The sequence below is a fragment of the Gadus chalcogrammus genome, chromosome 9, assembly GCF_026213295.1.
Source record: "Gadus chalcogrammus isolate NIFS_2021 chromosome 9, NIFS_Gcha_1.0, whole genome shotgun sequence".
NCBI classification, from domain to species: Eukaryota; Metazoa; Chordata; class Actinopteri; order Gadiformes; family Gadidae; genus Gadus; species Gadus chalcogrammus.
This window is the reverse complement of record NC_079420.1, coordinates 19,225,776-19,292,124: the sequence shown is the minus strand read 5'-3', so window position 1 is coordinate 19,292,124 and position 66,349 is coordinate 19,225,776. Positions and strand designations below refer to the sequence as shown.

Sequence of the window (66,349 nt, the reverse complement as noted above, 5' to 3'; positions counted from 1 at the left end):
CAGATGAAATTCCTTGAAACAGAGAAAACATATGTGATAAGACGCCGCTTGGTCACGTTTGCTCTGCAGCGTCAGCGGTTCTAAAGAGGCCGGGTATGAGCATGGTGTCGCAGTGTGAACAGAGGAGGAAACCGAGCGGGAGAGCCCCTGTGTGATGGAGGAGGAGCGGTCCTGTTACCTTGGCTACTTTCCTCCAGTTAAGACAATCAAAGAAGTAATAGGTTCCCCTCTCGTAGGTGTTGGTCTTTAGTGTGGGCTCCATGCCGGGCGCCCTCGTGATCCAAACCCGCTCTTCTTTGTGGTACCGCCAGTCACGATTAAACCTGAAAGGGGGGGGGTTGGAGGAGAAGGAGCTGGTCACCCATCCGTATCTAGAGAACCGCTGGACTTGAAAAGACATCCCTCCCACAAATCGATTGAAAGTCCCACCCTTTAACTTTGGTATTACAAATCTATTGAGGACCCAGAAGTCAAAAGTAGTCTTCAGATTAGATTTGAAAGAACGAATGCAAAAAGACGTGGTACTCACAGCTCCACTGCTGCCAGAAGCTGTAGCAGATCTCCACCATTCATGTAGTACAGATAGAACAGCAGGTCTTCACCGTACCGGGCCAACTTAATTGAAGCCAACTTGCCAAAATAAAATACAAATATGATCAGTTCATATGGTATGGGATTCAGATATTGGTCTGTATTTACATAGACGTCTCCATTTTCTGAACTATTTGTTTAGTCCATGGCGTGTCTGTTTACCTTGTCCCTTATGTGAATATTGGTTAAGTACTCCGATGGAACATGGAAATCTGAAGGAAGAAAACAGACGCGCACACATTGAGGTGACCGTGACATAATTACACAATATGCTGCCACAACACAGCAAGGCTTTTATCCTGAGATATTGAAACTGAGCCCCATACTAAACCCGGTCAAAGGGCCGGCAAACATTTCGGCAACAAGCGGCGGCTATTTAACTATGTATCGTGATGCCAGCAGAGGCTGAAGAGTGGCCCTGTAGTGCTCTGCAGTCTTTAAGAGGCCTCCGGAGACGGGGCACATAAACAAGGAGGGTTCAACTAGTCTGCAAAGTGCTTGAGACTTTGGCTCAATCTGACCTGTTCCAATGGGGATTGGGTGCAATTAGGTGTGGATCTAATGGGTTAAAGGTCATACCGATGTCTTGGGGTCGACAAGGTGCTGAAGCCCAGGGCGATGCAAACTTGGGGTACAGGTTTCTGGCGAAGAAACAGGATTGCAACACAAACAATCAGACACAAGTACTAAAAAGAAACTAGTTGCCGATGAGCCGCAAAAGGGAACCCAATGTGCTGAGATGCAGTCAATATTGGGCTGATGCTGCAGTCTTACTCTGGTGAGTTGAGGTTGAGTCCCAGTGTTGTGAGGTCGCTTCCCAGCGCAAGATGGACCATTCCGGGATCCGTCTCTGCCGCCCGAATAAACGTCAGCAGTCCGATCATCCCAAACTGGTCCGTCACCATCCCTGAGGGAATGTTCGTCACCCGGCCTAGAGTTTTTTGTATTATGCAAACGTTTAGCACAAGGGCACACACACACACACCTTAACAAAACAGCCTTTCACGGGCGAATTGAAGGGTATAGGACTATATTTGTATACTTCCTGAATGCACCAATTTGCTTGTGGGTGAAAATTACCTAAAATGATTAAACATTACAATGTTTAATCATAAAAATATTCACTATTACGCTGCTGCTCGCTCAATTACTTGACCACTACTGTAGGAAACATTTAACTATATGACGTACTACCAGTACACGGGATACACATCTCCAGCATTATCCACATGATATGGCCATGCAATGGGAGCGTCTGAGTCTGCAGAGAGGACTCACCATCCGGCAGCACCTGGATGCCCTTCTTCTGATTGTTGTTGTTCTGTGCCGAGCCCGTCTTGTCTCCGGGAAACTTGGGCCCATCTGCATTGGATGTGCTCTTTCCTGTAGAGTTCAAGTTCTGTTGGAGAAGCAATTACAGTTAGTTACAAACTTATGAATATTAGAATATAGGATGTAGAGGTACAAACACACTAGATACAATCTTCTTTTTTTCTTTTACAAAAACATAAGACACCCCCCCAGTGCTCCGAGAATGCAGGGCTTCTACTTGCGGCCCCCACTCACAGTTTTGTTATCATCGTTGCTCAACGTGGGGTCCTTGTAGTTGGGCCCTGGTAGCGCGGGGAAGTCCTCGTTGTGGATGGAGAAGTCCTGCGTCTGTTCAGTGGATGGTTTTGTCACCATGCCAACTTTTGAAGAAAAAAACGGAGGGAAAGTGGGAGGCCGGAGTTACATTTTGTTTCGGCCGGGGAAGCAGTTTGCCATCTGGCTGGAGTACAGGTTTCACATGTTAACGGTGGTTGCGTGGCCATAGAGGCGGCTCTGGCCGGCCGGTCGCCTCACCATAGGGAGCCCTTCCAGCCAGCGGGTTGAGCAGTGGTGTGGGGTTTCCGCTACCTTCTCTTCGACTCCTGTCTGCCAGCGCGGGGAAGTCGGACAGATCCAATCCGGTTACATTTTCACTCCCGTCTGCAAATAGAAGAGGCGGACTTGTATTACACACGTTCACTTATCGCCGTCATGCGATTATTAGATAACCAATATATTATGTCCACAGTGGTGAAAAAACAAAAAAGTGACTTGACTGGGCGCACTCAATTCCAAAACATACAAACCTGTGCCGTTGAAGATGTTGCTTGATAAAGAGTTGTTCATCCCAAAAGCTTGATTGCGATTCATTCCAAACCCTGACATGCTGTAGTCACACAAAAAAAGAAGAAGAGAATCTCAACTACTATACAACCAATTGCAGCTGTTAAGCGACAGTACACTGCCAAACAAACATACCCCCCCGTCCCCCATAATAAACCAAGCTCCATAACTCCATTTCCGCATGACTTTCATCCACACAGCCGGGTCGGGCCCAACGTACCTGTTTATGGTGAAGGGCTGGCGTGCTGGTTGCTGTTTGGGCATACAGATGATGCTCGGGGAGCTGCGGTTGGGGCTGCCCAGCCCTGAGCTGCCCATGCTGTTGGTCCTACCCGTCATACCGATGCCCTGCCCCACCTGGGCGTGGTTCAGCATGTTCCTCGAGTTCATCGGCAAAGTCCCCCTGTGGAAGGGATAGAGGCACGTCTGAACAGGTGCGTCTGGCCGCCTTTGTGTGCATCAAAGAAACAAAAAACAACACTCCCCGTGTAACACAATCTCCAAGCTGTATGGAGGTGTCTGAATTCACGAGTTCAAGGATGGCAGATGGGAAGTTATCGTCAGACTTCTATCATGCCCATTTCACCCACAAACATGGAGACGGAGATGCACCTTTAGAACAAGGAAATGGGTGCAAAACACCTGCAGTGGTCACGCACCTGCTTGGTGATGGTGGGGTATGGAGGGACATGGAGGGTACCCCCGTTGTGGGCGTAATGTGACTTGGTAGCTGGGAGCCCTGCGATAAATTGCGATTTAACTGAGGCGTGTTGTTACCCATTCCCCTTATCGAGAACCCGAGGGCGCCTAAACAGAGAGAAAGAGAAAGAGAAAGAAAGGGGGAAATGGAAACCGTTATAATAGTTCAATTGTCTAAAGTTTGACATTTTTGCTATGAATGATGGCCCGGGGTTGAGCTGTTGTTTGGTTAAGTTAGATCAGCCGTAAGTATGGCCCAACGAATCTACCGGCAACATGTCCCGGTTGCAGTATTTTTTTGTTTTGATTCAAGCAATGTGCCAGTTTCTCATCGCAACTTAACCACAATACCGCTTCCTCTGCTGAGGTGACGTCTTATAGCACTGAATATTTTGTTGCGATGACAATTATCCTGTTACTTTTTAACAACTTAAGCTTTGCAAGCTCACTTTGTGGACCATACAAACTGGCACCAAGCTGTGACAGTTGACCTGATGATGATGGCGAAGGAGACGACAGCATCTGAAACAAATACAATATTATGAAAGTACTGGTCACTCTAAAGTAAACAAATGAGTACAACAGTGAAAAGCAATGCAGAGGCCATGATGCCCAAACTTACATCCTTGTCCGTCCGATGTGGGAACATCGACGGCTGGTTGTAGTACATGCTTTCATCGGGAAAGTCGTTATCGACTACCTCGACAAACTCTACAAACTTCTTTCTAGAACCGAACATGCCTTCGTCACCTGTATGAAAGGAAAAACATGCTTGAGTCAGGGGCTGTTACAGCTTTAACTACAGAATTAGTACCAACGTTGTTTAACGTACAGAATAAAGGTTCAAAACTCCCATTATCTTCATAGATAATGAACTTCGGTCGAGCGGATATTTTTGATACTTTCAACCTAACAATACATCTTTACAAAAGGTAAACAAAGACCCCGAACGTTTTGGTGCGTTAACATGTACTAAAGAAATGTAAATTGTAAGGGTCCATTGATGACAGAGACCTATGTTCATTATATAATGGGTTTTATAGTTGCGGTGCTATTCCAAAAGCATTATTCTGTCCGTTTTCACAGTTCATTTACAGTACTTTAAAAAGTAAACGATTTTAATGCAATAACCATTTAACGATGCAATTTCCCAAACTAACGAGCTAACTCTGTTTAGCACACAGTGCAGCTAATGCTAGTTGTTGTGCAGTCGCTCCGCGTTAGCATAGCTAACGTCAATTAGCAAGCGGACTAACACCAACGCTAACCAACAAATGCTCATTTTACTCAGCGTAGTGTTCAAAAACACACCGTACCATTTACAATCGTGTAAATAGAAACACCAACATTTAGCCAGTATCAGCCTTTTCAACATCGTAGATTAATCTAGGCCTGCATAGCCTTCATTTATCCACGGCCAGCTGCCGTTTTCTTGTCTCCATTTACGCTTGGTTTGCAGCGAGCACCAGACTAAACAGATGCAGCAAACAGTCGGCTGCTCAATTCATCAATTCGCAAAAATCACGAATGGACGGATACGGGGGGGTAACCAAGACGAATATTCCACTCTATATCGTTTAATGTTCTCTAAACAATGAAATCCTGGGGAAAAAACGAACATCCTCACCGCATCAATTTCCCTTCTCTTCTTTTGATCCAAGATGGCTGTGTGTATTCTCAATCCAGAGAATAGCCTTTACCCTCTGACCTTAGAACCTGCTGCCCATTTCCGTACACCGAGTTAGCGCAGTCTGTAACATTTGTGTACGTCTCTCTGGCTCTATGTCAATTTTTTTTAAATAAACCGTCACAAAGCTCATTTGCTTTGTGATATCATGTTTAGCGTTTTATTTGTTAACAAAACGCAAAATTCCCCGATGTTTATCCCTTCCATATTCGAACAGTCGAATCGTGTTATTCTCTCTCACTCACAATTGCAATAATATCATAGAATTTATTTAATAATGTAAATCGTTGTACAATTTCAGTGTGATTTAATGTAAAATTCATGCATGCAAAACATATTCCAATTAAATTAGAATATATTAGCCTACTACCATTACTATTACTACTAAAGGAACATGTGAAAGTAAGACTAACATTATCCATAAGTTTGTACCGTTATGAATAGATGAATAGGTCTACCCTTTACAAAGACAATGCTATATAAAACGTTGAAGCATAATGTTTTCTGTGTTCATAGCTTTCTTATTCCCTGCCAGAGGCCCAAATGTGAAAGTAGATAAGCAGAAGGACAAGTTCTAAAAAAAAAAAGAAGTGTGTTAACAGAAGTGAGATGAGATGGGGTAGCTGGTCCCCTTAAAGATAAGGAAAATAAAATCCTGCCCAGTGTTCTCTTGTTAGAAAATAGCCCCAATGATTATGAGATAGCAGAGGCGAATAAGATTATTTCCAGTTGAATTAACCTGTATTTGCCTCACATGATTAATAAAGCTTCATATTGTGTTTACTTTAATTTCCTGTTTGAATCCAACTATAGGCTCCATGTGCATTTCTCAAACAGCATCACAATATGGTGCTGAGAAAACACACAGGCCTTCCCTTGTGCTATACATCCACTATTACACCTCATCACTTCTACAAGAGACACTGAAAACATGCCCTTATAGCCTACACTTCTCCTGACCCCCCTGCAACGGGTCATGCACACATGTTTTTTTGGTGGTCTACTTATGGGTCCCAGATCAGACTCAGATTTTTCTACAATGTCTTGTTTTTTTAAACGATTTATGATGACCATATGCTCTGTAAGGTGACCTTGGGTGTCTTGAAAGGCGCCTCTAAATTAAATGTATTATTATTATTATTATTAGATCAGTGTCATGGATGCAGAGCATGGACTTGACCTCCGCTCCTCTTTAAATCGCAGAGCAACTCTCATGCTTATCAGTGGCACTCTGGAACCGGCATTCTTCCTGTCGCTCTCTCTCTCCCACACCTCAGCCATGGGTAAGGAGGGGGAAAAGAGTCATCAGGCACAGATGGGAGGAGAAATCTGCCAGTGGTTGCTATCGCTTGAAAGTCAGCGAAAAGCTCGGAGCAATAGGGAGTGAGGTGAATGCACAAGAGAATAACTACCAAGAGGATACATAACAAGGGGATACAATACGTATTCTGCTCATTGAGTTAGACAAACACATGGTCTACTTGGAAGAAGCAGAGAATCATGGGCAGTTGGAAAGGCATTAAAGGTATGTGTCTTTGAGGATAAACTTTTATTCTATATTGCCTTTTAACTAAAGCTAATAATTTACAGTACATCAAATAGATTTTAAAGTAATTAGAGTACAATAGTAAAATCATATCAGTGTGGGAGTTGATGTAACCGATTTGGGAAAGATACAGTTCTTTAGTTTATTTGATTGATTTGATTATTATTACAATGTTGTGGTCTTACTAATTTCAATGTTCTCCTCCTTTTATACATGCCACCAAAGAACATATCTTCAGAGAGGTGTTGGAAGACCGTTCCCGGACTTCTTTTAATAGCCTCAAACATTTACTTCGGTTGACACTCATGTAGAGGTGACTGATGTGTCATTAGCATGTAATTGAGCAGAATGGGAAATGCATTGCGAAGTGTCATGGCTTTCATTCCATCAGAGCGTTGCCAGCGCTTCTTGGTGGGAGACCTAAAAGAAATGCCATTTGATCGGGCTGTGGACCTGAGCAGCCGACAGCTACGGCGGCTCCCTAGTCCTGTGTGTGTCTTTGGGGAGCTGGTAAAGTTGTACCTGAGTGACAACAACCTGAACAGCTTGCCCCCTGAAGTTCAAAGCCTGAGGAAACTCCAACTGCTGGCCCTGGATTTCAACTGTTTTGATGAGCTACCTGAAGTTGTTTGCAGGCTAACCCACCTGAATATACTCTACCTGGGCAACAACAGGCTCTATAGACTCCCAAGAGAACTGGAAGACCTTAAGGAGCTTAATACTCTGTGGCTGGAGACTAACTGCTTCACCCAATTCCCCCAGGTGGTTTGTGAACTCTCAAATCTCAAAACGTTGCACCTGGGTTATAACCAGATCCGAAGTTTACCTCCGGAACTGGGGGGACTTGGAGAGCTACGCAGCATATGGCTCGCTGGGAACCAGCTGAGCGAGTTCCCATCAGTTCTACTGGAAATGCAGTTTTTAGCTGTTGTCGACGTGGACAGGAATAAGATCCGCTACTTTCCACGTCTGTCTCATCTACAGGGCTTGAAGCTTGTGATCTATGACCACAACCCCTGCGTCAACGCCCCTGTGATCGCCGATGGAGCCAGGAGGGTTGGACGCTGGGCGGACAATTCAGATGAAGAGGAAGACGAGGAAGACGAGTACATCCCTAAACTACCGGGTGAAAGGACAGCAGAGCTTGAGGAAGGACAAACATGAGGGATAGAGAACACTGATAAGGCAGAAGAAACTCCTGACCACCAGCTCTGGCAACGCTCAGAACTGCATGTTCAAGGCAACCCCTCAAGTGCTAAAGTGGATTACTGTTTGGAGAATGGCCAGTTTATTCTGCATGAGCAATACAAGCGCTCTTAGAATATGGGAAAAGATAATGGTATTATTTTGTAATGAAACCTGGAATTAGGGAGTGCAGTAGCTCAGTGGGTAGAGCCTTAGAACAGTATATGCTGTTTTGATGTCCTTGAGCAGAAAACTTAACCATCTAACTACTCATAACATGGCCTGGCTGTAGCAGGCCACATGCATGTCTGGCTTTGGTGTCTCTGTGCTTTTTGAAGGAAATATGTTGATGCTTCTATGCTATTAATAGTGTGCAGTGTCTAGTTAATTGTTTATAGATCCATTTTTTAAATGTTCACCACTTTCTGACGATAGCTTAAATTACATTTGTCAATTTGAAACAGAAATGATTGATATTGTGGATAGACAATAGGCACGACCAGCCGAGATACTATAAAATATATTAAGTATACTAATATAATGAAATGTATATCATACAAACCTGTATACACATCTAACAAATATCTATTATATTGACTTCAACTCGTGAGTTATTTTTGTTCGATTTAAATTTTTCTTGGTGTGATCAAATGTCAGCACAAAGGCTAAGTACAGGGATATATTTATTACATTCAAGTGATGGCTGAGTTCCTCCATGCTGCTCCTCATTCAGACCAATGCATAATTGATTTGATAGATTGCAGTCATGGCTTTAAATAAAACTGCTAATAGGTTCTGTAAAAGGATATAAGGCTCAATTGAATTATTACACCTATAAATATAAGAGTGTATTTGTTACAAGTAGAAGAAGTAGGTTGTACAAAAAAGGTGTTGATTATTGTTTGTGGACAAATGCTGATTATGAATATTTCCCATGGCCATGGGAAAATAAAAATGTGAAGTCATCCATTTAACCTGAAGATATGGTCTTCCCAAAATAAATCAAAAATACATGCATCGACAGAATTGTTGTAATGCTTTTAAAGTAATGCAGTAAATAGGAGAAAAACAATTCTAGAAATTCTAGCCACATATTGATGCTATTGGAAAACTAGCACTTTGTCAAAAAAAGAAAAGGTAAAAGGATTTATGTTAGTATATGCTTTTATTATGGAACAGAGAATAAACAACATTTATATTTTTATGAGATGCGCACACATTGACAATCGCATTTTGCAGCAACAATAGCAGTGTTAATATACTACCTAACAACGTCTTTGGCCTTTCCATTTCCCCCACATCCTTCAATGAACAAAACCTATTATCTATGAACAAAAGCTCTTTATGCATTCTTCAGAAACTGACATCCCAAACTTATTTTACTTTGTTATTTAACATTGTATTACTGTACTTAACAATACCTTGCCCTACATTCTCCATCTGCATCCAAACAAAGGACAACAAAATATGTGCGTAAGAAACCAAACTTCCATAGCCAAGTTAACCCTGTAACAGCAAAGTAAAGAAAGCAAGTTGGTAAAACATTTATCAAGCATCCACCATGTTTAGGTTTGACATTTCAAGAAATATACCAGTAATACCGGATACCCTAGTCAGTGTACCACAGGTATTGTATGGTATGGGAAAAGTACACATGATATACCTCATAGCTGTATTCCCTCAAATACCTATTATAGGAAAGGCCTCAAATCCTAATGAAAGACTCAATGATAGACATAATATGACATTTCTAATTATATTCACATTAATCTGTTTACTGTGTGTGAAGAGGCACCACAATTAAGTGTGTGCTGACAGAGAAGTTAGTTGCAAGTTGGTACATGCTTTATAGTGGGAGTACAAATAATACATCCAGTCATTCCAATAGTCTGCGTTGGTGCCAAGAAAGGAGGGTGTGACAATTAACTACCGAGCATGCAATCTTAATCCCCAGAATCTAAGCATGAGTGTCATCTGATGAAGTCAAAAGTGAAGACATGAAAATAATATAAGAACCATGAGTATTGAATCAATGGTGAACCCGTAGAGCACATCTCATGAAATTAAATCGATGACACATCCAAACGAGGCCTTAAATGAATGTATAGACAAACCTTGTTTTGGTGGTGGGGGATAAATGTTAAATAGACAAGAAAAAAAATAGCTTATGAACAAACAAAAAAACAAATACTTTCACCATCACCGTCCATCTGTGTAACGAGGATGGGGAGTTTGGGGAATCGTTAGCATATGGGTAACTGCATGCACCAAAGACCATGCCTAAAAGGACACTGAAGCTCCAGGTCTCTGTCGCAGAACTGTTTCACTCGGATCGGGTGACATCTCCAACAGGACCTCAGGGTCGGTAGAATTAGGAGGATCTTGAATGCCTTGGTCTTCCTCGTCAATCCCAGGCAACTCCTCCAGCATGTCTGAGGGGTCCATTCTGGAAGTCCCTAGTAGCGTGTCAGTTCCTGGTACATCAGACGATTCATTCAAAGATCCGATCACGGTGGGTTCTTCGAACTCCTTCCCGGTGGAAACCTTCCTCATGCGCATCCGAGCAGATTCTCCTCTTCGCTGAAAACGAGCATTGTTCCCCGTCATCACCCGAACTCTTACTTGCTCTGGAGGCCAAAGGCCACCCCAGATAAACTGCAGGTAGCTGCAGAGCACAACGACACTCAGGAAAGCAAAGTTGGTGGCTACGCCGAGGAATGCAGAAGTTAAGGGGAAGTTGTATAGGACATAACGTACTCCGGTAAAGTAAGCATGGATACGTAGTTGAGCAGAGTAAATCTGTACTCGTTTGGAGTGGATCTCAATGACAGCTCCAACGCAGGGGAGATATGCATTTGTCCTGTAGTCTGAGAAGAGCTCAACATCTACGAGTTGCTTTTGCTCAGTTATTCCAGTCATCAAAATAGGGGAGAAAAAAAGTGTGCTGAGGATCTGGAGGACGGTAGAGCGATAGTGCAGCATTGTGGAGCGTGCTACTGACGAAACAGTCTCTCCTCCCTTTGCGTAGCAGGACATCTTGACCATGAACATCCCCAGCTGTTCGTTTACTGGAGACTCGGGCATCTCCAATTCCAAAGAGACTCTATATGGTTGGCCATTAGCCATTACCTGGTCTCTCCCGTTCTTCAGAAGGGATACGTTGGCAATCGGGAATGAACAGAGAAGCGGTTCGGAAGGATCACAGTCAGTCTTGTATTGATAGTGGACCGGAGTGGAGAAGCTGACAGTGGGCATGTAAGAGTAATAGAAGCTTCCATACAGAAAAATGGACACCCAGAGAAGCAGAACTATTACACACAACAGTAAAAGAGCCTGAAGCAGAGTCCGACGAGCTTTGAGGAGGGTGAAAGCTGCCACATCCTGCAACCACATCAGAACCGGCCCCATCGCGGTTCCCATAGTTTCTTAATCGACCCTATGTCACTAGTAGTCCCATGGACAAGAGGTTTGATGGCTTTTGGCAGTTGCTAGCTGGGGCGTCCTTGTCTTATATATCGGCCGGTGGGAGGTACTTAAGACGTTTCTTTTTGTTTATCCCCACCTTTAACGAACATGGAAGAGTTAGTCATATTCACAACGGCGTGTCTGCAGGCGATCAGACCTCACAACACAAACCGATGCCCTATTGCTAGCGTCATGCGGTATGCCGTGACAAATTACTTGGGTTCAGAACATCTCAGCGGCATCCCCAAAGCCAAACAGCATACAAAACACATGAACCGGAAGTTTATGTATTTCTGTCACGTGACCCTGGTGCTGGTGTGACGCAACCGCGCAGCCGCAGTGGATCTCCTCCCCGCGACCGGGTTCGCTTCCTCCCCAAACCACCAGGGGAAAAAGGGATGGGAAAGAAATCTCGCATCGCTGGAGGAACGGTCGGTCGCAGAACAATACTGCAGCTCTCGCCGCCTGGTACTCGCGTTGGGACATCTCATTTGAGGGAAGAAGGAAGCTCCGGATCTGAAGGTGTATTTCAAACTTGATTGCATTATTTTTTCTACTTGGAAATGCGAATGTATAAAAGGTGTGGAAAGGGCCCTTTTCGTTACAGTACTAGGTAGCGCTATCATTACAGCAGTTAATTCTAGACACATTAGGAGCACGTGTTCGTAATCGTTTGAGAGTACAATCGGTATGTGTTAAAAGTACAAGACTAGGCTTAACAATCGAACTGATTCACATAGTATATGATTTGCTAGCAGCTTGCTTGTAATTACTTCGTAATGTTTTCGTTAGCGTGTTAATGCTAGTAGCTAAGCTAACTATGCTACTGGCGGAAGCTAAAGGCTGTTTAAAATAAGCATTTAAGCAAGTAAAGACGATAGAAGTTGGAAATAATGTGAATGCATATAATCAGTGCATTATAGACATCCGTAATGTCATCCTTATTCCCTAACAAAGCCACTCTTTCTTGCAGACGAGTCGGAAAGTGATGGGCACAAATTAATAGGAGACGGAAACGTAAACATGAATATGAAGGGGCCCGTAATCAAGGCCACAGGTGAGTGATCGGCGTGTCTGCCAGTATGATTTTGTTCCATACTCGCGTAGATCAACACAAATGGCTCAAGACAATTATTGCATTACTTGTGGTTTTCCATCAGAAGGGTTGTCCCTACTTGGGGCCTATGAGGACAGCGACGAAGAAGAAAGTGACTCTCAACAGACAACAAAAGTACAGCATAACCAGTCAGCAGATATTGACAGCACATTGGCCAACTTTATGGCGGTATGTATGTATTAATAGACACATTATTGGATTCTAGGAATTTAACTTTTACATAAAAATTGCAGGGAATCCTGTAGATATTTCTGGCAGTGATTAATAACCACAATGTTTCATTGGGTCAGCTATGTCAGAAAAAACCCCAAGGCACAACAATTAAGGTGACGGAATAACACTGTTTTCCTTTCTTTCTGTTTAGGAAATTGATGCAATCACAACTCAGCCAAATTCAGAGGACGCCCCACCTCATCCTGTAGTTCCATCTCCCACCCCTCCCAGACCTGAAAATAACGTTCAGCAGGGAGTGCACACAAAGGGGCAGGAGCAGCCAAGTACTGAGGCAGACTTCCAATACAACACCCAGGACTCTTTAGCTGGAGGTAACCTGTACTGTGATTATTATACAAGTGTCATATACAAGCAAACATGTTAAGCCTGCTTAACATGCTTGAGGAAAATGACGTGTACAACGGAATCTTCTGTGAATAATTTTTTGTGTAAAAAAATCCTCCCTTTTCCTTATTTGCAGTGGGGGTGGAGATGGGAGATTGGCAGGAGGTATGGGACGACAACTCTGGCTGTTACTACTATTGGAGTACTGTAACCAACGAGGTGTCCTGGGAACTACCTAGTTACCTGGCTAACCAGGTGCAAGGCCTGCTGCAGTGCAGTAACAGGCAAGTCCCAATCACTACAATCATCATAATGGACACACTTGCACAAATTCCTCAGTACATCCCCAGTGAGTACGATACCCCAGATCAGTGATTAAATTACACTGAACAACCGCCAGTATAATTGAAAGATATCAAGCCATTTTACACAAAACAGAAAATGGCTAAACATACCGGTCAGTTAAAGAAATGTTGAGGGGATAGTCCATTGAGAACTTGTCCTTTGTCCCGCCTCTTATTGCAGTGCCACTGTCAATGGCAACGATACCGTGGAAGCAGCGTATTATCCTGAACAAAAACCTGCTCTTGCCCACACCCCAGCTATCAAGAAGGAGGCAAAAGTGAAGGTAAGTTTTCCCTTGGGTTACATAAAAATTCCACCATATTATCGTTCACCGGCGCCAAGAATGAGAATTTATTGAGTGATACGATCCTTTTGTCTTGCTGCAGGAGGTGATGGAGAGCGTCGTAGCCGTCGCAAGCGAAGAAGAGGAGCGCCACGGTGTAGCCGCCTCCCTCCTCGCGGCCCTCATCCCCCCTGAGGTGAAGGTGGCGGAGGAGAAGTGGAGGAAGCGATTGCTGGGCCACCTTGAGGAGGGGGAGAACGGGGTGGACTCCGACGGGGAGACATGCGGCCCGGCGGGCTCCCCGTCCACCCCTCTGCGGGACTCTGAAAGCCTTCCCGTGGCCCCGAAAGAACCACGCTCCAAGAACCAGTCACAGGAAAGCTCCGACGCAGAGGAGGAGACGGAGGAGGACACCGTGGAGCTGGAGCTCGCGCTCGAGAGGAAAAAGGTGAAAAGGCGGGAGAAAACGTTTACGAGCCGCTACATTTTGACTTTGGACTGGCCACCGTCTTGGTATCTTTCGACTTACCTCGAGCCTCTATCCTTTCTCAGGCGGAGCTGCGGGCTTTGGAGGAAGGCGACGGTAGCGCAGGGGGCTCCAGCCCGTATTCGGAGACCAGCCAGGAAGCCCCAGGCTCGCAAGGGGCTGCTCTGAAGAAGTCCAGATGGAAGACGGCCTTCATCAGTGCAGCCAGCCCAGACTCTAACAGCATAAGCTCCGATATACAGGAGAATGTAGAGACAGGTGAGAGCAAAGAGATGTAGCCAGAAGTTTTGTAGGTCTACAAACCGTGCATGGCAAAGTGCTTTGAATTATCGTAACTTATTCTTTAACTGTTGGGCAGAGAAAATCACTTTTTTATACTTTGATATTAAGTGCGTTCCTACTGTTAATTATTCTTACTATGTGTCGTTTCTTTTGTCTCTTAAAGCTCAATTAAAATCCCCAGAGAAGCCTGAAGAAGCAGAGGAAATGGAGGCAGACGAAGCAGAGGACAAATCAGTTGTGAAAATTCCCGCAAAAGATGTCGAAGTTGAAACACCAGAGCTCAGGGTAAGGAGAACTCAAAGTTCTGCAAATATCTACAGTATGAATACTGATTAATGCACAATTGCCCAAACCTCTGCCTCATGCTGCAACATGTTTTGTAGTTTCAGATTGGAGAACTAGCAAACACCTTAACCAGCAAGATGGAGTTTTTGGGGATAAACAAAAAGGCCATTTCGAACTTTCAGCTGCTTCTGCTACAAACGGAGGTAAGGGCTGAATTGCTAAAGTTATCAATGTATAAATACTACATTGTCTCATCTCTCTTTCATGGCACTTTCCTCAGAGCCATATGCCACCAGTGTTTAATATTTAAAATGTTCATTATAATCCGCTGAAGGGTATCCATTTTGTTTTCATTACTCATCTGCCTTTTGTCTCCTCTCTCCTTGTCACTCCCCTTTCTCTTCCTTTCTCTCCTCCTTGGGCCACACGTCTCTTGCCTCTTTTGCCCCTTTTCAGACGCGGATCGCTGACTGGAGGGAGGGGGCTCTGAACGGACTCTATCTCCGCCGCAGGCTGCAGGAAGCCGCCCAACACATAAAACTTTACGAACTTAACGCCACCCCTAAAGGCTGGTCCTGCCACTGGGACAGGTACGCGCTCCTTACCTTTAACATCTCTAAACCCCCATCCCCCGGCAATCTTTACGTGTGACTACCAAAATCACGCCACCACTACCACCACCCACAATGCCGGGGTTGTAGACTTTGTTTATCATGACTTGGAAAGGAAGCAGAACCGTTGCGAGTGGATCAGAATCCACGACAGAAACCCACTGGGTTGCAATCCCGGGAACCTGCCTTATGTTATTATTGTATATAATAATAATAAGGGAGCATCCGCTGTTGGCCAGCCTGTCTTCCTGTATACATAACATCACAGAGAGAGGACCTACTCTCCCAATAGCACAGACTACCCAGCCCTTTACTGTGAGGACATGAATAAGATGTGCCAGATGTCCGGTTACGGTAGGGGGGTTGGTTGCGTGGGAGGACTTTGAACTTTACAGGACCGCAAACCCCCCATCCCCTACTGAATGCAATGATGACACAGCCGCCTGGGAGGGACGCATCAATTAAAGGTGAAGACGGAGCATTGACCGGGATCCAGCAGGTCAGACCAACTCTTATTACATGTTTTCCTGTCATTCATTATTCTCTTGAAACACAACGTAGATAATCTGATGTGTAAAAAACGAAATACGATTAACATGTGCTTTTATTTTCAGCTTTATTTATTTTTATTTTTGGACAACAATATATCCAATTCTCTTTGCACTCTTCCTGTGTGTTTGGGTGTATGTGTTTTGGAAGGGAGTGGTTGTCTAAAATGAATACATTTTGGACAACAACAACGGTGTGAACTTGTGGTCGTTACTATTTTGAACAGCCTTTTCAGGACCAAAGATGATTTTGTTTATGATTTATCTGATTTGAGCAGAAGGTGGGTTCCACTGTCCACGTCCACAGCCTGCTTTCTAATTCGGCTCTCAAGAATGGTCAATATCACCACCCCTTTAACACAACACGGCCCTCTTGTGGCTGTTTTGTCTCTACTTGAATGCTTTTCTGCCCGAATTGCCTTGGGTCATCAGGCTGCATAGCCAGTTACAGAGCGAACCATTGAAACTTGTATTCTCTCTCTATCTCTCTTGTCCCACATCTAGAGAGCACAGGCGGTATTTTTATGTGAATGACCGGACCAACGTCTCCCGGTGGGATTTCCCAACTAAGGAGGAGCTGCAGGATGAGCCCAGCGATGACCAGACATCCAGCCAGGGAGAAACAAACGCCACCCAGACAGGTTAGCGCCTCTCAAAGACCCATAGAAGCTCAACCACGGGGGAGCCTGTTGTCGGTGATGTCTTTAAAGTTGACAGTGTGTGAATGATCATTTGTCCCCTGTAATCCCCTCCGTGCAGAACCTATTGCCTGTGCCCCCGCCGCCCCGCCCGCACCCCCGCCGTGTTGGCCCCCAGCCCAGCCCCAGCCCCCTCCTCCCGAAACCCCACCCCCGCCCGCCGACTACCCCCCGCCTCCCCCGCCGCCGCCGGGCTCCCCCCCACCGCCTCCCCCTCCCCCGGACAGCGACGGCGACATCATGGAGGTGGAGATGGAGATGGACGACGAGGACGACGGCGAGCCGCCGGCTCCCGGGACGGAGGAGGACGGCAGCGGGAGGCCACCGCTACCCTGCGTCCCGGCAAGGGTACGCATCGCAGGGGAACGCGCCCCCCACTGTCTGTGGGGATTTAAATGTAGATGATTTTATTTAATTTTACTTTGGGGGATTTAAGAAATATCGAGAAATTAGTTTGCATGATGAAGAGAGATGATTCAAAAGCCGTCATTGGAGCCTCATGTTAAGTGAAGGAGGCTTAAATAATGTATCGTTTTTTTTGTCTTTTCGCAGGCCCTGGATTCTTCGGCTTCCTCTGGGAAAGGCCAGAAACGAAAGGCCGGTCATCTGAACAAGGCCATCACTATTGGCAGCGGCGCTATTCTCTATACCCAGAACACCGTCAGCGCAGGTATAAAAAAAAAATATATATTCCTTCAAGCACTGCAAAATTGTCCAGGCGTGCCGTTTTAAACGGCATAGTCTCTGAGCAGCTGTCAGAAATGTTTTGAATTGAATGCATGCCACTGCATCTCCAGCTTCTGTCATGACGGCCAACGCCTACTGGGGAGTGGCCACGGTCGGTGCTCCCTCGATCCCCGCTGAAGTCGTGGCCCCACCTCCGCCCGCGCCGCCCGTCCAGCCCCCACTCCCCCTAACCCAGCCCCCCCCCGAGCCCTCCACCGCCAAGGCCCTGCCGACGGACAAGAGCAAGAAGCTGAAAAAGGACAAGGTTGGTTACGACACTGTTCTAACTTTTATTTTTTTGCTGTGTTTTTAAAGGGAACTCATCGCCCGGTATTGTACACACCAGTCAAGTCGTATTGTTCAATTGTGTTTCTTCAGCGTTTTTTTTGTTTGTTTTTTCAGTCGAAAAAGACCAAGACTAAGATGCCGTCGCTGGTGAAGAAGTGGCAGAGTATCCAGAAGGAGCTGGACGAGGAGGACAAGAGCAGCTCCAGCGACGAGGACCGGGACCAGCTCAACAAGAGGACCATCGAGGAGTGGAAGTCTCAGATGCTGCTGACGTAAGAGGCTACTCGCTCACAGGAGTCTTGCAGACGAGCATATTCTAGCTTTAACATCAAGTGCCGTGAACGAGATTAAAGATTATCTGCCAAAATAGTATTTGTACTATGACCGTATGTGGTTTCAGAGCGATATTAACCTGCATTCTCCATAAAGTTGAAAAAACATTCATGTCGCTCATTATACCCTTTAACAATGTTAATATTTCCAAAGAAGGCAAACCGAATCTGCCTTTTGATGCATGCAAACCATGTCGTGTTTTCCTTGGCCATTTTGTTGAAGGGAATCAGCCTCTCTGGAGACATCTGGTCTATTGCTTTTTCGTTAATGTTAATATTCTAACTGTTCATTTGAATCTCCTTTCCTCAGAGGGAAATCCAATAAGAATGCCAACTTTGAGGCTCTCCCTGTAGACTGGCGGGAACGTCTGAAAAAGAGGAAGAAGACGAATAGCATGTGAAGCTTTGTCCCCGGGATACACTGCAAGCTAATGCTCCGCTCTCATGCCTGACCTCCACAGATGTTGGGGACATTTTGTCCATACTTTTAATAGTTTGAATAAAAGATGTAGAATACTGTTGTGGTCGATGAAGATGTCCGTGTTGAAGATATAGGACTAATGATGGGGACTCATCTACTCTTCTTTCTCTGCATCAAAAAACCTGATATGATATACGAGTTGCAGACTGCAGTTTGCAATCTAAATTGTCCTTTTTTTAATGTAACAGAACTCAACATAAATATATTTTTAAGTATTCTTATCTCTTTTTTTTTTTGCCCATGACAGCCAGTTATATTTTGATATTTTCTACTCTTAGCATGATGAACAAGAGTGAATTATGTGCCAAATTACCTATCTTTATCCTCAGTATGTGATATATGCACACAATTGACATGGCCACCTAAATCTGTTGAATGGATTTTCCATTTCATTGAGTTATTTGTTTTCATTACTCAACATAGATTATTTCTAACCAAAGTCAATGGGCAGTCATGTTTTGGATGGAGGGTGTCCCCCAACTTGTACATTGTTGTAAAAAGTTATTAAACACATTTTTTAATTCACGTTTCAGTTTATTTGAACCTAATTATATTATTTATTTTTTAAACTTCTTTAAAATGTCATTTGAGTTAAGCCATTTAGGCCTATTACTTTGATTGTTTTATGTTAAAAAAAAGCAATAAGAATTAATTAGAATTGGTTGTTAAGACTAACCAGACATGGACATTTATACAATTTATATATTGAGCCGGATTCTTTCCGACATCCACGGTAACATCGCTGTTCAATGTGGTTGCTAAGCAACATAGTTAGTAAAAGATTGTTTTGCTAGCTTTGGTCCGCTGCCGTGTAGAAGGGCCTTGTGTCCGGGGCTATTTTTCAAGGCGGATTCCTATCTTGAGATTTAGTTAAATGTGTATTTCGTATAAACATAATTGTAAAAAAACATCCAGAAACCATGGTTTGACTCGAAAGCTTGTTGAATGTAGGCTTCGCCATGGAAATGATGAAGGAGAAATACATTGTGGTGAGTAACTTTAACGACGATGTATCATTGTCCTTGATTCTATCTAGTCTTGACTTAAATATTACATCAATCAAGTGATTAATTACATTCCCATTTTTAGAACACGAACGGAGACGATTACGAAAGATTTGTTTTCCATCGTCTTCAAAACTTTGCCAGTGAGTTTAGAAACCTCCACCATCCACAGGCACACATAGCTGTTTATCCACCTCTACATCTCAGCCGTGAAGCAATGAAATACAAAATAGGGTTGGGTAAGGGTTAATAATATATTCTATAGTTAAAATTGGGATCAAAAGACGTGAAATATAGTATTGTCAGCGATTTAAAAGCATTGCATTTATGTGTATTTCATTCAGGCAGAGATGACAGCTCTCAGAGCAGTTTGTTGGCCAGCAGGCAATGGAGAGATTACCCTGTGGAAAACCCTGAAAAAAAGCAGTCCATCTCAGAAGATCTTAAACCGGATTCACTATGGATGAAACAATGTCAGAAGTTTTCTTTGATACATATCAAAATGATGTTTTATTATATGATTTATGTTACAAATCTTGTTTTGCTGGGTTATGTTTTGATGAAGCTGATTAAGATTGCACTTCTATAAAGGGTCCGCTCAAATAAGCCAGGCTTTTCGAACCAGACAGCTGCTGGTTGACTTTGATGACGGCCGACCAAAATTCAAACTCCGAGAGCCTCAGGACCTGTTCTCCTTCCCTTCCTCCGGGTACCCATTTCAGGGGGTCCGCTGGCCAATGGAGAGTGAGGTCATTGATGGCATCATCCAGCACATCGGTTAGTGTTGCTGTTACTGATCAATGGCCGCTGCTAAGATATGACAATATATTTGCATCAACAGAGCATTATTTATGATATGATGACAATATTGGTTCTATTTTTGCCTGAATTTCCTTCCGGTGTTAACAAAGTAATTATAAGTTGGACATAGCTCATTATCTTCAGGTAGAACAGTCAAAGAAATCATACAAATTAATAGATTTAATAAAGCCTTTTATACCGTCCATTTTCCACCGGTAAACCAACTGTAGTTCCATCAGTAGTCTAATATTTTCGTTAACCAATTCATAACTGTACATATTATATCCATACAAAGACCATCCATCCAATTCCAATCATTCGTAGAGTGCTGCTGTTGGATGTGTTGTTTCAGACTGGGACCCCCCCCAGCCCGAGCCCTTCTACCACCCCACGGGCCTGGAGCGAGCCCCGGTCCTAGTGGGGGAGGAGGGGGGGATCTTGGTGTACTGCATTGACCTTGGCAAGTGCCCGACCAAAACACGCTCACATCACAATCACAATCCTGTACTTTACAAGTAAAAGGAACTTGACTCAGAAATTGCGAGCCTGCTTTTCTATTGACTCAAGATGTAACAACAACAACAACACCGGGACCAAAATCCACTTTGGATAACGTAGATAGCAGTGCTCAGAGTTCTGACTTTTTAATGAAGTCTGTAATTGCCCTCCTTATCCCCCATCACATTGTTTCCTCAGCCACTAAGAAGCCGTATTTCACATGCTCTCGTGTTGGGGGAAGCCGTGGCCCAATCAAGAGTGGAAGGGCCTGCACCATGTGTCTGAAGGATCCGCCCCTCGAGTTTGAGTCGCGCTTTGAGAGTGGAAACCTGCAGAAGGCCATTCAAGTGTATGTCTTTGTTTCCATTAACTCTTAGTGTGTGGTTTCAGTTAAATAGCTTTTTACTCCATTAATTATTGAACAAATCTTTAGGGTAATTGAATCTCTTTCTCTCTCGTTCTCCCCCTACCCCTCTCCCCTCTCTCTCCCTATTGTGCTACTCCCACACACAGGGGTGCCTATAATTATGAGCTCACTCTGCGCCCAGACATGTACACCAGCAAGCACACCCAGTGGTTTTACTTCAGGGTCAGGGGCATGAAGGCCGGGGTCAGCTACCGCTTCACCATAGTGAACCTGATGAAGGGCCACAGCCTGTACTCCCAGGGGATGAGACCTCTGCTGTACTCCCAGATAGCTGCCGAGGAGCAGGGGAGGGGCTGGCATCGCATTGGATCCAACATCAAGTACTACCGCCACTACCCTCAGGTGGGCAGGTCCTTTGGGCTCACAAGTCACCTCATGCTCATTTGGACACAGAGGCATCATGTGTTTTAGCCAATGCTTAAAGTCTGTTTTTGTTAAGTATGCTTCACATCTTGCTCCCATTATTACTGACGCTATTATTTTCTTATTATTATTTCATCGTTTTAGAGCAGCTGTTTGGCTGGTTTGTTAGTGTACACTGTAGTGTAATGGGGAATCTCTAGCCCTCTGAAGTAGAGATTTCAATTGTGTGATTAATCTTTTGTTATACCAGAAGCTAAGCACAGTGTGCTATCCATTACTAATTTGTAGATAGTGGTGATTGGTTACATTTGTTCAGCTGCATCAACTAAGCTCATTAGATTATTAAACTTTCAGTGCAATTCAAGGAATTTTGAGATGAGCGTTCTGTTCTCAAATGGATTGATGTAAGCCTGCTAATTTTTTAGCTCAAGATGCCCCATCTCCTTAACCACATTCTATTTGTATAGCCCTGAATCACATTTACAGTTTCAAAGGGCTACACCGCTAACACTCAGCCCTTGAAAGGCCAGTAAAAGCATAAAGTGGAAACAAATGAATAAGCAGAAACGAAATGATATATATATTTTAGTTCAAAATAATAACATAATTTAAAAAGGTTCAACATAAGAGCCAAAGCTAAACTATGAGAAGTTCATGGAATCAATTGGTCTTAAGAAGTTTTTTTAAATGCAAAAGAAAGTGTTCTAGACAAGTCCTGTTTGTCTTAAATCCACATCTTGGAAATGCCGGGGATTGAACCCAGAGCCTCATACATGCAAAGCATGCGCTCTACCACTGAGCTACATCCCCTTGCTGTCAGCCTAACAAAAACAACATTTCACACATCCTTTCTCCCGTCAGACAAGCTTGGAGAACCCCAGCAGCGAAGGCCCCGCCCTGCACTCGCTCACCTGGACCTGCCAGTTCCCGTACGACGCCGACACGTGCTACCTGGCCCACTGCTACCCCTACACCTACTCCCGCCTGCAGCGATACCTGAGCCGCCTCACCTCCGACCCTGGAACCGCTGCCTACTGCAAGCTCCGCGTGCTGTGCCACAGTCTGGGCGGGAACCCCGTGCACGTGCTGACCATCACTTCCCCGGAGCGGTGCCGAGGCCCCGAGGGCACGAGGGCCAAAAGAGCCGTGGTGGTGACGGCCCGGGTCCACCCCGGGGAGACCAATGGCTCCTGGATGATGGAGGGCTTGCTGGACTTCCTGTTGGGCGACTCGGACGACGCCCGTCTGCTCAGGGACACGTTTGTTTTCAAGGTGATGGAAGAAGGCGTAGAAACGCCCCTGTTTCCCGTTGGAAGACGTGTCCCTTTTTCGCCCTCTTTGACCCGAGTGTGTTGCCGTCTCCTCCCGGCCACTGCAGGTGGTGCCCATGCTTAACCCCGACGGCGTGGTGGTCGGGAATTACCGCTGCTCTCTGGCCGGCAGGGACCTCAACAGGAACTACAGGACAATGCTGAAGAACGCATTCCCCACGGTGTGGCACACGCGCAACATGGTGAAAAGGTGAGGCGAGGACACCCGTGAGCCACAGGCGGCCTCACTCACACGCCGGTCGTTGGGAGTGTTTGCGAGTGGGTCGGGTGAGACTTCTTATGGTGTCCACAGGTTGACCGCGCAGACGGACGTGGTTCTTTACTGTGACTTCCATGGCCACAGTCGTAAAAACAACGTGTTCATGTACGGCTGTAACGACCGGGACGACCCCTCTCTGCAGCTGAACGAGAGAGTCTTCCCACTAATGATGAGCAAAAACGCCAAAGACATGGTAAGGTTCTGCGTTTTCCATCACGGCTTTCACTGAAAGGCTCACAAAAGTACTTTAGTATATGTAGACTTCATGTGTGCGACGCTCCGTGGTTTCAAGTTCCTCATGATCAGGAGTCAATATACACTCGTGGCGTGCCCCGGTGGCTCACTGGGTGGAGCGCGTACCGATCAAGGCACGGTCCTAATCGCAGCTACCCGGGTTCGGTCTTTCTCACTCCATCATAATGCAAAAACAAATCATACACATATACTGTATATGCAATCATGATTTAGTCATTATTCTACAGTCAGTATTTATGTATTGAGTGCCTCTCAGTTCTCATTCAGGAGCTGCAAGTTCCGGGTGCAGAAGAGCAAAGAAGGGACGGGGCGGGTCGTCATGTGGCGGCTGGGCGTCAGAAACAGTTACACCATGGAGTCTACTTTCGGAGGCTCAACTCTGGGTGAGTTATCTCTGCATGTCGGGGTTCTTCGGTAAGCTCTGTGTAGGTTAAGGGGGTTTTGAGCGATTGCAAAGCAAATGTAAGAAAAAGTGTCTGGACCCTAGGGGGCCGGAGCGGGACCCACTTCACCACACAGGACCTGAAGTCTTTTGGCTACTGCCTTTGTGACACCCTGCTGGACTACTGTGACCCGGATACCACCAAGGTGACTTGATGAGAACAGCGTTGAGCGGGCTCAGTCGGCTATGTATGAACCATCAGTAAAATTAAAGTTTCTCTCTGTCAGGTATTTAGTATAGTATAGGCATGCTTGTATAAACTTTATGTTTATATTTTATTGGTTTACTTTATTTTATTGGTCTCTGGCCCTTACACATTAATAGTTTTAATAGTGTGTGTGTGTGTGTGTGTGTGTGTGTGTGTGTGTGTGTGTGTGTGTGTGTGTGTGTGTGTGTGTGTGTGTGTGTGTGTGTGTGTGTGTGTGTGTGTGTGTGTGTGTGTGTGTGTGGTTGTTGTTTTTCAGACTGCGTTGTGTCTGGCTGAGATGACATCGTTGCTCAGGCAGAGGGCCAGCAAGCGGTCAGGCCAAGATTCCAACGCCATCATCTCTGTCTACGACCTGGAATCCAGGTGACAATGAATTTCTCCATAGAATGCAATGTGCCGAGAAGGAGACATTGTCATATATACTTCTATATTTCATGTAACATTCGATGCAAATAATAGTTAATCCGATTCCACAGCACCAGTGGCTCAGATAGCTCAGAATCGGATGGACTGCCGCTACATTTACTGAAGCAAGGCACTATGGTACACAAATAAGTATAAATAGATATATGCATCCAACCTCATTGTGTGATCAGTGGCTGACTTGAAGTCATTCCGTTTGCTAAACATCTTGGTAATTGCCATGCAAACACCGCTGCTCTACACAGGCTAAGAAACACCGGCTGACCCGCCGAGAGAGGAACAAACTGCGACAGGATACCGTCATGAAGAACACACAGGCCCAGGTACCGCAGCGTGCTGTCAGAAACATTGAGAGAGAAACTAAAGGAGACAGACATGGCAACAGCTAAACATGCATTCTTCCTCTTCAGCCGTGGTCCGCTGTTAGGAGTGTGATCAGTGATTGGTCTTTTATTGTGTTTACTTCAAGATGCCAACTCCACTTCCTGATGCCATGGTGAAGGAAAGGAGCCCGGAGAAGACTTTGGTGTCACAAAAAAGGAAAGAGAAGGTGGGATCAGAGTTAGCTGAGGATACACAGACACAGAACCATAGCAACAACCGCAGGCACACATCACAAGCTCTCCTTCCTGTGACTCTTCAAGGGTTCTGTTGTGAAGTCCGTTGGCACGTCTGTGTCCCCTCCACAGCCATCCAGTAACGCACGGGAGATCGGTCACGTGACCCTGTGGCAGGGCAGAGAGCCAGTCAAGGTACGCTTATCTCAGTGCTTCACCGGACAAAAAATAGGGAATACTTGAAAGAGAATAACGACATGAGAATGTGAAACCATTGACTTCAATGATTGTTCTGTCCATCTCTGCTGTGATGTGCGACTTAGTGATCTAGTTTGTTTTTTTGTAGCACGAAAGTGTGGAGGCTCGGAGGACACATTCATACATGCATCCCAGGACCAGGACCTGTCATACAGAGCCTCATACAGGTAGCCAGCTCCATGGTCAGTGTGAGGGCTCATCTAGGCATGAAGGGCAGGTTAACACTGCCTCATGTTTGGGGGTTTGTCACATGAAATCAGTAATAATGTGTGTATTTTATAATATAATAATAATTCAATAATCGAAATAGTATTAAATATATATAACGCAGAGTAAGAGACTGTTATAAAAATCAGAAGTTGGCAATAGAATGCTGGAGAGGATGGAAGAATGGCAAGGGAAAGGTGGATAAAGTAGACAGTAAACATGTTTGCTTGTATTCCATCTGATTAAAGTGGGGCTTTTATCGGGTTTAAACACATCCACACACTGTACCACTTAAATCCCTAATCTTCTAATTCAGCATAGTAATTTACAGATTCAAAATATAAAAATGATTTGACTTTTTAGATTTATAACAAGATTCTAGTTCAGTTCTGGTATATTATGCGTAAAAAATAACGCAATAGATGTTTCTGTTCTTATTATTTGCATTGTTCTTATTGGACACAGAGGGCCAAAGAGAAAGACACGTGTGTACAACTAAGCTGCTCTACCTGAGTGCCATGCTGCCCTCGCGGTCAGCCCTCACCGAGGATGAGCGGCAGCCACAGCAGCGGTCCCTGCTGTCGTCGCTGTACCTGAAAGGCCTACGAAGTGAGTGTCAGCATGCCTTCCTTAAGACGTGGCCACAACCTACCAGGAGGTAAAACCTCCTGCAAAATACCCAGCCCCTCCCTGCTCCATAATTACCTGCATCTTCTGAATACACTCTGTCACTTTGGAGAGTGACTTTGAGAAGCAATTTATAGTAAATAGAACATGGACAAATGGATGTACAATTCAGACAGATGCTTTTCCTCCTTTCAGGCAGGCAGCAGGCTCCTCGTGCACCGACTACCTACAGGTCTTTATGATTAATAAACAATATTTAAATGAACAAATTGTTAGTACTAATGAAAGCTCAGAATTGATCATGGTACAGAAGAGCAACAGAAGCCCTGCCTGAAGGGGATTGTGTGTCTGTGGCAGGCCTCACTCTGGCATCCAGTTCAAGGTGGTTCCAGAAATACTGTCCGTCAGAGGCAACGAGCCGTGGGTCTCCCAGCACAACAGGGTGTCGGTGCAGAACCTGCCAGCTGAGGATCACTCATCCTTCATCTCCCCTTCGACAAATATCACCTATTCTCCCCCATACAATCACAGAGTCTTTCCCTCAAAAGGTGACATTTCCATTACTTATTAAAACTGTACAGAAGATGGCCAAACTTCATGAAATAGGCGTCTCATCATTAATATAGAACTGAATGTAGCAAATTTAGATATATTTGATTTATGTATCTATCTTTATATATTTGCATGGCTTTACAAATGCTGTCTGTCTACAACTTGTTTTTTTAATTATATTTTCTGAACCTTTCAGCCACCCTAACGGCGGCCAATGGGGTACGGGCCGGTGGGCTTAGTGAACAGAGACCGGGAGAGCCTCACTAGCCACTGAGTCATCAGGGAAGATCAGAAATAATAGGATCTGGGTGTAACCCAGTGTTGCTGAAGAAGCAATAACTTTGGTGATTAGTACCTTTTTTTATGTGTGACAGACCCAATTGGCCAACGGCTCGGTGCGACAGAAGCTTTTCCACCCTCAGCGTATGGAAATCCAGGCTTCATCAGCCATCGTCTCCCTGGCGTGACGCCGACTCTCTACAGGCAACAGAAGCCCGGCTGCTGCACTCAGGGAAAAATATTCTTTCACAGTGGGGCAGACAGACAGGGCAGCTTGACTGCTCCAGACATCGAGAGGTTCTGTTCCTTCCTGCCACTCCCCAAAGTGCACGGGTGGCGTGGGGAAGACAATAGACCCAACATGTCCCCCACATATTGAACTTTTGGTTTTTTAATTCTTGTAATGTCACTGTTTACACGTGGATAGAAAGTGCTGTTCATAGAATTTAAACAAATAACTTAAAGGTGGAACACTGGAAAATGAAGTTGCTACTTATGTAATGCCTGTGATGTCGTATTGGTACGATATTCATATACAGGTAGATACCTAACCTGTAATATAATAATAATGATTTTGATGATGTTTTAATGAAGGCATGCCCAATCTCAATGATCTGCCCAACAATATTCAAAGTATTATTTGTAACCCAACACAGGACGTTTTATGCAGATATATATGATGATTAAATAGTGAGCATTACCTGCATGAGCAGGCTATTGCTGTTGTTATAACCGCCACTGTGTCTCCACCCCAACCCAGCGGCCCACAAACAAATGCACACCACAAATGGACTTCAATATAAAAATATATTTTTAAAAGCAAATAACACTGTTCTTTGACATCAGATTTTGTGGAATACAATTAATAATAATTACTGCCATGTATTGTGCTTTTTCCATTCGATAATGGTTTAAAAAATGTAGCATTTAGTCAAACTGACGCAGGTGGAACTGGCTCTCTGTGTGTCTGACCATCTCGCGCAGCGCTGAAAAGCCAGACACAGCCTGTGGGGGGACAACAGAAAGAGGATCCCCAATGTAATGCATTGGTGAGAAGTACTGAGGAAGAAAACAACTAGTATATTTACTTATGTTGAGCTTACACACATCTAATTGGGGGATCAAACCCAGTACCTTTAGGCTGGGAGTCCAACACCCTAGCTAGCTAATACACACTCCTACACCCCCACTATGAAAGATTAATTTAAATGTAATTGTGATTCATGTTTCGGGTCTTCTGCTGAATCAGTTATTATTCCATTTCAAAGACATGAACAAATAAACCAACATTCTAAATCAAATAACATTAAAGATTAAATTACATGATGTGTAAAATATTTCTGAAATTCTACAAGGAACGGATTACTATTGCTATCATACAATCTTAAGAGCCATGCAATCTTACCTGTGTGAGGAGAAAGAGGCTAAGGACTATGTGAACCCCTCTTTCCAGGGGCTGAATAATAATGGACTCATTGAAAAGCAGGAAGAGGATCAATGGAAACTGCAGCAAGATACTCAGCAGCCAGAAACCGGCCAGCTCTGGAACCTAAAGAAGGTATCAGGGATATTAAATAAGAAATAAGCCAAGTAACGCAAACCGTTGTCTCTATATTCTAAAATATTAGGACAACCAAATCACATTCCTAGATCACTTCAGGGCCAACGTATGAGATTAGTTTGTTTTACCTTTTCTTGTAGATTCCCGGCATAGCCTAGATAGAGTCGTATAGCCTCTATCACAGTCATCACAACAATGACAGTGACGAGTATGAACTTGTAGTAGTCTGGAAGGGCAGAATACTGGAAAGAAAATGCAATCACTTCAAAACAAAGGCAGCTTACAGCTTTACGTAACAGGGGCAGAATACATATTTATACATTACCAACTTTGTTTTTGATGTTAGGAAGCATACACATTTTATTGTGGATCGGAAATAATCGTGTTTGTTTACCTTAAGCTGAAGCATCACAACTTCACAGATCCACCACAAGGGGAAGAAACACATGTTGAAGAACAGAGACATCTGGAGTGGTAGACTCGATACGACTTGTTTGCCTTGGAATAATCAAAACCCAAACAAATGTGAAATTCCAATGAAACTGCTCTTCAGTTGAATAATAGGTCAGTACGCTTATGTTACTTTCCGGGCACACTAACTGTTACATGGAGGGCAGTGAATGTGTGTTAGCGCATAACAACTCAAATTTCACTCACTGGGCTCCAATAATGTGCCATGGTCTTCGGGGGTTAGCTCAGTCCTGCTTGGATCACTAAACACGCTTCGGGAGAAATCTTCTAAACGTTTCCTGATGGGATGCGGTAAATCCATCTAGCACGATGCTATACGAAATGGTAGCATCGGTGGTATCCAGATAAAAAACAAACACTTGCACTGTTTCTAGGTGACGACATACATCTCGCGTTATTTTTTGAAATCTCGCATGTCACATTTTTCCGCTCCTTGGCGTGTTCCTAAACGGGTGAACATAAGCAAAATCTGAAGCGTTTTGCTCGTTTCAAATTATGCTTTAAAAATGTAGGCTGCCAGCCGATGCTATAACTATTTCCAGGTGCCATGATAGTTGCTCACCAATATTGGAATGTACTGTAAAGGTCCACCTTCACGTAGACGTGGTAGAGTTAGGAATGTATTAATTAAGTTCTCTGTCTCTTCATTAATAATTGTGGTATTATAATTGCATACACAATGTAGCATAGGCCTTCATATATACAATTAAAATAGGTAAAAATACAACCATACAAATATACCAATATAGATGAGGCATTGACAGAATAAGTTAGGTTCGTTTATTGAAAGCTTAACATAAATAATGTCATAAATAATTTACTTATATAATATAACAATATACAATATAACAAAACAGCAACAAATGTATCTTAAACACAGACTTCTGCTTTTTTGGTCTTGTGCATTAGCTTTGCATTGCTGTTGCACTCTCTTTTTCCTTGTTCTGCTGTCATCCCACCACTGTAGAACTATTAACAATCTTACTAGCCTCTGTCTCTTTGATTCCCCCTTGAATATCCTCCCAGTTTCTCTGTATCAGTATGGCAGTCTCCTGGGCTGACTCAAAGTAACACAGTTCCATAATTGAAATCACACCTTTATCCCCCCAAAAAAGGTTTAGTATCAAGTCTCCCTAAATGTTCAAAGTACAATTTCAACAACACATGTCACAACAACTAGTTGGAGCTATAGGGTTCTGTAGCGCCCGCACTACATAACCATAGAGAATTCATGATTCACAAGATGGATTCAATGGAAGCGTTTGCGTAGGAGTGCTCCACGGTGTCATAAAACCTCAGACAGGCCTTGTAGCGCAGCAACTTCTCAGCCAGCGGGCTGACTGTCAGTGCCCTGCCCTGGACACTCAAGTCTATGTACCTTCGGTGGACAAAAATAAACAGAAAAGCATGCAGGACTTAGCTCATCATTGGAACTGGACCAGTTTAGTTCTAGCTGAATTGGTATCAGGTGGTGTGATATACCTGTAGGATATCTTCCAGAACACCAGGGCATTTATGGCCATTAATGTGGCCAAGGAGAAGAAAAACCTTTCTAGATTTCCTTCATGGGGTAAAGATGGGTAGAAGTTCCCTAGAATTGAGTCCACATGATTTAAAGAGAGCTATTAATTATTTTTGGCAACATCCATCGTTTTGTGAATTTCATTAATACATTATTTTTGTAATAGTCCACAATTTATATTCTTGAATAATTTAGTAAATAATACATTTTTACTTTACCCCCTGAAATAAAATACAACAGCTGCGTGATGAGTGCCCCGAGGAAACAGCCCCCTCCATAGGACAGAGTTAGGAAGTGCAGGGAGATCCCTCTGATGTGACTAGGAGTCAGTTGAAAAGATATAAGAGTACCTGCCAATTATTGGGTGATGAAAAGAGTGGGGAAGCAGTCAGACCCTCTAGTAGTTTTTGCTAGCCTAATGCCTGTCTATGTCTTAATTATAAGGCAGGCATTAACAATTATTAGCAACGGGCTAGAAATGCAGAAGTTTTTACCAGGGATGACAGAACATTAAAACTTTGATGTGCTGCAAAAATAGCAGAATGACAAATTAAAACCTAAAGGATACAGTGAGGAAAATGCACAAACAAAAAACAAGAGTTACAAACTAACTCAATAAGAAATTGGTAAAGAATAATAAACAATACCACAATCTGTACTGTTAAGATAGCATAAATAACTGTGTGCATCCCTGTGGAAACCTATAAGGCATTACATCTTAACAATACAACCTGTACTGTTAAGATTGCATAAATAAATAACTGAGTGCATCACTGTGGAAAACTATAGGGTATTAAATAAAAACAAAACACCTAGATAGGTCCATACACTACTATACAAGTATCAATAAACAGAGACAAGACCATATTCACATTGAAAAAAGGAATCTGATCCAGTCTCTTTCCCTCTTGAAGGTGGTTCTACTCACAAGCCGGGGTGACGAGCGCCTCCGCCAGACCGAGCAGGATGTACTGAGGAGCCAGCTGGAAACAAGGCATGGATGAAACCAACAAGACCTTGCCTGAGAGAGTCTGCTCCAGCAGGGGGTAGGCCTTTCTGTGCAGCTCACTCAGACCTGCCACCAGCATGGACAAGGCTGCACACCCATGGCCCAGGGCTGCGGCGAGAGACAGGAGAGGGGTGGGACTGGGAGGAGGGAATACTCAGCAATAGATGGGTTGGACTCCCAGAAAAGAAGGAGAAATACCGGAACAAGGTTTTGAAAGAAAATCGTTATTTGTTAGTGTAGATATGAAGGGATTTACGAGGTGCCTACTGATGACTTTGACAGGAGCAAGGGGAACCTTCTCCGCAGAGAGGTAACAGGTAGTGACACACTCTATGAGTGGGGCCAGGAGCAGCAGAGGCAGGATACTTATGACGTTCATGAGACCGATGGGCAAGAGGAAGTCTTTATGGTGGAGGTTGGAGTGCATGGTTTGGATGTAGTAGCCTGAAGCTATCTGCAAGGCAATGTATAAAATAATACATATTTACTGTATCGAATTTTAAACAGTATTCAATAAACATTTGAATTCCTGTAAATAAATAGTCAAATCACAATGAAAGAGGAAAATTAGATAAGATGTAATTCATTAGCAGAAGGGGAACTAAGGAGATCAATTACAGGACAGTTGCAGGAATTCAAAAAAAGATTACAAAGCTGTAAATGGGAAAATAATAATAATAATAAATGAAATAAAAATATATATTTATATATATAGAAAATAAATACAACAGAAACATCAAGCACACCAAAGTAGATCAAGATAGTAGACAGTTGCTTATTGTACAAAACTACAAACAGAGTACAAAGGAAGCCTTGACGTGATCCCATGGACCTGCCTGTGTGATGCAGGCTCTGTACAGCAGCTGCAGGCTGTAAAGAGGGAAGAGCCTGGCCAGCACTTTGACGTTCTCCACGTGGGTCTCGCTGTAGCGTCCCCCATTGTTCTCCTTTGCCCGGTCGAGCCAGGACGTGACATCTCCACTCAGGTGTCGAGAATGAAGGCAGCACATTTTAACAGAGTTGAGAAAAACTCCAAATGTGGTCAGAAGTGAACCCCCTGTGAGAGAAACAAAGCAACGGATTCATTGTTTGTTGTGATCCCTGCTTTTTGATTCACGTGCTGTACATGTATGTATGCATGAGTGAGCCTGTAAGCTGGTATGCAGACACGAATATGTGCTGGATGCATATGTGTTTATTTCTCTTTCAGTCAGTGTCGTACCTTTCTTTGGCTTAAAGGTGAGGTTGTTACGTATCATGTGGATGGCGATCAGGGCCAGCAGCACAGAGGTGAAGGGGATGAGGAATCCCAAATTCTGACCGACGGACTGCTGTATGTAGGCGATGGCCAGAAATACAATGGTGGAATTCAAGTTGACCAGCCAGTAGAACCTAAAAAAAACAATGTACAAATGATGATTGTGAGGTATAAAATTAATAGTTAGTACGTAATTTGAAAAAGGCACACAAATAGTGAATAGTTACATATGTTAATTTTTTTTGTGCCAAGGGCAGCCAAACCAACCAGTTAAAGAAGGACAGAAGCTGGTGTTGATTGTATCCCTGCAGACTGTAGGCCCCCATCGGGCAAAGGATGGCCCGGATTCCCCCGATGCCCAGGGCAGCGGCCAGGAGGCCTGTGTAGAATAGGATCTGCTGCTCCCGTCGGTTCAGTTGGTGGGTCATATGGTGGGTGTCAATGTAGAAGTCTTCAAAGGGGAATGCCACAACAGGCAGCATGGCTGTTCCTAGAGAGCACAGGGGCACAGGGGCACAGGCCAAGTCGGGCCACATTGGTTATTTACAGACATCTAAACACTTTGGGACAGTTGATGGTCTGTTGACTTCAATTGCCACTGATTTAACCATTTTCCAATGAGTGACATGGTGAACAGTCAACCAAGTAAGAATTGTTATTCTTAAAATAACATGGACTGTAATCAATTCATATGGGAAATTCGAGAAAGGAAATCACTAAATCCAGGTTGATTAATAGGGTAAATTCTAACAATCAAGAAGCATATTAAACACTTTCCAATGATGCAATGCCAGTTGAAAAAATATACTGTATTTGACAATTTAAAATATGACCACTGACCAAAGAAATGAAGGAAGGCACAGAAGTAGAGCACCTTAGTCCTCCCCAGGTAGGTTTCTGCGAACCAGCCGACCAGGACCGGGGTGAGGGTGCTGACCCCTACGAAGCACAGGTTCACCGTTGCAGCCAGGTAGTTCCCATAGCCCAACTTCACCGTGCAGAAGATCATCATATTGCAGACGATGCCAAAAAAGGAGAACCTCTCGCAGAGCTCCACGAGAAGAATGCAGATGATAGCCTGGAGCTTTTTGCCGGACTTCCGCCTTGTGTTGCGGTCCCGGATGGGTCTCCAGTCCCCCTGATGGGGGGTTTTGGAGAGCCGTCGCTGGTGCTGGTTCTTGCTACCCGTTGGCAGCCCCTGCGGCTGGTCTCCTGCCACCATGCCCTCTGGGTGGTGAGGAGCGCTGGGCTTGGCCGTTACGAGTTCTGCTCAGTGGGTGGAATACGGACAGGGATCGGAACGGGAGCTCTAGCTGATGACACACTGACTGAGGCACCCCGGAATGGAATTCCACAGGTGACTGTTAATGCTTTGGAAGGGGAGCTGACAATTGAACTGAGACCTCCATCTGTGTTCAGCACGTTCAAGGTGTCATCATTTTGTGTAGCTTTATTGTGTGGAGTTAGACCTATGGCCACATTTATACCTGTAAAATGATTTGAGATGCATAGTAGTATTGTGATTAGAAACCATATAAATTAAATTCAACATACTTCAAGGTTTTTATTTTCTATACTTTTTATTCTAAACTCAATTAGTACAAATTCTAAAATTATATATATTTGGAAATACATTGTTTAACCAAAGAAAGGGATAATACGCAAAATGTTGGCCTCCCACTTCAGATGTGATTACACTAACCAAGAATATGTTACACCACTTTGTGAGAGTGATCTTCCAGTTTAACATCTCATTTTGACTTGACCTCGAAGAAGTGCTGCTCATTAGGTTGACAATGTGAAGTTTTTGTTACAGTTCAACTGTTGGATAACTTGCCAGGAATACATACCAGATGGTTGAATAACAATACAAGGCATGGTATTCACGTATTTGCAATTCAAATTCTGGGAAACTCATTGTTGTTGAAGTCATTGCTGAGCATAATTAAAGCAAAAAATAAAATAAATGTATGTTTAGGTCCTATACCAACGTTTTCAGTTTGATATAATTTGTATGTGAATATACACCATCAGAATTAATAGGTGTTAACACATATTTTGTTAACAATAATGTAAGCATTAAATGCGGTCTACTAATAAAATAAAATTACAATTAATGGCTGTTCAAGGCATTACCAATATCCAGTCGGGTTGGACCATATTTTACTTTGAATCATCACAATCTGGTAGCCACATAATGGCTTCAGAGGCCAATAACATAAGGACCAGAAGAAATAAACACTTTCATTCGATCCATTACCGAGTGCAGCCGGCCTGCAGCAGGTCACGGGCTCCGCACTCCCCGGGATGTAGTCCGTTTTTTTATCACTATGGAAACGGAACCAGCGTCGGTTTGCGCGTAAGGGCGTGTTGTATTGTGGGAGACCTAACTTTACAGTTGTTTATGTCGCGTCTTATAGGGCCGAAGTTGCACGTGTGAATTGGTAAGAACTTATGTAAAAGAGGACTTTTCAAGAGATGACTTCAAAGCAATGTTCACATTTGCGTTTTATGTTGCTTCAAAGCATTCGACATTGATCAACTCAAGACGCGTTTGGTAAACTTGGTGCTAGCTAACGGAGCTAAGATGCTAAGTCTATTCTATTTACCCTCGCAGGAAAGCTATGGTATACAAGATTAGTTCAAGTTAAGTTTTTAATAGCATTTAACTCAATTAAAACAGTTTATGTTTGCTGCTGTGTGCTTTATTTAACAAACATATCTGCAATGGTGTTTACGTTTCGAGCTTTGCAAGTAACTGTTATAACTAATGTATTTCATTCATGTCTGCTTTGTTCATTGGTTTGCAGCTATATTCAGCTTGCAATGTCTGCAGGTGTGATGCCAAGATCCCCCTCCTCTGCCTCAAAGGGTTTCAGTTCAACCCCTCGAAAGAACAAAAACAAAAGAGACAACGTATCCAATACTGCGGAGGTCTTAAGTGGATCGGATGTGTTATCGGAAGACGATACGTACTCCCTCCTCTCACCAATCTACCATGACAGCTTTGATAGTGATGAAGACTTGGATTCAGAAACTGAGCATCCACAGCGAACAGATACCTCACCCACGCAGTGGGAAATCCCTAGACGTGTCAGTTCACCTGTCAGGTATTTTCAACACAGTGTAATTCACTTTATTGTAGCGTCAGACTCGGTAGAATGCATTTGAGCTTTAAAAAAAAGAAAAAGCACTAATAAAATGTGCATCTGGAGTAGTGTAAAGTGCTGTAGTATAGAAATGGAAACCACTTGCCCTAAGCTTATAAAAGAACAGGTCAGTATCCAAGCGCTATGCTTGAATCTGTGTGTGACTGACTAGTGGCCTTGTCAACAGGAACAGCATCTGTAGCAATAACATTTGTCATTATCGTCATTCATTGTTGTGTCTGTATATGTTTCAGATGTGAGTTGCCAAAAGCACAGGGAAAGATAACTGTGGAAAGTGCAGTCTCGCCTCGGCTCAATGCCTGGGAGGTGTGGCTGTTGGACAAAGCTAGAAAAGACCGTCTCCAATTAGAAAAGAAAACAGAGGAGGTAAGTCGCTCATTATTGTTTTGCAGAATGTTTTTCTTTCTGTGGTGTATGCTGTTGGACTATGCTGCAAAGTTAACATGTATTGATCGATACTTTGAAATTGTCTAGTCATGCGGACAGTTTGGGAATGTGCTCCAAATGACAGTGAAAGACATTATTCCCATTCCTTCTTGCATTAGGAACGCTTACTGCAGGAGAAAATAGAACAACAGGAGAGGGCACAGGAGCAAAAGAAAATTGTGGTGGAGGAGAAGATCCAAGAATGGCTGAGGTCAAAGAGAGAGCAGGTAAGGACACTCACTCTACCCCCGAACCAAAGGGGGTTGAAGTGTTTGCCTTTGTATCACATTTACTTATAGTGATGATCTAGTGCATTTCTGCAGTCATCACCGAAAATGTTCTGTGTTCCCCACAGGAGAAGCAGGAGAAAGAGCTGAAGCAAAGCGCTGAGGAGGATAAGCTGGACAAGGAGAAAGCCAAAGAGAGGGAGATCGAACGCAGAGCTCAGGAACAATACAAAAAGTGGCTATGGAGGAAAAACCAAGAGAAACTGCAGAAGCAAAATAAGGACAAAGTAATTCATTTAGTTTTTTTCCCCCTCAATTGTCACCCATCCGTCCATCTTCTTAACCTACTCCACGTCTGGGGAGCCCGGGCATTATTTGTTTTGTATTATTCTTCTTCTTCATTTGAAGCTGAGTCACTGATGATTTGATGTGGCATCTGGATGTCACAGCACTGTTATCTTGACAATTCATGTAATGAAATGTCAACGTTGTTGTGGCAGGAGGAGGCTGACAGGAGAGAGGAGCAGGAGAGAGAGCGGCGACAGGCAGCCGAGGAGCGCTTTCAACAGTGGCTGGCCACTTCTAATGCGAAAACCAGAGCCAGTCCCAACCCCAAGTCACCATTTCATCCAAAGAGTGAGACTGACCTCCTAGGAGCACGCACGCAGCGTGATCTGTGTTCTTTTTAAAACAAACTCATTCCTGATGTAGATGTACTAGCCTGAACATTTATGCAATGTGCTTTTTATTAAACGCATGTTCTGATGCTTGTGATTGGGCTACTACCATTAATACCCACGTGCCTGTTCAAGGACAGTTTCCTAAAGTGTGTTTTTATTTTGTGCCTCCAGGTCCGTATGACAAAGGCTACCCCCCTCCCAGCTTCTACAACCCAGTCCCATGGAAGCCAATACACGCCCCACCGCCAGAGCCTCCCGCCAAGAACACCTCTCAACGGAGACCCCACAGCCAGCCCACAAAGCGCCTCAGCTCCAGCGCCACCAGATCAAGGCTAAGAAATGGTGCTAGTGGGACACAGCTGCTGCAGAAGAGGTAGACAGACATGCAGACAGTCTCAATCTACAGCGCACAGGGCCGCCCTATCAAGTATCAACTACATGGGGACCGTGGCCAGAGGATTGTTAATAATGTACCAGCTCTAATGAAGCCTTCTTGGGTCAAGGTTAAATAGTTTGAGCGGTTGTATACACTGTAAGGCCTTGTTAATGATTTACCGGTTTCCAAATGTGTGTGTTCCACTTTCGCCTAGTTGAGACATTTGCGTTGTATGTATATTGGATAATGGAGTGTGACAGCTTTTATGCTGTTTCCATAATAAGTGTTAATGTGTGTTGACTGATAGGACATGTGTGATAACATCCAGTCTAGATTTTATAGACTTTATAAACACATGAAATCACTTTTGTTGTACTTGATCGTTTGGATTAAGACAATAAATCCTGTTTGTACTTCGATGTACGTGCTTTTAAACCACAGCCTTTATGTTGGCAGCGCCCACTCTCACCCACAAACGAAGGGAGCTGGCGTCTGGGTCAAAGCAAAGAGATGGGGCAGACCCAGTGCATGGCCCACACACTCAGGCAGGGCTTTGTCTCCTGCTGTGACTTGTTCTTTTGTGGGCTGAGATGACGACACAACAGAGCATGTGGGCAAAGGCGGGGCAAGACGCGGGGGTCTCTAACATTCAGTGTCGTTCTACTTCTTGCCATGTGCACATCCATAACCAAAGTCATTCAATGAAGGCTGACTGGTAAGTTAATTTGCCTGTAAGTTTTATAAATGATACTTAGTTCGTTGTCCACAGCTATGCATATTATTAATGGCATGCATGGTCGCCCACTTGGTTGATCTTAAGAGAGTGTCATTTATTTAACCTTTCTCTAGAGTGCAAAGGACCGCTGGTGAGACCAAGGCGTCATGTTTACATTTAGTTACAAGCACTTCAGGCGTACAAGGTGTGGTTAAAGTTGTTTATCAAAGGATGTCTACGTTGTGAGCCTTGTACCACTCTGAGTAAACAGCATACAATCCTACAGTTACTAGTCTGGAGAATGAAGGAGCATTAGCTAGCACATTGTAAAAATAACACTTTTAATGTCTCCAACAACGCACCTCACAAAATAAACATTTGTAGATGAACACCACTATTGGGAACGATGTAAGATCAGCAGCACGGGTATGGTCTTTGCACAGAGTCTATCATTTCTAACCCTTTTAAGCGTTTGCAGTTTAAGCGTGCCTTCTCCAGTCGTTTGTTCCTTAAGGAGGGCCCTGTGTTGGAACTTCCTGTTCCAAGATGCAGTGGTGCAGGTGGGCCGGCCGTTGGATATCGAGTGTAAGCACACAGGTAGGGAGGCGTGTCTTATTTTACTTTTGGAAGGAAACAGAGGGCAGGTGAAGCAAGAGGACACAGTAACCTTTTTTTTCTGCCATAAACGGCTGTGTTAATCAACACAATGGACTATTTGTAAAGTTAATGGAAGGAAGATTGACGACAATCGATCCAGTTTTTTGGAATAACTGAACAGTTGGAAATATGTCAAGAGGACGTTAGGAGGGACATTTAAGGACATCTGCTTCTCTGTCAGGGAACATTAACAAGAGCAAGGACCCTGCACACAGGACATAACAACTTTGGTTTTCTTTTGTGGTTCTTATATTTAATATTTGTATGCATTTCTGTGTCAACGGAAGCGTATTCACTGTATATTGTCACATTCGCTGGCTTGGATTCAACCTCAAATGGGGTGGCCTCAACTCAAACAATTGGAAAGGTTTGAATATTATTATTCAAACACTGTCGGTGGATGTGATGTGACTGCGGCTTGTTCACATAGTCATATTTAGTATTGACACAACAAAGATAGAACCAGTTTTTATTTATTTTTTGCTTCAGGCCAGAGAAGGCCTGGTCCCTGCATTTAAGTCTTGGTGTCTTCTTCTGTGCATCTCGTCCTACGATGCAGTCCACAGAGCCGGACCATGAGGACAGCTTTGACTTTCTGTTTAAAATCATCCTGGTGGGGGACTCCGACGTGGGCAAGACTTGCGTGGTTCAAAGTTTCAAGTCTGGAATATTTGCAGAGAACCAGCAAAATACCATTGGTGTGGACTTCACTGTTCGTACTCTAGATATCGATGGCAAAAGGATTAAGGTAAGCAACATTATATGTGTATACAGGTATGCACACATGTACATATGAATACACGTGCATGTCCTCAATGATGCTATGTTTCTAGGTTGTTTCTTTAGAGAAGAGTATCTGCTGTAATAGGAGCAATAATATTGTAGTTTTTGATTCTCCTCTGGGTTTTCACTCCTTTAAAGCAAATAGCCTAGCAGCTATGATCAGTTATTAAAATTCACTATGCAAGCTGAGGATGGGGAGCGGCCAAGAGCTACCTTCAGCAGACACCGACTGCTGTGTTAGGTTTCTAGGCGTGTGAAGAATAGATTAGTATAGTTGACAAAAGGAAGAGCGAAAAGCGACGATTAAAGTGACCCAGTACGAAATAGAACTTACAAGATAGATGTGTGGACAAAGAATAAACACCATGTATATTCAAGCACAACTCAAATCAAACCTTCATATATATAAAATGTCCCCCATCTCCTTACAAACCGGAGGATCACAATGCATGTTGAACAGGTGTCTCATTGTTCTCGTTCTCATTTCAGATGCAGGTTTGGGACACGGCCGGACAGGAGCGTTTCCGCACCATCACCCAGAGTTACTACCGCAGCGCCCATGGGGCGCTGGTAGCCTATGACATCACACGCCGGCCCACTTTCGAATCTGTGCCTCACTGGATCCATGAGATCAGACATTATGGAGCCGCCGGGGTGGTGGTAATACTCATCGGTGAGCAAAAGGCCCATTGGGTGTCTTACATTTTGGGATGTTTCAATCTCGTACGGGATAACACTCCTGCCCTTCCCATAGAGGCAAAGCAGGAGCACAACTGCAGTTCGTTTCTGGCAGCCCACTGCTCCTAGCAAGTTAGGATGGGTTAAATACAGAGGAGGATTTACCCCACAGGGAATAATAAAGTGAATCTTGTTCTTCTGACATAAAAGTAAAATGTTGATCTCATGAACCCAACTGTGTGTACTTGCTCACCAGAGATGCACTCTAATCCATCTCTGTCTCCCACTTGGCTTTATCTCCCAGGTAACAAGTCAGACCTCCAGGACGAAAGACAGGTGTTGTTTGAGGAAGCGTGCACCCTGGCCGAAGACAAAGGCGTGCTGGCCGCGCTGGAGACCTCGGCCAAGGCGGCCCAGAACGTAGACGCCGCCTTCATCCTCATGGCCCGCGAACTGCTGGCGCAGAACGGCATGCCCATCACGAACGAGCTGTCCCCGGAGACTCCGCAGTTCGGGCTGGGCGGGACCTCATCGCATGCCGTTGTGGGAGGCGATTCTTTGGAGAAGAAGTGTGGGTGTTGAGCGACCGCAGGCTGCAGGGCCCTGACCGCAGTGTGTCTCTGGAGGTGTGGTTGAGTGGCTCGTTTCTGAACCGTGGAGGGAGTAAGTGCAAATGTGGGCTGTATGTGTGAATGTGGGTGGGCAGGGGATGGAGATGCGATTTGAAATGATTTATTTATTTGGTGTAGGGTATGTGAAACGATTGCTTTTACTGACATAAGGAATACTGAAGATTATCAACAAAAGAGCTTTTATTTGGTCCTTTTGTCGCTATAATTGACATTAAATGAACATACTGTATGTGGATGTGTATTCTTTTGTGGGGAAAAACTTGTTCAGGGAAATCAAGATGAACACGTTGCTTGAGTGGCTTTGGAAACAGTATCACTGCTATGATATATCTGTTCATTTCATTACTTTCATTTAATCAGATCATTTCCTTTCCTTTCCGTGTATTTTAAATATTAAAAAGAACATGAGCATGGCTGTCGTTTCCCAAATGTACCATTTTCCAACTTTTCACATTGACACACTTCTTTGCAAGGACATCCATCAACAATTTATTCAAATGAAAATAAAATGCTACGTGAAGTACGACGATGTGTCCAAGTAACAATGGAAAAGTTTATTGCCATGATAGACATTTAGACTCTCAAAATAGAAAATGCATGTACCGGTAAGCTATATTGACCTATATTGACGATTTGCAGGCCATTGTTGCTATTGCACCTTCTTTAAACTCGAATCAACAGCTCCAGGCTTCCCATCCTGAGGAAGCTCATACACCAGAACATGAGTGCTACATAAAACATCTAAAAGAACAGCAAGACCCAAGGCCTCGGGGCGGCAGCCAGGGGGCACAGGTCAGGTTGGCAGTAAAAGGGAGGGTTGACCGGCCTGGCTGGCTCCCAGACATAGAGAGATTCTGCGCCCTGATATCACTCTAGAGGGCAGCCCTCCTGCTGAAACACCAGCTCCACCGCCTCCCTTACGTCCTGCACCAGAAAAGACGGCCGTGTGAGGCTGGGGTCGAAGCGGAAGTCCCTGTGGCCGTGGAACACGTGCTGCTCCGTGACCGTGCAGTCCGGGTCCGGGGGCAGCTCCTGCTGGTCCCGGCTGTACACGCCCGTGCACACCAGTACGGAGCGGCAACTCTCCGGGAGGCGCTCCTCTATCCCGTACATCCCGGACACGCCTCCCAGCTCCTTGGAGGTCATCGCGGGGGGTTCCTCGGACGTCGCCGCTTCCTTCGGTTCGCGGCTGCCGTCCTTCCCGGGGCCTTGGGCCTGAAGCCGTGTCCGGGCTCTTTGACAGGCTTGGAGGTATCGGTTGTACAGGTTGGCACCGTATATGTCTGCCATTGGGTTGTCGCTGTGAAGGGAAGGGGGGGGGAGGATTCAAATTCAAACTGCGGCGTTGGAAAACGGCGGTTCTCAGACAGGCCTTTCTTTAATCCCAATTATTCTGATAGCTAGTCTTAAAACATCATATTTGCCATAGAGCTATATTTGTTGATAACCATGTCTACCAAAGCAAGGGAAAGCATAATGGTCGCAAAAATGACTATTGACAAATAATGTAGTTCTTTGTCATTTAGCAATAAGAGCGTTAATGCTTGATTCTAAATGCAGACATCTCAAGGTTGGATACCCGTGTCTTAAAACACATTGGGTTTCCCCGGAGCCTTTAGAGTGGTGATATTTGATGGACGAGCAAGGTTAAGTTTACACGTTTCATGACACTTCATATCTCTCGGCCGGAATGGATTTTTGTATCACTCCTCCATCTTGAATGTAAACGGTACATTTCGATATTGACTTGAGGGAGGTGTGCGTCAAGCAGGCTATTATCTCCAGTTTAAAAACGGGGGATTGGGGGGGGTGGGACGTCTCTGCTTACCCAATAGCATAGAGTGTCTCCACTGGCCCCGTCCAGCCCAGACTCTCTGCCTGCTTTCTGACCAGCAGCTCAGCGTAGTTGTACGTCACCACGCTGGGCTTACCAATCAGAGCCTCGTACTGCAGGTCATACCCCGTTATCTTCTTGTATGCGCTTTCCAGGCATACCAGGAACATACCGTGGCCAAACCTAAATCGATAACAACAGAGAGGCATCAATGCAAAACGGCCTCTCTTATGGCCTCTTGGTAATCAGTGATTGTCTGTGCAGTCTCAACGTCAGACGTTAGATGTTTAATCTAACGTCTCATGGCAGACTCAATTCTGGGTGAGGGGGGCATTTCTTTCACTACATATTTGTTTCCACTTCTCTTGTCTCGAGTAAAGAATGCTGTTAAGAAGTGTCTGTAAAAGTTTCAAATCAACACCAGTAGGCGGGCCAATGCAGAAAAACTGTTTTAAAATCCCCAAATGACAGCTTAATCCATTAGGACAAATTAGTTTTGTCTGGGAGAATATCGATGTAACCAAAACGAAAACAAGGCGTAACTCTGACCCTTGCGGTTGACTGGATCCAAGATGAATACTTATGTGACAAGACACATTCCTAAGTTAACTGATTAGGCTTAAGCTGTAGGAGGAATGTGGAGATTGGAGTTGTGGGTCCTCTGGTCAGCTTACCTGGGGTTTTTGGCCTCGGCCATCCACAGGAGGTCCATGTTGCAGGCTAGGACTGGGATGTGAGGGTACTGCAGAGGACCCAGGGCATTTCCCGGCTTCCCATTGGTCAGAAGGACATCGATGATGAGCTGGATGTTGGTCTCCCATCTGATTGGCTCACCAAACAGGATGACCGCTGGTGTGACGTACAGAGGAAGGCAAGAGAGATTCATAAAAATATCATGCATTTGGTATCATGCATCATGCACAGGTACATTGACAAATCTGAGCGGATTTTAATTCAACTCTGTAATAAAGAGACCTACCATCTATTTGAGGTAGACTTTTGTCTTTTGGAACCTGCAAGATAGGTAGTCTTAGACAAGGTCTGGAAGTTACAAGTACTACACATTGGTCATTTAAACCGGTATACTTACATAGCCTTTGGGCCTTCTATTGTGGTCCACAACATCCAAAAGTGGACATGAGTCTCTCAGCATATCTATAGTGATGATATTTTGAAACCCCAAACTGGAATTTGGTTGTTTAAAGTCAAACAACAGGTGATATCAAACACTAAACAAACATACTACTCATACAAGGTCGTTGTAGTTTACTTGCGCGAAAATGGTTGCACATCCCTGAATAACAGTTCAACACTATAAAAATAAATATATACAATACAAAAAAACAAGTAGGTATTTTTTGTATTGGATAAAGAGAAACAGGAAAGGATACTTCTCCGCCACTTCTTTTATGGGACCCTGTCCGGACACAAGCACACACATGTTGTGGAACTGTGTGAACATTCGCAAAGGACTGTGGGACAGCATGACCTGCTCTGCTGAGACCTGAGGAGACGGCGGTGTATGCAGAGGTCAGACACATGCAGAACAGCAGTAAGGAGAATTAGGCTAACGTTAATGTTAATCACCTCTACTTCCAGAAGATGAGACAGTTGCTCAGCTTTAGTTTGCCTCATACAGTTGCCGGCATTGGTGACAAACACCACTGGCACCTTGTACCTCCCTTTGCGGTCCACTAGGTTCCTGAAGCACTGCTTGGCTCCAGGTATGGGGGTTCTGCCCCTCACTAGCACCCCATCAATGTCAAAGAGGAGACCAAAGGAACCAGGACCCTATGGAGAGCAATCATATTCTTTATAGACGTTTTAGTCTGTGCAAGTAGACATGGCTCAAGCAAAGTCCATTGGAGTTTTAATGTCATTGTTTGCATAGGCTTGAATATTAGTCCTGTTTTTGTTTTGTTTTTACTTATGAAGTTTGATAATCGAGAATAATAGGCACCGATATAGAGTTCTACAATTTACAACAACTTTAAAGGCTGTACACATCAATACAAAATAGAATATTAATGATCAACGGCATTGCGGTAATCAAGTTGCTCACAAACAAAGTATTGAGTCGGCTACTACTAACCATACAATGAGGTACAATACAACCTGTGACTATGCAAAGACAACCATATCATTACAACAGTGATTATGCAAATAGACCGATTAATATTAACCCAATTCAAATTATAGGATTGCACTCACATGACTGTACTTTCGAAGAGATGATGGTGAAATGCTTATATGCTTTGCTTCTGAATTAAGAAGTTGCCAACCCAATTTGAAAGATTGTATTCTTTGCATTTCGGAAATATTAAACAAACTATGTACAAATAGTGAAAACCGAGTATTTCTGCAGAGCGAACTTATTTGCGTTAACTAGTAGGCCTACTATAGCTCCTCCATCTGTAGGCGGTTCTATTAAGTATTGAATAATGGTAACTCGAAGAATAACGCACCGCACAATATATAGATAAATAAAAGAGGGAGTTTGTTTGTGATTTACTCTCCGCCCACTTTCCATTCACGGAAACGTGTCAAATATGGCCGCGGATACGCGGAGAGAGGACAACCTTCTATAATAGGTCCCTGGAGGCAACAGACCGCAATCACCTCGCTGGGATATTATTGCGCAATGTTATTTACTCTATAATGCTCACTATGTCTGCGTGTCATTAGAAGTCGACCCATCAGTTTGCATGTATCGGTCGGGTTTCTCGACCTCATCCTTTCCTGGAATGGTGATAGGCCTACTGGGGCTGGCTCCCTCTATTTTATTTATCAACCATTCATTGACAAAACAATGTTGTGACACGCATGCGCATTATACTGTTCGGTTTCGATTTACTTAAAATGAGTAAGTCAATGACAAAACTAGAACCGCTAACAGTGTTTTTGTCAATCCTCCTCTGTACTCTTTTGATCCAACAAGATCAAATTCATGTGAATGAAGATGTATTTTCAGGGAAGGCCTATATGTCTTTCGTAATTTCAACATCAAAAATATTTTAACTAGCCTTGTTTTCAATGATTCTCACTAGTTTTCACTGTAGCTTGAGATTTGATGACTTGTAAAAAAAGACTTCAATTTTGTTTGAAACAAATACATTTTCACTGACTATGAAGAAGCTTTTACTTAACAAAGAGCCTACAATATCAGACAGGTCCTGGTAAAAAAAAAAGTGCTAATGATTCAATTAGTGAAACTTTATCAGTTCACATCTGATCCTGTGAGGGAGGGAGGAACAGGATAGGGTGCTGTTAAGTGGCTGTCAGTTCAGTGACAATCTCTACTCTCTCATATTAAGAAAACATCTCATTTACTTCTAACTTTTGATTTAGATGTTTTTCCTTTTAAGATTGTGCTCCAGGAGATATTGACCACCAGTCCTGTCAATCATTCGGCTGCTATGTGTATGTTTGCATAACCCCCACACACGCAGGAGGCACACACACACACACACACACACACACACACACACACACACACACACACACACACACACACACACACACACACACACACACACACACACACACACCAGTCCGGCTTAGTTTGTTTGTTTTTGGATTCCTTAAAGTTCATCCTCCCAACCATGCACACATTTTGACTATATTTAACTAGGCCTACAAGCCTGCCACATTCATCCTATGTATTATATTCATACAAATAGGGATGACCAAATGTACCATATTCAAACTTATTTCGAAGGACAAAGTGTCATCCTTCATTAGAATGACACTTTCCTGGAAAAAATATGTAAATGTTACAAATTTGAGTTTGCCCACTAATTTCTGCGGAACAATTGCAAAGTAAACAATGTCTGGCGGGAAACTTCCATATGGGCAATGTTTACATAAAGCCATGGCTCTGAAGGCCAGTGGTCCATCCGCGGTATATGCAAACTAAAAATGGGAGGGTATGGTGGGTTTCGTTCGCCATAAAAAACGCATTATAGTGAGAAAATCCAGAACACATCGCAGTGTTTTTCAGTTTAAATCGTCAACCCACTCCAGGTCTCCTAAGGTTAGTAATTGCTTTGCCTTCCTTCAGTATTCGATTATTTTTTTAACAAAAAGTTCACTTAATCAACTCTTGACTTTTGAATAAATAAATACATTTAACTGGACCTTTTTTTGCATTGGACACTTTTCATAAATGAAAATGAAACAATATCAAGAATTGTTTATTTTGTTTACAATCTTGCAGGACATATCCTTGTCCTTCAATGTAAAGACTTCTATGTCACTGGAATATTTGCATTAAAGTTACACATTATCTCTCTGTGCAATTTCCAGATTTTCAGTTTGAGCAATGGGAAACAACAGCACAGCATCGTCTCCCTCAACCAACAGCAATGGATCCCTGGTTGCCAGTAACGATGGCGCAGCAGCGTCTTTTTGGGCGCACATTTTTGCAATGGGTAGCCTTGATGGGATAATTACCCAGTGTCACGCAGATAACGAAACTATGGTGTGGGTAGGACTCAAGTCATTTTTTCTTGTGACAGGCCTTCTTGCTAATGCAGGTTTGTTGTGGATTCTGCTGAGTCCCAAGAAGCCACTGTCCCACCCTGAAGTGCTCGCCCTGAACCTCTCCGTCCTGGACATGCTGTCCTGCTTCTGTTTACCGCTAGAAATCTACGAAAACCTCTATATAGGCCTACTCTCCGAGCAGCTCCTCTCGGTGATTGACGCACTGAGAATGCTCAAACTGGTGGGCTGCCCGCTGCTGTTGACGTTCATGTGTGTGGAGCGTTACCTGGCCGTGGCGCGCCCCGTGGCCTACATGCAGCTAGGGAAGTGGGAGTACCGCGCCGCCATGTGCGCCTGTGCCTGGGTCGTCACCCTGGCCGCAGCGCTGCTAGCCTATTTCCACAGGGTGTACTCCATGATCGTGTACTTGGCCCTCAGCATGTCTCTGCTGTTCTTGCTCATGCTGCTCTGTCTGGTGGGCATCGTGCGTGTGCTTCGTCAGAGCGGACCAGGAGGGGGTTCCGCAACCAACGGGGCACTAAAGAGGAGGGCTATGAAAAATGTTCTGGCCGTGATGGTGCCAGCGCTACTGGCGTATGCTCCTCTGGTGCTGATGGTCCCCCTCCTGGCTGTCATTCAATCTCACCTCAAAGGGGATTTGAATCCTGAGCTATGTCAACTCCTGTGTGTTCTCCTGGTATTCCCCAACTTCGGCATTTACATCGGACCAACTTTCTACCTGTCCCGTGTCAGACTATTACTTTGCTCGAAGAGGAATGACAAAGGACGTGAGCAAATTACGACAAGTTTCAAAACATAGGACGAATAGCTGCCTATATATATATATATATATATATATATATATATATATATATCCCCCACAATGTATAACCTGCAATGTAATGTTCACCTGTGGGAAATAGACACGCTGCTTTTAAATATCATACCTTTATAATATTTTTATTGTCTAGTTTTTTCTCTGCTAAAAATGTTAGAACGTGGTTTGTGACTCATTACCAGCAATTAAGTAGCCTAATCATTCTTCAAGTCGTGAATGCATTGAATGCAGGAAATGGCTGTCACGGGGAATTGACCAAAGAAGCGGTTGAGAGAGAACCACAACGAGATGAGAGCTCCACCATCAGAAGAATACAAAAAAGATTGACCTGAATTCAGCGTTAATATTTTAACTTTAAAATCAAGCAGTAAAGCGTATTAATCCTTTCTTGAAAGAGAGGCAGAGTGCTATGTTGTGACAGTCTGTTCTGGCTTTAGGCTTTAACGCTGTTGAAGAACTACACAAATAAATACGCCTGACCAGTGGGTAAGGCTGTGCTTAATCTATTGGTGATTATAGGCTATCCCGTGAAAAGCAATTGACGGAGAGGGTTTGGATTGGTTTGCCAACACTAGATTATTTAAAAAGAAACAATACATGTTTGCACCTCAAACATAATCAGTCAGTCTGTGTGCATGTCTGGGCGATGGAGAAGAGGGTCGAACGCCACTCTGATCTCGATGCGCCCATCTTCAGCCGTGACCTCCTCCAGTTTTGGCCGGTCCACCGCCATCCACAGTTTGTACTTCAAGTCTCTCCCCAGTACGGTGGACTTGTTCTCTGGTGTTGAAGACCGCTTCTTTGAGGCCGAGGGCTCCACGATTGTGTTGTAGACTGCCCTGTATTGTTCCACACTCAGGCCATGCATTAGAAGGGGCTGCTGATGGGTGAGAGTGCCTGGCTGGATGACATTTCTTTCACGCACGTCAGCCAGCCTTAACGCTCTCTTTTTCCGGGCTGGTTGCTTATTGGCTGAGCAGTACGGCATTTTAACCAAAGCCAAACCGAACTCAAAGTCCTCCCTCTTTGCTCTCTGGGCTCAGGGAGAAATAATCCAAATTAATATATTAAATTGTGGCAGAAGGTGATCACACAAGGAGGTGCATGGGAATGGGTAGGTTTAGGGGAGCAAGTCTATTTAATACTTAGCAGACCCTTTTCATCCAAAGCGATTTATAGTGAGGGTTTAGGCAGGATGCCTTACCGGTAGAGTGTGGCCCCTGAACCAATAGTCCCTTCAGGCTGATGAGATACAACAACACTAGCTGTGACTTGGCCTACAACAACCCCCCTCCAGTGTGTTGATGAGTTAATTAGGGATCATATTTCTGATTAATTAAAGACGGTAAAACACATAGCTATGGCTACTCAAATTCAAGGAATGAAACAAAAAATGTATCACAAAATCCTACATCACAATTCATTGAAAACGTGAGGATATAAGGTTTTAACCTTTGAAAACAATGTCTGGTCATGTGCATGTTAGGTCTAGGCTACTTCTTGCTCAGCGAATAAAATGTAGGATAGATTGTAAAATTATAAAATAAAAGGATAAATAACAATACATTTAGTCTTTTCTTACCGCTTGCATTGTTGTTCAGTCTATAGTGTAAAAGCTCAGTAACGATAGGCTACTTTTTAAAAACCAACAAACAAACGAAACCGTTCGAAGCTGCAGGACTACGTCTTACTGCAGCACAAAAACTATCAAAAAAAGATTGACAACAAATAGTAATTAATTATATATTTATGCTTGTGGTGATAAATGGACTAAACAGAAGGATGTGATAGGTCTACTATTGATTATTCATTCATGGGATCAATATAATGTGGCATGCCTATACCTACTGTTACATTAGGATGCTTGGCCGCCATGCGCTTATAACCTCCTTATTACTTTTGAGACAATATGTGTTCCAGCGAGGTCAGCAACCCCCTTCGACCCCCGTAATGACGGACACAACAATAGCCAATGGCAAAGAAAACAAGGATTAGCCTCTACGCTGAGAGTTCAACCAATCAATCAATCAATCAATAGGCCTACGTGAAACCAGAGCTCCACAATCTATCATTTCCCCCCTCAGGCCTGTCGTGTGGAATTTAATGAACTTAGGACAACTGGACTTTCACTCTGTAGCCCATCACCAAACGATTGTTTAATAATCAGAGGTCCCAGGCTGTTGTCGTAGGCTACGCCTATTGGCCCGCCCATCGATACGGACATGTGCGGGCATCGTTGTTGTTGATCTGAACATGCACAGAGGGCGACAAAATACAAGCTACACCTGGGACAGACTCGATGGAGTTTCTACTTGAGTACATGATAGGAATACCTTAATACGACAAACTGGGAATGGAAACAGACATTAATATATGCATGCATTAATTTATATTTTTTACGTCTGTTGTTGTTTCTTGTATTCTTTTATTTATTTATTTTTGTTGTTTAAGGGCTATAATTAACATATGTCTACATTGTTGTATAAGCATATATTGTATGCCTTGGGTTAGGGTTAGGGTTAGAACTTTTCCCGATCGCATCGTTTCTGCAACAGCTGAAATAAAACGTTGTGTCAAAAACCCTTGTATGGCTCCTGTGAAGTCGTGTGCTGTTGCCTGGCAGAGTCGACTGTACTAGCGGCCCAGATCTCCCGTGGGACCGCCGGTGGAAGGCAAGAAATAGAACCAGCTCTCCTCTCTGCTGTTGTATCTCTCTCTCTCTCTCTCTCTCTCTCTCTCTCTCTCTCTCTCTCTCTCTCTCTCTCTCTCTCTCTCTCTCTCTCTCTCTCTCTCTCTCTCTCTCTCTCTCTCTCTCCCCGCCCCCCGTTATCTCTCACACTCGCCCCTCTCTCTCTCTCTCTCTCTCTCTCTCTCTCTCTCTCTCTCTCTCTCTCTCTCTCTCTCTCTCTCTCTCTCTCTCTCTCTCGCTCGCTCTCTCTCGCTCTCTCACGCTCTCTCCCGCTCTCTGTATCAACACACGCGCATTGGATCATGCACCGCCCCGCCGTGCACTCCGCAGTAGCTGTTCCTCCGTGCTACTGGTTCAACTGTCTCGCATCTCTCCAGCAGCCAGTATATCTAAACTCTTTCCTGCTGGAAGTTCGTGCCTCTTTGCCAGTTCTCTCGCTAAAACAGACGTTTCTAACCAAATGGATGCATACGGTTAAATATTAACCACCTACCAAGTGTGCAAATGTTGCTCGTGGATGGGTTTCCTCCAGTCTGTAGTTCCGATAGCGCAGAGCCAGTCATGATGAGCCATCGCCAGGGACTGACTTTCCTGCACTCGGATCAACTCTCCAGGCAGCGTCCATGCTGATTTCTACACAGGTAATTGTGGTATTATTTATTTAGACTTTTTGGACGAAGCCCCACGGTAGCCTGGTGTGTTGCAGCACACTTCAAATGGGGTCTTGCTTCATTCCAATGGGGGGTGGTACTTTCGTCAGTAGCCTAAGTTTTGAAGGGGGTATTCTCGCCAACAGCCTGCCTTCGGGTTAGTAAATGTTTCACAATGTTTCACAACATCTATCAAAATACTTTTTTTGCACGTTTTAAGTACACATCATGTTTTCACTTTATCGGAAATGATAGGCCGCGATGGAGTGTGACATGAATATTCAGAGACTGGTCAGCCACTGTTGGCAGATTCTCACTCCGGAAATATTAATGACGGCATGTATTAAATATCATAAGTCAGCCCTCCGCGGGTCGCCTGAACTTTCCTCTATCTTTCTCGAAAGTCCTCCCCTGGACGCCACGGCAGATGGAAAAGGTGTCGATCAGAAATATATCACACCCCACCTGTCACGTTTCGAGCGGGAGAGCAGTGGTTGGATGTTCATCTTATAATTTCCCCTCATCTCCCCTGTCACGGAGGGGGCTGAATGAGCTTCTCTGCGATCATACTGAATTATTTCTCTGTTTCGAGCTATAAATAGTGCGGTTGTCCTGAGCACCTCCAGAGACTCTGGACGGTGGAAGCGGTGCTTTGTGCTCCCGAAACACACCCACACACACATTACATTATGGCAGTCCACGCACGCAGCCCCCCAGCCCCCCTACCCGCCCACCCACACACACACACACACACACACACACACACACACACACACACACACACACACACACACACACACACACACACACACACACACACACACACACACACACACACACACACACACACACACACACACACACACACACACACACACACACAAGCACAAGCACAACAGCAAGAATGGCTACGTTCAAACACATTTTCATTGCCACTTGTAACTGTCATGGTATATTTTCACCCTTTATTTGTTAGCATCGTAATGTACAATACTATTTTAGCAGGTAATCTTCTGCTCACAAGTTTAGACCAAGTGAATAAACGGTATTCAGCCTTTGGTGTGCATTGTTTGTAAGCTGCTCTGTGAGCTCAGAATGCTGTATTTGCTACTGGTACTACTGGCTTATGTGACAACGGTTTGAAGGCATCCCCGGGGTATTATTTATTCTTTATCTGAAAATATGCAAATATATTTGCTGCAGTTTTGAGCCTTCAGCAAGTGCACTAACAAATCGCTTGAGGGTTGCTCTTTCTTTTTGTATTGCTTTTGACAGAAGAGGACACACTTCAAACCTGTGGTATGATGGTGTGGCATTCATTCATCCTTTGAAAACAAAACCAATGGTAATGATATAAGCCCCCTGGTTAAGATCTCCATTAGGCTCTTTCTGAGCTGTACTCTTCAGTTGATACGAATAAGGATTCAATTACTCACAGCCCCTCTAATCTCACTGTAGGTCTACTCTTTCTCTCGGCCAGGAAACCATATCTCCAAGCTCCTACGCTAATGAGAAAATAAACCATGCTCTGGATTATTCAACAGTGACGTCGAATGATATCCGACGGGGAGACATTTGTGCGAAGGAACCATTAATAATGTATAGAAAAAGTAGAAAAAGGAGGAATACACTCTTTCGTCTTTCCTTCTTCCCCTCCTCGACTCCCCACCTCTGTGGGGAGTCGGGGAGGGGGGGGGGCATAATGCACCTCCCTCTTCTGGGATGGGCACATGTGAACAGGCCCAGCTCCGGCTGGATGATGTGTGCAGTGGCTTCCTCCCTTCCAGAAGAAGCAGGACTCCGGGGACTCACGCTGCATCTCTTAGTGGTATGGGCTAATGGCTTTCTGTGCTTCCTCAGAGTGGTTTGAAGCTAGCCGCCGCCGCCGCCACCGCGCAATTAGGCACGTCATGTTGGGTCTCTGTGCCCTTTTACGCCCGACGCAACTGCTCTGTGTGCTGATGATTTAAAGGGCCCCTACGGTCCCCACCAGGGGAGAAACCGAGTAAGAGCATTGACTTTTCAGCATAAGTTTGTGAAATGTCATGGTGGACCGCGGCAGTAGCTCAGGAGGTAGGGCGAGTTGACTTGTAAACGGAAAGGTTGCTAGTTTGATCCCCGGCTCCTCCTAGCGGTGTCGAGGTGTCCCTGGGCAAGACGCCTCACCCTAACTGCTCCAGATGGGTTGGCTGTAGCCTTGAGTGGTTGACAGCGCTGTCGGTGTGTGCATAAAAATGGTTGGAATTTGCTTTGATAGAAGCGCACTAAATGTACTTCATGCAAATGAACTGTGGTTGGCACATTGAGTTTTCAGTGTTAACCATTCAGTGTTATTCTCTTAGGGCCACGGACAAAGGCTAATTGTCATTGATCTCAGCTAATTGCGGAAATGGTGTGTTCACTGAAGGATCATGTCAAAGCGGGCTGATTTGTTGCGTGTGTTTATTACAATGCTAATAAAACATTATTGATATTACCGAGCTATGAGCACCGTGCCTCACTAAGCACGCTGTGGGTAAGAACTAACAGGGAAGAGGGACCCGTAGGCCTCCCGAAGAGGTTTCAAGCCACTTGCAAGGTGGTGCTCAGCCTCTTAGAACTCACAGAGGAATAATCTGGCCCACACCTCTTACCGATACAGCAGTATTAGCCCAGCTTGCAGATACACCTCAGTGGGCTTTCAAGCTGAAAAGGGAGGAATCAGGCTTTTCCCTTTTGATCACCGCCAAGCTTAAACTGGCAGGATGTATAGACCAAACCGATTATAATGGACACTCTTTATCAAACCTATCATAGCGTTCCAGTAGTGTAGACCAAAATGGTTTTGGTGGGGGAAAAAGGAATGATGGCAACGTAATGCCATGGCCATCCTTTTCAGCATGAGAGCCAGTGATCTTTAGGAAACCGGTGAATCGAGGGTGGGACACAGTAACTGGATTCTTGGTTAGGAATGCTCCTTACTTCCACCATGAAATACAAAAAGGAAGAGTGGATCTTAGTATTTGCCTTGGAGGAGAACAGTGGATAAACGCTGAATTATCATTAAGATATGTTGATGTCTTTTATTAATCCTGTAGTTTCCTCAATGTTACCAGTTAAAAAATCTCTTATTATTCTTATTACAATAAACCTTTGTGTTGTATTTTGTCTGGAAAAAACAGTTAACCATGTCGCATCGAATTAGAGGTCGTGCCCCATCCCTCTACAACTCTGTTGGGAATGCCATGTGGTCTTGTATTGTAGTCTTCAAAATCAAATCAAAGTAAACTAATAAATTAAACAACTGTTCGATTTCACCCACTTTAACTTGCTATGAAGACGATAAGGTTTAAAGTGGCTTATAATAACAACGTTTAGGGAAGGCGGTATGCCTGCACTTGCTAATGGGAAATAATTGCACATTCATCACTCTTTTCACCCCTAACCATATCACATTAATTTCTCTTTTACTTTTAGTATAGTGTGAAACATTAACGTTGGTCCGACAATAAACGCTGATTATTATTGAGTTGCATTGCCTTGCAACTGCATCAGATGTAACTGTCCTCCCAATGTGCGTCACCCCCCCATCCCCCCACACACACACACACACACAAACACTCGCGGTCTGCCTACAGAGCAGCGGACTGCATTAAATCTATCCGTGAATTGTCACAATTTCTCAGAATCAAAGGTGAAAGTAGAAACGGGTGGCCAAAGTTGTCATATTGTTAGAAACTTGTGCTTTTGGCACGAAGAAATTGAAATTACGTGTCCCAGATCACGAATGAATACATTCAATGACGTGACAGTTGACAATATACGATGCCCTGCAACAGCCGCAATTATTCCTTTGCGCACCGTGTTGAAGGAACAAATGTTTGGTAGGAACTTGGAACTTTCCCGCGTATGTTTCCTGGGACCAACGCCGGCGAGAGACATTTACATTCCGATTGGCACACGGTTAGGTGATTGCATACAATCACCTTATTATCCAAATAGATTAATAAAATGAGCTGAGATAACATCTGCAACAAATTAAAACAATTTCCAAGTTCAGTTTATTAACATTTTTTTTAACATTTAAACAAGACAAAACAGAGAAACGAGAGCAAATGATTCACTGGGGTTTGCATTTAATTCAAAAATATTTGTATGCAGTAAACATTGGTCACTTGTCAGCTTCATCAGCTTATTCCCTTTCACAAAAAAATATATATGTTCATCGTCTATTTAAGACATGTTTCGAACATGTTGTTCTTGTTGATTAGCGCACGTTGTTTTTGCAATGAAAACGCCCTCAGCTGATAAAGTAATGCCAGCGTTTTTTTTCAACTGAAAATGAGCTCCCTTGTCTACTTTTTCTGCTCTTTGCGCCTTATCATGCTTATCATGCTACGCACCATTACAAGCCTCTGCTGACTAAAACATGAAGCAATTCAAGAAGAGGCATAGATAGAATCTCCTTGTGGTCAACTGTCATTTTATAGACATCTGACAGAAAATGTCAGGGTTTTAAAAAATGAATTATTACCTGTATCATCATGTCATGTATAACTGGTCATGGATTTTCTGATAAAGACTGTCGCCTCTTTGACAGACGAAACAGCAGAAACTATGTTAGGTGCACGCTTAGAGGTAAGAGATTGCTGCAGGAAGGTTGCGCTCGATTTCACTAGCCCTTTTGAGCCTGTTCAGTATAAAGCATCCATCCTCTCATTGCTTGCGTAATAAAAACGGTAGAATATTAGTTTTGAGGACGAAACGATAGGGTGGGCTAAGGCAAGTTTTTGGGTGGGCTTGAGCCCACCCAAAAAAGGACTAGCTTTGCCACTGAATCCAACGCTGATGAAGAATTCCAGAATCCGTGGCAGTCACAGACCTAAAAAACAACGAACATCCAATTATCTAATCCAGCATAAATAAATGATAGACCGGCCATTACCAGCCATGTGTTCGGGGTAGAGGAGGCATGTTTTAAGAGGAAACTTTGTTCTGACAGAAACAATGGGACAAATTGGTGGTTATTAGGCCTACTGTGACTCGCACTTGTGTTGGCCAATGGCCATACTCATTTTTTGATAGCAGCCACTACACTTGTTTACTTTCTGAGATGCCTGCACTTGCTATTGGGTAATAATTGCACATTCATTACTCTATTCACCCCTAACAATATCAAATTAATTTCTCTTTTACTTTTAGCATAGTGTGAAAAACTAACACAGATTATTATTGAGTTGCATTGCATTGTAACTGCATCAGATGTAACTGTCCTCCCCAATCGTGCATCAGCACCCCCCCCCCCCCCCCCCCCCCCCCTCCTCCACACACACAAACACTCGCCCTGCTTCTAATCTTTAACGGAATAATACTCTTGAAATATATTGCTAGATCTGCTCGATGAGAACAAGGACCAAATGAAAAAGTCACAGAAATATAATCAGCAATAGGCCTATAATCTGTAAATCCGATGAATTGATAAGCCACCTCCTCTACTACAATAAAGGGCCCCTATCCCCTCATTGTATGTTAAGTAGATTAGTCTCTCATTCCCTGATGAAACCATAATCGTATGTATGGGAAAGCATGTATTAAAAAAAACCTTCATGTGTGTTTGGTTTATTAAAGCAGTTGCCTGGAAACCAAGGATTAAGTGGCAGACTGCTGTCGCTACAGTTCAGGTGGGTCACAACAGTGTGTCCTTGACCCATGAGAGGGGTCAACTTTAAAGGGAAACTTGGCAGCCGCAGGCGGATGAGGGAATGACCATGTTGCTTGAAAATAGTTTGTTTATATTACTTTGGACCTTTTATAGACTACAGATTCAGGTAATTGTCAAAAACAGAGTAGGCCCTGGACGAAGAATGCAACACGACTGCACCCCAATCCTCTCCATTTGTTTGTATTCCTCAAAGGGGACCTCTGGCAGCACCCGTCTGCATGCGGGGCGGCTGCTGTAGCGATGAGCTGCCATTCTTTAATGGATTTTTTACGGGTCTTCCAACTTTCCGGCTCCAATTTCTTTTTTTTACGAAGCTAACTTTAAATGCCGCTTTACCAGCTTGAACCCCCTCCATACCCCCCGAACCCGCCGTGAAGTGACTTCAGTGCAGTCACAATATTGATACAGCGCAGTGCACTCGCAGCAGTTCAATGCAACCAATCGTTTCCCATTTCAGAGTGTTGATGAGAGACCTCGGGGAGCTGGCATTTGTGGATGCAGCCCGTGATTGATGGTGCGTCCTGACGGCGGCGTGTTTGTGTCTGTTAGTTACCAGACAGAACGAGCGGGCGGGAGAACGGCGGGTCTACGTGGGGGGGAGCTGTGTAGACGGCTATTGATGTCTGACGTCTTCATCTGTCATGATGATCTAGACGCCGCGGGAGCTCCCCACTATGTGCACTATCTTCATCGCCGCCAATCGAAACGTCTCTTACCTGGGCTTGGCGTAACGTAATCGCATTGAGGTTAAAGGTCAGCCGTGCGTCTCGGCCAGAAGTAGGATGAGATATTTGGTTGTGTGACGCCATCTGATTTCTGTGTGGATATTGGAATCGTCTGGGAATATTTGCTCTAGAGTTTAAACCCTGCTAGTTATCTCAAACGCGGCTTATGCCAGTCATATTTTGGACTTCTGCTGAGATTGTTCTGTGGTATGCAAACAATTGAATATCTATGCAATTTGCAAGTGCAATTTGTAAAGACGCCTTAAGGCCAAACTAAGAACAAGCAGTGTAGAAATCCCTCTTCTTACTATTGTTTCTATTGGCTATAAATCATTGTGAAACCGTTCACTCAAGTTTTTGTTTCCTAATGAATATCAGGCCTTGGAATGTCTGGCCTAGGCAGAGCAATTTCCAAATATGGGCACTGCCTAACGTTGTGTCAACAACACCAGCCAATCAGATTAAATAACTGTCATAACGATATTCTCTCCTGAGTAAAGTCTTCCCTGCCGATTTCTGTTAATCTTTCCCATCGTTATTCGTCGGATTTCGGATAGAAGCTCGGACAGATTGCTCCATAGATTGCTAAACATTCCTTGGGCTGGTCCATTGCTTAGCTTTCTTATTCGGCAGACTACAGAGCCCCTTGTCTGTCCTGAACTCCCCCCCCCTCGGGGTCTCAGGAGGCCTATTACTTTAGATTGTGATACCTGGATGAACACTGTACACTAGAAAGTGTAAGGCCAATGCTAAGACAAAATGCCCAACTGGTATCCAAAATGGAGTTTTTAGAGTCAGTCCGTCAAAGAAGCTCTGGCCAGAGGGAGAGGTCGGGGTGTGTTGAGTTTAAACGGTGTCTGAAAAGCAGTTAGTAACCCGGTGCCTTATTGATGATGCATTCTCTCTCTTGGGAATGTTGCTGCAGTGCCAGGATAAAATTAGAAATGTATTGAATGCTTATTGTGTGTGTGTGTGTGTGTGTGTGTGTGTGTGTGTGTGTGTGTGTGTGTGTGTGTGTGTGTGTGTGTGTGTGTGTGTGTGTGTGTGTGTGTGTGTGTGTGTGTGTGTGTGTGTGTGTGTGTGTGTGTGTGTGTGTGTGTGTGTGTGTGTGTGTTTATGTGTGCCTATACACCTTCTGGTAGTGAACATTTTGACAGGAATCCAGAGGAGCAGATGTTCTGCCTGCTCTCTGGAGGAACAAAGGAGCCCACCAGATCAGTCATCAATCCTCCACTACAGGAAATATAAACAGTCAACACACACATGCACGTATGCATGCGTCCACACACACTACAGACATGCAGAGATAAGTAAAGACAATGCACAGAAACTTCCCAGGGGATATATATATATATATATATATATGCACTTATACTCACATACATTGAGAGATAGACCCCTGTGTGTAAAGGATGCAGGATTTGCAAGCCAGGGTTGTTCACCTCCCAGGTCTGTTCTCTGAGCTGGTCCGTGTGTATGCGTGCGTGTGCGTGTGTGTGCTCGCACGCGGGCGTGCGTGCATGCGTGGTGTGTGTGGGTGTGTGTGACTGATCCCAAATGGAGGATGTCTGCTGAGGGTGATCTTAAGTCCTGTCGTGGATGACAGCTATTGGAGGTGAGATTTGCAATCTCAGGGTGTCTGATGTCTCGCAGAAGGAGCTTGGTTTCCGTCCAGACACAAAGACCTCCCTTCAGCTAATTTCAAGCGAGACTCTCTGGGAGAAGTGGGTCGCCGTTTCAGCAAATAATAGGATATGTGCAAGAACAGAAGCAGCGGGAGAAACATTTGAACTCTATTTTAGGCACTAAGCTGGGGCTTTTATCCACAAATAACCGTTTTTTAGTGTAACAGATTTCGGTTGTAACATGATTTGGCGTTTTCATCACAAGAAGCCAGAGCAGAGCAATGCTTTCTTATTGCCCAGTAAGTATTGACTACCAGCTGCCAAAAGTGATCACTTCAGAAGAGGCTGTCATTGAGTTGATTAGGTGGGAACAAGCATCTCTTTATTCTGAGTCTTTGCTGACCTTTTGTGTCTGTCAACTTTTAAAGGACAAGCCCACTGGGCCCATTTGGTTGTTGTTGTTGCTGTTGACAACTCAGTGGAAACCACCCACAGTGTTTTTTCCCCTGCTCATTGTGAATATCCAGTGGATAATGCTTACCTTGGGTGTGCTGCACACTACAATCATGGCTCGGTAGCACATTGCAACAATAAATTGAACCGTCAAGGTAATTCCATCAGCAGAATCTTCTTTACGATTCATTTGGGAATCTTATCTGTGTTAAGGGAAAGGGAGGAAGTGGGCTAACATCCGTGCAACTGAATCCTCCTTGCAAACACCTAGAGCAGGTGAGGATGGTATCAATGATGACGGTTGCTGCTTTGGATTAGGCTCTGAACTGTATGCTATGGGTCATGGCGCATGGAGTGGCACAAAACGATGCATCTTAATTGGGGCGTTACATTCCCCAGCAGGGGTGATTTGTGTGTAAGTATATTCTTCGATATATCTAGTATACAATTTTTAGTGGTCTGAATTGATGTTATCACCTCTCTTTAAGAGTAAGTCGAATCCCGTCACAACGGAAGGAAAAGGAAACCGATGAAGATTTCAATAGACCAAGTTAGTGCCCCCCCCCTTCCCCATCTAGTCACAAGCAGTAGAAACGAAGAATGTTGTTGTTGCCGTGGCGATCTCGCCTCTGACCGGCCCTCGGTGGATTGGGCCGTCCTATATTTCTAGCCCTACTTCTTGGCACAGACGCGGCTGTGCTCTGGCCCGGGCGCCGCACCACCACAGAGTGTGACGCGCTCGCTCCCTGTCCCCGCTCCAGGATCCACCACCTCTCCATCTGCTCCTCCTGTTATTACTCATCAGGAACTTTGTAATTCTTGTGCGTGTGCTGTGGCGTGTGTGTGTGTGCTGTTAGCCTCTCTGTGGCTCCCCGCGCCCGGGCCCGGCCAACCCTGATGAGATGAGAGGGCCCTGTGTGAAGGCTTTGTTTACCGGTTAAGCCCACGTTGTCTGTCTGTGTGTGTTATTCTGATGAGGTGTCCGCACAGGTTGGCGTGTTTGTTTCCTTTCGTCGCACACCATGGCCTTACATTTGATATCGAATGAATACTGACCCTGCACTGATTCAATCCGTCAGCCAGCCATCGCCATCACTTCTATCACTTCATCCATCACCTTTTCGGATTTGTTTTTCTCTCTCGCTCCTTACTGTGTCACTCCGGCGCCGTCTCTATGCATCTCCGTCTGTCTTACCTCGCACTGTGTGTGTCTCTGTGTGTGTCTGTGTGTGTGTGTGTGTCTCTCTGTGTGTGTCTCTGTGTGTGTGTGTCTCTCTGTGTGTGTGCCTCTCTGTGTGTATCTCTCTGTGTGTGTGTCTTTCTGTGTGTGTGTCTCTCTGTGTGTGTCTCTGTGTGTGTGTGTGTCTCTCTGTGTGGGTCTCTCTGTGTGTGTCTCTCTGTGTGTGTCTCTCTCTGTGTGTCTCTCTGTGTTTCTCTCTGTGTGTGTCTCTGTGTGTGTCTCTGTGTGTGTCTCTGTGCGAGTCTCTGTGTGTCTCTCTATGTGTGTCTCCCTGTGTCTCTCTGTGCATTTCACTGTGTCTCTGTGTGTGCCTCTCTTTGTGTGTCTCTGTGTGTGTCTCTATGTGACTGTGTGTGTCTCTTTGTGTGTCTCTCTATGTGTCTCTGTGTGTCTCTCTGTGTGTCTCTCTGTGTGTGTCTGTGTGTGTGTCTCTGTGCGAGTCTCTGTGTGTCTCTCTATGTGTGTCTCTCCCTGTGTCTCTCTGTGCATTTCACTGTGTCTCTGTGTGTGTCTCTGTGTCTCTCTGTGTGTGTCTCTATGTGTCTCTCTCTGTGTGTCTCTGTGTGTGTCTCTGTGTCTCTCTGTGTGTGTCTCTGTGTCTCTCTGTGTGTCTCTCTGTGTGTGTCTCTGTGTGGTTCTCTATGTGTCTCTCTCTGTGTGTCTCTCTGTGTGTGTCTCTGTGTCTCTCTGTGCGTGTCCCTGTGTCTCTCTCTGTGTGTCTCTGTGTGTCCCTGTGTGTGTCCCTGTGTCTCTCTGTGTGTGTCTCTGTGTGTCCCTGCGCTCTCCGGCTCTCACCCCCCTGTCTGCGCCGTGTGCCTCTGTGTCTCAGGTGGTGCTGGCCACGCCGTCCAGGGCCGAGCCGGGCGGAGCGTAGGCCGCCGGGGGCCATGTGTCGCAGGAGGAGGCTGCTGCCCGTGGGGAGGATGAAGCTGCTCTGCTCCCTGTACTGCTCCTTATGGTTCCTCCTGCTGCTGGGAGCCGGCTCCCTGCTGATCCTGCTGCACCTGCCCGACATCGCCATCATGGTCCAGCCGCAGACTCCAGGTCAGTACTCCACGCGCATTAGGGACTATGTCAGGGGAAAGGCCACCGGTGGTCCACTGCTACCTCAACAATGTTTCAAAATGAGTCTGACCCTTGTGCCTGTTATGACTTTCATGATATGCATTTATTTATTTATTATTATTTATTACTGGCTGTCCATTGCTGTGGCTTCTCGTCTCCCCGTCTAGAGTGACAATGCCAGAAGATCGTCTGCGCACACACACACACACACACACACACACACACACACACACACACACACACACACACACACACACACACACACACACACACACACACACACACACACACACACACACACACACACACACACACACACACACACACACACACACACACATAACCTCTTTTCACCTGTGTTCAAAGGTATTAATATTACCAGGGCACAAAAGAAAATCTATTCAATCTCACCGATTTATTGAGATCCCTGCAGCGACGCACCTTTCAAGAGTTTGCATTTCTTTAATCCTGGAGAGGATTGTGACTTTGTTTGAAAATCCATTCAATATAACCTCTGAACCGCTGAGGAAAGCCTCCTTTATATATCTCCATCGGAGAATGGCTTCCCTTGTTTAGCAATGCACTGCGCATCTTCATAGCTGCCTTCTGTAGCGTGATTTTTGGCGGCACATATGGTTGTAAAAACACTGCTTTGCTCCTCGCACTGGGCCGCTGCCTTAATTGATTCAACTCCATCCGCCTCGTCTTCCAAATTCTTCTTGTGTCTTGTTTCAAAAGGACGTCATACACTTGAAGTTTGACGGATAACGGTTTGACAGCAAAGTACGCACACAGCTCCGTCCTTTCGTGAAATAAATTTGTTCATCCAAAAAGGCTGCAACAGGCGACTATCACACAGCCTACCTTTTTTAGCTACCGCCATCATCAACTTAAATGTAATAGAACAAAATAGTTCACTTGCCAGCTAGCGGTATCAGCTAATGCTCGTCTGCTGATCAGATGAAGGGGAGTGGACAGTAGAACCGTAAAATGTGTGTGTGTGCGTGCGTGCTGTTAAAAACAATTGTGACCATAGGTGGCCAACCCCTGGTCCATGTAGAGCAGGGGTTCTCAAAGTTTTGACAACTGAGGGCCAATTTAGGAACCCAAAATTTGACTGAGGGCCGCCAAAGGAAAAAAAAAATTGGCGGGAAACGCCACCAGCATCCCAGTGGTCAAAAAAAACATGTGTGTGTGTGTGTGTGTGTGTGTGTGTGTGTGTGTGTGTGTGTGTGTGTGTGTGTGTGTGTGTGTGTGTGCGGCAGCGTGGCAGCGTGTAGCGACTGCTAGTCCCACGAGGTTGCACTTTCATCCATATTAGCCCATGCTAAGGGAAAGCTGAAAAGACCTTTGAAGAGAGAGTTCAACAGGGCTTGATGTACACGGTAGTCAATGCATTTGGGTCTAGGAAGTCCCTACGTTATTGCCCATGGAGTCGGTAGCCAATTCCATTGCTACATGCAACCCAGGTGGCTGCCACCCTCCACCTAGGTGGCTGATACGGGGCTCCTCAAGAGGAAGGACGCGGGGCGGTGATGTTGAGGTTGAATGGTTTGTGTGTGATGATGATGATGATGATGCATGGCCTGGTGCTCCACGTTGCCGTGTAGGAATACTTTCGCTGATTGAGTGCCTTTACCTTTTTTAACCTGTTACAAAAAAACGCAGTATGCCAAAAATACAAGGATGTTGTACCACATCGCATTTCGCAGTACGCAAACCAGCATGCTTTGCGGACTATTCTGCCCCACAATCCTCTGCGCAGGAGAGAGCCATCACGTCACATCACATCGAGACATCGCCCGCGAAAGTCAATGGGTAGCACTACAGGTGAACCAATAGTGAAATGGATTCATTAAGGTCTATGTAAGTCCGTACATTTCTTTATGGCCTTTTTATTCCATTATGGTCAATATAGTTAATGTAGCACAGTTCATGTAGTCAATGCATTATAGTCCATGTAGTCCATGCATTATGGTCAATATAGTCCATGCACTATGGTCCAACGTACTCCATGTATTATGACACAATATAGTCATGTATTTTGATCCAGGGCAGGAAATCTTAAAGTCTGAACGGCAAGACAATCGGGACCCTTGTGTTATAAATAAAATAATACGTTATGAAGGCTGTTTTTTTTAATGCATTTTTTATGATCAATAAATTGTTAATGACTTTGAATATACAGTGTAGCTGGAGATCATTCACAGCGATCCTCCTCGGTTCTAATGCAGCTCATGTTTACATGGTTGTCTTGGCAACGTTAACTGTTGGATAGAGTGTTGTGTGTTGGTGCTGCGTGAGTTCACGCATTAACGAAACATTAGGGAATTTGATTCTTAATCGCTTTTTTTAATCTCTAGTACTCAATTTTGACAACTTGTGTAAATTAAGTGGTAAGATTATGCATAAATAGAATATGAGTCAAATAATTATGAACAGTTTTTTTCTCAAATGCACACACTAGACACACACACACATACACACACTCACACACGCTTACATACACATATACAGACAAAAACTGCAACACACAGCAATACAATGCAACAGCGGTAGCAAAACGTGTCCAATCGAAAACTATTTCTCACTGACATCATGAGCATGGTAAAAGATCCTAGGGCAAGTGCAAACATTAACAGCTTGACGGTGTCAAACGGTTTCGCATAGGCTCAATTTAGAAACCATCTTATTATATAGTGTGAAACCTTGTGCCTCAGTCAGTGACGTGAGACTGCAGTCTGCAAAGTGAGCATCCAGCCCGATGCAGTGCTTTAGGGAAGCCTGAATGAATATACAGGAGATTGCTGTTTTTGGAATTCGGGATTTTCATCTGTGAGACATCACTTCTTAAAGTCCCCAGCCCTAGATCTGGCTTCAGTTGCTCTGCAGTCATTTATTACATTTATCGTTGCCACATCAACTGCTGTTTGCGAAGCAAACTCGCTGCCGACAGCTCTCCATAGCCATCGTAAACAGAAGGGTTTGTTGGATACACATTTAGGGACATTTAGACATCTACATGACGTGCCAGTTGCAGTTTTGTAGTAATTCCTGCTATTGATCTTGTCTTTACGCCCGGAGGTGGTTATTTCCCCTGTTTATTTCAAACATCAGGGCTGTCGTATTAAATTCAGAGATTCAACATTATTTGAATGACTTTGAATGAAAATAAAAATTGCAGCACTGGCCGTTAGAAGAAATCCACACCGATACCATGGTGAGTGCTAAGCCGTTAATCACCGAAAGCGTTTACCAGTCATCTTCATTCAGCGTCTGCGTGATTGAGGCAAGGTGGGTGCGTGTTTGGGGGAGGGGGGGGAAGTTTTTGAAGTTGTTTGAAAAGTAGAATAACTGGATCTGCGAACCAAATGAGAAGAGGCACGAGAAGAAGGACAAGCAGCGTGCAAGAGATTGAATATCGGTTCAGATCCTGAACGGCATTTCCGAAATCAATATAACCATAATCGAAAGACCGCAGATCAGAAGACAGTGTTTATGGGGTCCCTTTCTGTGTGGACCGACGCTAGGGGAGAACAAAAGCGCCTGAAATTGCTTTTTGTGAAGTCTCCATCAGCCATCGCCTCCGTTTCCCGTTGGAATCCCTCACTGACACCACCGATTAAGCAAACACTGAGATTCAATCGTCCAGGGGAGAGGGTGGCCAGGCTGGCTGGGTAGGCATGGCCAAGTAATAACAAAGGCTCCACGCCGGCCCTTCGACCAAGGCCATTCACTTCCCTTAGACTCGCACACGCTGTCACGGCAGTGGCAAATAACAGAAGTTGCGCCAAGGGAAGGGACTTTTGCAATAGCCCTGCCCTTCCTCTGACCCTACCTCGATTGTTGGTGCATCCTTGGAATGAGGGCTAGATTTCCTGTTTATTGCGTTTATTATCTAAATGGACAGTCACACACTCACACCCCCACGGCCTCATCGTTTGAGAGAGAGAGAGAGGGAGAGAGAGAGAGAGAGAGAGAGAGAGAGAGAGAGAGAGAGAGAGAGAGAGAGAGAGAGAGAGA

The 66,349-nt window shown here is 44.4% G+C and overlaps 11 protein-coding genes and 1 non-coding gene across 19 annotated transcripts in view; 6 read left to right on the top strand and 6 right to left on the bottom strand.

Annotated features, from left to right (window-relative positions):
* cnot2 (CCR4-NOT transcription complex, subunit 2) overlaps window positions 1-5,176 on the bottom strand; it is a 5,347-nt gene extending 171 nt beyond the window's left edge. The window contains exons 1-15 of one of the 3 annotated variants that reach the window (XM_056598615.1): window positions 5,072-5,176; window positions 4,067-4,194; window positions 3,894-3,966; window positions 3,405-3,552; window positions 2,966-3,148; window positions 2,709-2,788; window positions 2,437-2,562; window positions 2,158-2,282; window positions 1,870-1,990; window positions 1,366-1,522; window positions 1,171-1,232; window positions 754-803; window positions 530-630; window positions 179-323; window positions 1-12 (exon numbers count right to left, since the gene is read on the bottom strand). The exon at window positions 1-12 is cut by the window's left edge and continues 171 nt beyond it. In XM_056598615.1, coding sequence (XP_056454590.1) covers window positions 1-12; window positions 179-323; window positions 530-630; window positions 754-803; window positions 1,171-1,232; window positions 1,366-1,522; window positions 1,870-1,990; window positions 2,158-2,282; window positions 2,437-2,562; window positions 2,709-2,788; window positions 2,966-3,148; window positions 3,405-3,552; window positions 3,894-3,966; window positions 4,067-4,183 — 1,500 coding nt within the window. In that variant the 5' untranslated portion in view covers window positions 4,184-4,194; window positions 5,072-5,176. The other 2 variants (XM_056598617.1, XM_056598616.1) reach the window with 2 other exon arrangements.
* A 1,274-nt stretch (window positions 5,177-6,450) lies between these two features.
* lrrc10 (leucine rich repeat containing 10) lies at window positions 6,451-9,616 on the top strand. The gene is made up of 2 exons (XM_056598638.1): window positions 6,451-6,656; window positions 6,903-9,616. The coding sequence occupies exon 2, from the start codon at window positions 7,026-7,028 to the stop codon at window positions 7,839-7,841; it is 816 nt and encodes a 271-aa protein (XP_056454613.1). The 5' UTR covers window positions 6,451-6,656; window positions 6,903-7,025; the 3' UTR covers window positions 7,842-9,616.
* A 436-nt stretch (window positions 9,617-10,052) lies between these two features.
* Window positions 10,053-11,385, bottom strand: LOC130388982 (seipin-like). Its single transcript, XM_056598627.1, has one exon. It carries the CDS (start codon window positions 11,280-11,282, stop codon window positions 10,143-10,145), a length of 1,140 nt encoding a protein of 379 aa, XP_056454602.1. The 5' UTR covers window positions 11,283-11,385; the 3' UTR covers window positions 10,053-10,142.
* A 293-nt stretch (window positions 11,386-11,678) lies between these two features.
* fnbp4 (formin binding protein 4) lies at window positions 11,679-18,902 on the top strand. 3 transcript variants are annotated; one of them, XM_056598598.1, is made up of 17 exons: window positions 11,679-11,849; window positions 12,301-12,384; window positions 12,491-12,612; window positions 12,809-12,989; window positions 13,139-13,286; window positions 13,528-13,630; window positions 13,734-14,078; window positions 14,183-14,375; window positions 14,563-14,684; window positions 14,783-14,887; window positions 15,141-15,274; window positions 16,348-16,484; window positions 16,603-16,889; window positions 17,094-17,211; window positions 17,339-17,532; window positions 17,670-17,827; window positions 18,198-18,901. In XM_056598598.1, the coding sequence occupies exons 1-17, from the start codon at window positions 11,726-11,728 to the stop codon at window positions 18,286-18,288; spliced, it is 2,646 nt and encodes an 881-aa protein (XP_056454573.1). In that variant the 5' UTR covers window positions 11,679-11,725; the 3' UTR covers window positions 18,289-18,901. The 3 variants fall into 3 exon arrangements, with proteins under 3 accessions (XP_056454573.1, XP_056454572.1, XP_056454575.1); XM_056598597.1 differs by having other exon boundaries at window positions 12,488-12,612; XM_056598600.1 differs by having other exon boundaries at window positions 11,823-11,907; window positions 12,488-12,612; window positions 18,198-18,902.
* Window positions 18,903-18,977: 75 nt separating this feature from the next.
* agbl2 (AGBL carboxypeptidase 2) lies at window positions 18,978-27,732 on the top strand. The gene is made up of 22 exons (XM_056598592.1): window positions 18,978-19,357; window positions 19,458-19,515; window positions 19,717-19,845; window positions 19,964-20,149; window positions 20,526-20,633; window positions 20,870-21,020; window positions 21,185-21,440; window positions 22,323-22,733; window positions 22,840-22,982; window positions 23,085-23,244; window positions 23,563-23,689; window positions 23,794-23,894; window positions 24,213-24,319; window positions 24,433-24,499; window positions 24,625-24,702; window positions 24,849-24,929; window positions 25,069-25,131; window positions 25,283-25,361; window positions 25,867-26,010; window positions 26,224-26,260; window positions 26,386-26,576; window positions 26,777-27,732. Exons 1-22 carry the CDS (start codon window positions 19,328-19,330, stop codon window positions 26,845-26,847), a joined length of 2,778 nt encoding a protein of 925 aa, XP_056454567.1. The 5' UTR covers window positions 18,978-19,327; the 3' UTR covers window positions 26,848-27,732.
* trnaa-ugc (transfer RNA alanine (anticodon UGC)) lies at window positions 22,200-22,271 on the bottom strand. Its single transcript has one exon. It is a non-coding gene; the product is annotated as a tRNA-Ala (tRNA).
* Window positions 27,501-29,304, bottom strand: tmem17 (transmembrane protein 17). Its single transcript, XM_056598643.1, has 5 exons — window positions 29,078-29,304; window positions 28,815-28,918; window positions 28,549-28,662; window positions 28,265-28,408; window positions 27,501-27,864 (listed from the first exon to the last, which is right to left on the bottom strand). The coding sequence occupies exons 1-5, from the start codon at window positions 29,190-29,192 to the stop codon at window positions 27,787-27,789; spliced, it is 555 nt and encodes a 184-aa protein (XP_056454618.1). The 5' UTR covers window positions 29,193-29,304; the 3' UTR covers window positions 27,501-27,786.
* A 765-nt stretch (window positions 29,305-30,069) lies between these two features.
* Window positions 30,070-33,902, bottom strand: slc15a5 (solute carrier family 15 member 5). The gene is made up of 9 exons (XM_056598886.1): window positions 33,521-33,902; window positions 32,948-33,170; window positions 32,645-32,814; window positions 32,259-32,479; window positions 31,690-31,876; window positions 31,342-31,530; window positions 30,632-30,763; window positions 30,374-30,482; window positions 30,070-30,269 (listed from the first exon to the last, which is right to left on the bottom strand). The coding sequence occupies exons 1-9, from the start codon at window positions 33,900-33,902 to the stop codon at window positions 30,128-30,130; spliced, it is 1,755 nt and encodes a 584-aa protein (XP_056454861.1). The 3' UTR covers window positions 30,070-30,127.
* A 1,115-nt stretch (window positions 33,903-35,017) lies between these two features.
* On the top strand, window positions 35,018-38,485 carry LOC130388983 (coiled-coil domain-containing protein 34-like). 4 transcript variants are annotated; one of them, XM_056598630.1, is made up of 9 exons: window positions 35,020-35,124; window positions 35,298-35,326; window positions 35,491-35,790; window positions 36,084-36,216; window positions 36,396-36,503; window positions 36,632-36,790; window positions 37,004-37,139; window positions 37,355-38,274; window positions 38,409-38,485. In XM_056598630.1, exons 3-8 carry the CDS (start codon window positions 35,507-35,509, stop codon window positions 37,558-37,560), a joined length of 1,026 nt encoding a protein of 341 aa, XP_056454605.1. In that variant the 5' UTR covers window positions 35,020-35,124; window positions 35,298-35,326; window positions 35,491-35,506; the 3' UTR covers window positions 37,561-38,274; window positions 38,409-38,485. The 4 variants fall into 4 exon arrangements, with proteins under 4 accessions (XP_056454603.1, XP_056454605.1, XP_056454606.1 ...); XM_056598628.1 differs by lacking the exon at window positions 35,298-35,326 and having other exon boundaries at window positions 35,018-35,124; XM_056598631.1 differs by lacking the exon at window positions 35,020-35,124 and having other exon boundaries at window positions 35,131-35,307.
* A 303-nt stretch (window positions 38,486-38,788) lies between these two features.
* On the top strand, window positions 38,789-41,777 carry LOC130388989 (ras-related protein Rab-19-like). Its single transcript, XM_056598639.1, has 4 exons — window positions 38,789-38,871; window positions 39,491-39,679; window positions 40,204-40,387; window positions 40,697-41,777. The coding sequence occupies exons 1-4, from the start codon at window positions 38,821-38,823 to the stop codon at window positions 40,972-40,974; spliced, it is 702 nt and encodes a 233-aa protein (XP_056454614.1). The 5' UTR covers window positions 38,789-38,820; the 3' UTR covers window positions 40,975-41,777.
* Window positions 41,490-45,606, bottom strand: hdhd5 (haloacid dehalogenase like hydrolase domain containing 5). Its single transcript, XM_056598623.1, has 8 exons — window positions 45,070-45,606; window positions 44,446-44,649; window positions 44,250-44,362; window positions 43,949-44,042; window positions 43,838-43,871; window positions 43,533-43,707; window positions 42,853-43,041; window positions 41,490-42,324 (listed from the first exon to the last, which is right to left on the bottom strand). The coding sequence occupies exons 1-8, from the start codon at window positions 45,166-45,168 to the stop codon at window positions 41,892-41,894; spliced, it is 1,341 nt and encodes a 446-aa protein (XP_056454598.1). The 5' UTR covers window positions 45,169-45,606; the 3' UTR covers window positions 41,490-41,891.
* Window positions 45,607-62,126: 16,520 nt separating this feature from the next.
* Window positions 62,127-66,349, top strand: part of LOC130388978 (carbohydrate sulfotransferase 8-like) — a 128,750-nt gene continuing 124,527 nt past the window's right edge. The window contains exon 1 of the mRNA XM_056598622.1: window positions 62,127-62,305. Within this exon, the coding sequence (XP_056454597.1) occupies window positions 62,217-62,305 (89 nt within the window). The 5' untranslated portion in view covers window positions 62,127-62,216. The remainder of the gene's footprint in view (window positions 62,306-66,349) is intronic.

Bases quoted from the DNA above. Each gene is read 5' to 3' on its own strand.
- lrrc10 (XM_056598638.1), top strand. From the start codon at position 7,026: ATGGGAAATGCATTGCGAAGTGTCATGGCTTTCATTCCATCAGAGCGT.
- LOC130388982 (XM_056598627.1), bottom strand. From the start codon at position 11,282: ATGGGAACCGCGATGGGGCCGGTTCTGATGTGGTTGCAGGATGTGGCA.
- fnbp4 (XM_056598597.1), top strand. From the start codon at position 11,726: ATGGGAAAGAAATCTCGCATCGCTGGAGGAACGGTCGGTCGCAGAACA. The intron at 14,376-14,562 runs GTGAGAGCAAAG...TGTCTCTTAAAG, and splicing joins ACAGGAGAATGTAGAGACAG to CTCAATTAAAATCCCCAGAG. The intron at 16,890-17,093 runs GTACGCATCGCA...GTCTTTTCGCAG, and splicing joins TACCCTGCGTCCCGGCAAGG to GCCCTGGATTCTTCGGCTTC.
- agbl2 (XM_056598592.1), top strand. From the start codon at position 19,328: ATGGAAATGATGAAGGAGAAATACATTGTG. The intron at 24,703-24,848 runs GTACCGCAGCGT...GTTTACTTCAAG, and splicing joins TGAAGAACACACAGGCCCAG to ATGCCAACTCCACTTCCTGA. The intron at 24,930-25,068 runs GTGGGATCAGAG...TCCCCTCCACAG, and splicing joins CACAAAAAAGGAAAGAGAAG to CCATCCAGTAACGCACGGGA.
- tmem17 (XM_056598643.1), bottom strand. From the start codon at position 29,192: ATGGATTTACCGCATCCCATCAGGAAACGTTTAGAAGATTTCTCCCGA. The intron at 28,409-28,548 runs GTAAAACAAACT...TACCTTCTTTAG, and splicing joins CCGGGAATCTACAAGAAAAG to GTTCCAGAGCTGGCCGGTTT. The intron at 27,865-28,264 runs GTAAGATTGCAT...GTCCCCCCACAG, and splicing joins GCCTCTTTCTCCTCACACAG to GCTGTGTCTGGCTTTTCAGC.
- slc15a5 (XM_056598886.1), bottom strand. From the start codon at position 33,902: ATGGTGGCAGGAGACCAGCCGCAGGGGCTGCCAACGGGTAGCAAGAAC. The intron at 33,171-33,520 runs GTCAGTGGTCAT...TGTGCTCTCTAG, and splicing joins TGCCTTCCTTCATTTCTTTG to GAACAGCCATGCTGCCTGTT. The intron at 31,877-32,258 runs GCAGGTCCATGG...ATTGCCTTGCAG, and splicing joins ACAGAGCCTGCATCACACAG to ATAGCTTCAGGCTACTACAT.
- LOC130388983 (XM_056598628.1), top strand. From the start codon at position 35,507: ATGTCTGCAGGTGTGATGCCAAGATCCCCCTCCTCTGCCTCAAAGGGT. The intron at 36,217-36,395 runs GTAAGTCGCTCA...TTCTTGCATTAG, and splicing joins TAGAAAAGAAAACAGAGGAG to GAACGCTTACTGCAGGAGAA. The intron at 37,140-37,354 runs GTGAGACTGACC...TTGTGCCTCCAG, and splicing joins GTCACCATTTCATCCAAAGA to GTCCGTATGACAAAGGCTAC.
- LOC130388989 (XM_056598639.1), top strand. From the start codon at position 38,821: ATGCAGTGGTGCAGGTGGGCCGGCCGTTGGATATCGAGTGTAAGCACA. The intron at 38,872-39,490 runs GTAGGGAGGCGT...CCTACGATGCAG, and splicing joins TATCGAGTGTAAGCACACAG to TCCACAGAGCCGGACCATGA. The intron at 40,388-40,696 runs GTGAGCAAAAGG...TTTATCTCCCAG, and splicing joins GGTGGTGGTAATACTCATCG to GTAACAAGTCAGACCTCCAG.
- hdhd5 (XM_056598623.1), bottom strand. From the start codon at position 45,168: ATGCAAAGAATACAATCTTTCAAATTGGGTTGGCAACTTCTTAATTCA. The intron at 44,363-44,445 runs GTGATTAACATT...CCGTCTCCTCAG, and splicing joins CTCATCTTCTGGAAGTAGAG to GTCTCAGCAGAGCAGGTCAT. The intron at 43,708-43,837 runs GTAGGTCTCTTT...ACGTCACACCAG, and splicing joins AAGTCTACCTCAAATAGATG to CGGTCATCCTGTTTGGTGAG.